Below are 72,089 nucleotides of genomic sequence, written 5' to 3'. Positions count from 1 at the left end.
AAGAACCACCTTTAAGGCCTAACTTTCGAAACTCTCCTCCGCTCATTAAGTTCTGCAGATCGAACATCCTGTTCTTTCAATCCGGTGGAATTGTCTTTCTTCGCGTACCCACGCATCAAACAATGCAATGGAATTGTTGTTTGATCTGATCATGTAGAAGCCTGTGTTAATAGGGTTTGCGTCGGACCATTGGTCGCCGTTGAATCTGTCTGTACTAATCTGCATGTCTATGGCTTTGTTCAGGCTCAACTTTGGGAATGGATTTCTTAGCCATAATACATCGATCAGTGTCGTGGTCAGCACGAAAGAAATAGTCAGCTAATGGAGTTTGACAAATGTACTTTGAATGAACAATACCTGTAATTTTTCACAGAATGCATATGGGATTGTGTAATAACTAATTAGCAAAAAAATAAGAAGTTACACGTATAACTTAAATCCTGTAAATTCATGGTCTGGTTTTCAACCTAAAAGCCCTCGAATTTCCATTGTAATATGAACGTACCGTGAAGATGAAGTTGTAACCTCGCTTAAGAACATCACCTAAGAACAAAGTTCTTCTCCACATCATCTTGATAAAATCTTCAGACATGTACAGTTTCTATATGTCCATCGCAACTATCAACAGCTGTTTGATTTATAACTCCCCAGTGCTTTCTCCAAGCAAATTAAAAACCATCCAAGAAAATATCCAGCATCGGCTTATCTCCCTCTACGTATGCTTTATTTATAACAGTAACTATTACCGTCTTGTCCTCCGTCGCTGCTCCGGCCAAAGCTAGTTCAAGGTCATCTCCATTAGGTTTTTATGTAAGAAAGATTGTTTATTATATTTGAAGGTTGGCATATGGACTTCCGCAAAGGAAAGAGAGCTAAATTACCGCTTTTACATGAAGAGCTGATGAGGAGAATAAGCAGCAAACCAAAGGTTAGTAGTGCATACAGAATATAGTGACTAGTTTTTGACCGGGTTCTTAAAATCCATTGTTGTGTGGCTGTTTAACGCTCCAACTTACATTTTACTTGACATTGGTTTTTACTACTGTTTAGTTTGTTCAACTATATATATATAGTGAGGAATCCGAGTGGCTTACTATTCTATTCATTCACAAATTTTGGCACAGTATTCTGTTCAAATTGGAGAAAGAAATATGTTCAAATTGTGTGACCTACTTTATCAATAGACATTTATCCATAGTATCTTTTAGTAACTAATTCAACATATCTTATAAATGCCATGTGAATAGTACCGCGTGATAGTTCTTTACACTTTAACACTTTTTTTTAAAATTAAATATCATTTGAATGTACCACGTGGAACTCTTTAATTAGTTTCATGTTAAAGTTCTGGCGAAAGATTTAGAGTCAAACAAACTTGACTTTCCTCTAATACGAAAACGAAATATTTTATGTGGGGAGCGAAAGCTTTTTCTCATTATTTATATAGTGTTATTGCGAAAGGGCACCGCCAATTAATAGAGATGATTGCTTCCAATACTATAACATAAATCACTTGATTTTCCTGTAAGTGCTCCAAACACGATGCAGGTAAAAAGAAAAAATTACAACAAAATACACCTTGATATCACACCATAACAAAAAATGACCCATATTTTTATATTTTACCCGACCTAATCCATATTATACATATTTTGAAAGCACTAGCAAATTCAAAATCTGTTTCTTACGACCATTACTTCTAAAAGCTATGGAGTTAAATCTATGTTCTCAAAACCATTGCTTTCACTCTCTTTTCTTCTCACATCTTCTACATATGCTTCAAGGGGCCGTCTGCCATTATTGCTTCTCCCCCGTGTCACCTGGTTGCAATGTAAGAAAATTGAAGATGCAACATTCCACCATCGAAAGCCATACAAAGCTTTGCTTTCAAAAATAAGTTTTTTTGAGTTTGTTAGTTGTTTGGATTGAGTGTTGTTCCAATTGATTGAAAATGTCAAAAGGAGTTCAAAATTTAATTTTGAAGTGATTTGGAGTATATTTGAGTAAGATTTAAGTTAAATTTCAGAAAAAATGCAAGGAAGAAGACGAAGTTAGTTTTTTTTTTTTTTTGTATAATCTTGTATAATAGTGTATATGAGTGTATAAACATATCTTATACACCTTTATACAAGCATCTGTAGACGAACTTCTTTCACGATTTTCAGTAGCAATTCTTGTTCAAAATCAGTCCAAATCTCCATTAAATGACTTCAAAATTTATATACAACCTATTTATACTATTTTTAACAATTCTAGATAATACCCACTCCAAATTTCTCACAAAATCAAATTCGGAATCTAAACCCACATATTTAAGCTTGTTAAAAATCTAATTTTCACCGCCGAAATAGATTTGGTTTGTTGAACTAATATTTGAGCTACAGTTACTGATTCGAAAATTACCTTAAAAGCTTGAGCAATCTTTTTAAAAAATTAAAGTAATTTTGAGAACCTATTGGAGTTGGATGTTGAATCTTAACCTATTATTTTTGGGCTAGTTGGTTATAAATTGAAATACGGGCTATAAAATTAAAAAGTAGGGATCCCAGTTGTTCTTATGTGAAATTTTCCCAGGTAAAAACCTAAGAAATGTGTAACTTGTCAAATATAGTGCTATGAGTCAATTATTTACTTTGACTATTTGGATTTGGGAATTACTAATAACACATAGGATGGCTCACCAAAACGTAACATAGGTGTTAAGGAGTCATCTCGACGTCTTATGACGCGAGGTCACATACTAAAGAGCTTCAAGAGAATTACCTGGACTACTACAATTGAAGATCAAGAAGTGTATTCTGTTGGAAGATAGCAAAATGGCGTGGAAATGCTTCACAAGTATTTTAACGTGCTTGTAACGATGTTGGAAGATGATCCCGAGTCAATTTGGATTCAAGAGCATTCAAACATGGAGTTGAAGAGTTCGGGTACAAATTGTAGAATCCTTTTAAGAATAAGGTCTTCAGAAGAAGAGCCGTAATCTTCCAAAACTGTTAATGATCAGTCTAAGAAGGCAAGAAAAAGAATGGTATACTCCAGAACCTTTTAGCAGTTCCTTCTACTTCTAAGCACAATATAGAAAGTACGATCGAAGAGGTTACCGGGCAGGGAAAACAACCTAATGAGGTTGTTAAGCAGGGGGAACAAGTTGATGATAATGTCGAGCAGTGGAGTACCCTACTCAAGAAGAAGAACAACTTTAACCTCTAAGGAAATTAGAAAGGCTAAGGGTAGAGTTATGCAAGTACCCTTCCACACTGTATGTCCTCATCAGTGATGAAGGAAAGCGGCCGGAAAATCTTAAGAGGTGTTATCCCATACAGAAAAGAACTGGAACCAGTGGATGAATGACATGCAAGATGGAGACTGCTTATGCAAATATAATTGTTCTTTGATGCAGTAGTGGAATGAGAATTAGTGGGGGATACTGAGCAACAGATGACTGTGAGAGTGTTTTACCATGACCTGGGGCAGCACATGATGATGACATTTATTTATGCAAAATATTCAGCAATGGAGAGGTTGGAATTGTGGGATCACTTGTATTACTTAGCAAGTGATATGAAATTGCCATGGTTGGTAGGAGGGGATTTCAATGTGATATTGCATGAAGAGAAAATAGGAGGACTACCAGTACACCCTCCTGATGTGAGGATTTTGCATTTTGTGTAAACTCTTGTGGTTTGTTTGAGCAAGGATACAAACGAAGTCCATTTACATGGTGGAATGGGAGATCCAATGTTGCGTGTATATTCAAAAGATTGGATAAGATCTTTGCGAATTTGCCATTTCAGAACATATTGCCAACTATTGAAGTTAAACATCTAATCAGAACTGGATCAGATCATGGACTATTGTTAATGACATGTGGGGAGCAGATCACCAATTTTGTCAAGCCTTTTAGGTTCTTGAACTTTTGGACTAAACATGCTACATTTATGGATGTGGTGAGGCAGAATTGGGAAGCTGATTTCATAGGGGATCCATTTTTGATGTTCAAACAGAAGCTCAAGAGGGTGAAGGCAACACTGTCAAATGGAGTAGAAAAATATTTGGTGGTATCTTCAAGCAGTTGGCTATTTTGGAGGACATTGTTAGGTTGAAAGAGATGTTGTTTGAAGAAGAGCCTACAATTGAGAACAGGATTGTGCTTCAAAAGGCTCAATCTGAATTGAAGAAATACTTGAGTATTGAGGAGCAGTATTGGAAGCAAAAAGTTGGGATGACTTGGTTTGCTGAAGGAGATATGAATACAAGTTTCTTTCACAATCATGTCAATGGCAAAAGAAAGAAATTACAACTGAAGAGGATCAAAAGTGGAAATGGGGTATGGATTGAAGACCATGAGCAATAGGCTACAACTGCAGTGGACTTATATCAAAAACAGTTTACAAATAAAGGTGATACATCTAACTTTTTCTTGCTTAATAATGTACCTTCGATGGTCACTATGGAACAAAATTTGGAACTTAGCAGATTGCAAACAATTGAGGTAAGGATAGCAGTGTTTGAGCTTAGTGGAGAGAATACTAGTGGTTCAGATGGATTCAGTGGCCTGTTTTATCAAACATGCTGGGATATTATTGGTGCTGCTATACACAACATGGTGCTACACTTCTATAGAGGAGTTGCACTGCCTAAATTCATCACTCATACCAATCTAGTGTTGCTGCCTAAGAAACCTAGAGTTGAGACCTTTTCTGACTTAAGACCTATTAACTTGAACAATTCATTAACAAGGTCTTGTCTAGGGTGTTACATGATAGATTGGAAATGTTTTTTCCTTCTCTAATATCTCCTAATCAATCCGTATTTGTGAAGGGTAGGAGTATATTTGAAAATATCTTATTGACTCAAGAAATTGTCACTGATATAAGGTTAAGGGGAAAGCCAGCTAATATGATGATCAAGCTTGATACGGCTAAGGCTTATGATAGGGTTTCATGGAAGTACTTATTGCATGTACTAAGGAAGATGGGATTTTCTGAGCACTTCATCAACATGGTGTGGAACTTGGTGTCAAATAACTGGTACTCAGTATTGGTGAATGGTCAGTCCTCAGGGTTCTTTAAGTCCACAAGGGGTGTGAAGCAAGGGGATCCTCTATCACCAGCATTGTTCATTCTATTAGCTGAGGTACTTTCCAGGTCTTTAATAAGCTATTTGAAGACAGGTCATTTGTGGGATTTGGAATGCCTAAGTGGTCTGATCCTTTAAACCACTTGGCATATGCTGATGATACTATAATCTTTGCTTCTGCTCATCCTCCATCCTTGAGCAAGATTATGGCAGTGTTGGGGAACTATGAGAAGATATCAGGCCAGATGATCAACAAAGATAAGAGTTCATACTATGTATTCAAAGATTCCTAATGGATTATGTCAGGCGGTTGGAGCTATTACATGATTTGAAAGAGGTAAATTCCCCTTCACATATCTAGGGTGTCCTATTTTCTACACTAGAAGGAGGAAGAAATATTATGAGGATCTTATCAAGAAAGTAAAAGCTAAATTGCATTCACGAAAAGGAAAGCTATTGTCATTTGGAGAAAAGGCAACACTCATTACTAGTGTGTTGCAAAGTATGCCAGTCCACAAGTTATCAGTCCTTCATCCCCCAAAAGATGTCCTAGAGCATATTCATAAGCTTTTTGCTAGGTTCTTTTGGAGCACAAAGGAAGAATGGAGAAGCAGACATTGGGCCTCAAGGCAAAATCTTTGCCTTCCTAAAGAGGAAGGAGTCCTAGGTTTTGGGTCCTTACATGATGTATCGAGGGCATTGTTTGCTAAACTATGGTGGAGGTTTAGGATCAAAAAAAATTTGTAGTCTAATTTCATGTGGAATAAGTATTGCAAGAAGGAGATACCAATGGTGGTGCAGTTTACAAGGGGTCTCATGTTTGGAGACAAGTGCTAAATGCTAGGGAAGAAGTAGAACATGAGATCTTATGGGAATTGAAGAGTGAAAAAACTAATATATGGCATGAAAATTGGACTGAATTGGGTGCACTTTATCATGTATTACCTAAAGACTTTCCAATCAATGAAGATCTTCATGATGTGGCAGAATTATGGCAAGGTGAAACATGGGATGATCAGCTACTAAATCAAACCTTCAATGAGGAAATTGCAGAACATATAAGGCTAAATATGCATTATGAAGGTAGTGAGGGATACTAGGATAGGCCATAATGGATGCCAACTCCTTCAGGCAAGTCCAGTGATAGCAGTGCTTGGCAAATATTAAGGCATAGGGCTTATCCTAATCAAGAATTCAAGTTAATGTGGATTAAAGGCTTATCATTCAAGATATCCTTCTTCTTGTGGAGATTGTGGAGAGAGAAAATAGCCACTGACGACATGTGGAGGAGGCAAGGGCAAATGGTAATGTTTAGGTGTTGTTGTTGTCAGCAGCCCTAAGAGGAATCTATTGAGAATATATTTGTCACATGTCCTACTGCCTCACAAGTATGGAACTTGTTCATGGGGGCTGCTGGAATTACTGTGCCATTGATTCAATTGAAGCAGGTTATAAGGCATTGGTGGTATGCTCAATGTTGTCCAAATCTAAAGCCTTTGTTTCAAGCATTACCAGTTATCATCATTTGGGAACTTTGGAAGAGAAGAAATACAAGTAAACATAGGGGTTCAGTGTGCACAAATAGCGTGATTCATGAGATCAATAGGACATTGCATCAACTAGAAAGGGTGAGGTATGCTTAGATGCCTAATATTCCATTGTTATGGCTAGACATAATTCAATATTTTGAAAGATATAAACCTATATTGATTACTACAAGAGTAACATGGCAGCTTCCTTTTCATGGTTGGTACAAATGCAATACTGATGGAGCCTCAAAAGGAAATCTTGGTCCTAGCTCATTAGGCTTTTGTGTGAGGAATGATGAAGGTGATGTGATGTATGGAAAGGCAGTAGACGTGGGGGTGACAACTAATGTGGTGGCTGAAACTAAGGTTATTCTTCAAAGATTGGAATACTGTGTGGAGCATGATCTTCACCCTCTCATATTGGAGATTGATTCATTAGTGATGAAGAAAGTGATGGAAGGGGAATGGGATCATCCTTGGGTAATTGCATATGATGTGAAGAAAATTATAGAGATGAAGGGAAACTTCAATGTGATCTTTCAACATGTGTTTAGAGAAGGAAACTTAGTGGCAGATTTTATAGCTAACATTGTGTTTTTTTTGCAAGTACATCCGAGTTTCACTCATTCTCTGAACTGCCTAGTGTAGGGAGGAGGTTAATTAATTTAGACACAAGTCTCAAACTCCTAACCTTAGGGTTAGAATAGCAAAGAGAAGAGCCCCAGACTGATGGCTTCACAGGATTGGAATCTGCACATACTTGCGTGTTTCTTTTATGTCTCATTTTATATGCTATAAGGTACTTTCCAATGGTATTATCATGGTAACATGCTCATTCTTGGGGTGCTTTGATAGTGTACAAGGCCAATGTGATAAGTAGGTATTGGATGGTGCAATTTATTCTACTTCTGATATGTTCAAATGTTAAAGAAAAGGTTGAATATGTTATGTGGAATTTTTGGAGATTGTTGAATCATTTCTCAGTGGTATTATCATATCTTCATTCTCAATATAAGGATGGTTTAGTAAGGTTTAGAATGATTTCTACATTAAAAATTCGGGAAGAGAAGGATCTGATCTTACAAGATCATAAAATCACCCAGCTCCACAAGCCTGGCGGCGTCAGGCTAAAGCCTGATGATACCCTGGCGTTGCCAGCTTAAAGCCAGCCCTGGCCTGGCTTTTGCCTTGCAAAGCTTCCTAAAGCCAGCCCCAGCCTGGCTTTTGCCTTGTAAAGCCTGCCTAAAGCCAGCTTCAAAACAGGTGTAGCCAGGCTCTTTCACATGATAATATTGATGATCGACCACATGATTTATACTTGGATAGAGTTAGTAAACTGCCTATGGATATCATATTGTAGCAACACTAATGATTGGAAGACTATGATGGCTTCAATTCTGTGGTGGAGATGTTTGGAATTCAATTTAGCCTATGGACTACATACCCTGGCGCCTGGTGAGAGTTTGATAGGTATTGCTTGGTATTTGTCACGGGTAATTGGATTCACATACACTGACAGGAGAACGAAGCATTCAGCAGACAATGTTGTAATAGCTAGTTCATTAGACTTTAGTTTTTCTATCTTTTTAGTAGCTAGTAGCTTCATGCAACTTCTATTTTGGTTTGGATATCTTGTAAGTTTTGGACCCATTTTGGGATTTTATTTATATATTAGCCACTAGCTAGCCTGCCTAGTGGTGTATTTGCTAAAAAAATGACATGCAAGAAGAGCTAGAATCTCTACAGAAAAATGGCACGTATAGGGCGATTAACTTCCAAATGGTAAAAAACCACTCAGGTGAAAGTGAGTTTTTAAACTCAAGAAATATGGAAATGACAAGTTGGTCAGATATAAAGCTCGATTGATGGTTGTTGGCCCAAGTGAAGTTTGTTTTGAAGATTGACAAAGGAACTCAAGCATGAACCAAGTCAGTCCACAATATACATAGACATGGGCAGATTCAAGCACAAGGGATGCACGTGAGGGAGATAAGGTTAAATAGTTATATCTGATATCTCCCGATAAAAAAGGTTGCATAATTGATTAGGAGAAGGAATCCTTACTCAAAGAGAACACTATCTAAGATAAGGGATGAGTTAGAAGTTGAAAACAACTAGAACTTTTCCACCAAGGAAGAGTAGCATTAGAACTGTAGTTATTTCTTAATCTACTAACTCTATATATTGCAGGATGTTCTCACTTTACAGGTGTGCACAAACGCTAAAGTTAAACGTGAGTTGAGAGAAAAATAGTAAGGCATTTTGCAAGCAATTTTTTTGTGATTCAAGTATGCGTACCTGAAGCTACATGAACCTGATAGAAGAACTAGTTCCAAGTGTTTGTCTTTTATTCTAGTTCAATTGTAGTAGGTGTTTTCATATTGTACCTTTTAGCTTTAGCTAGAAGCAATTATAATAGGTACTTTGAGTATTCAAGTTAGAGTTAACTTGAAGTTATCGCAACAGTTAGAGGTTGGTTGTCATAATGGGATTAGAGTTAATCCTTAGGTTTATAAAGTATTTTGTAAATGCTGTTTTGGATCAGTGATTTAGTGAAATATTAGGGAAAATCCTACTGAGTAGTAGGTCGTGATTTTTTCACCTTTTGAGTCAGGTGTTTTTCACGTAAAAATACTTGTGTTCTTTAGTTTCCACATTTACTATTTCAATAACAGTAGGTTAAGGAACACATAGAAGAACCAGGTTCTTCTATAATCAATAAGCGCAAAAAATTGGGCACCACACAAATCATCCCCCCCTCTCTTGTGTGGTATTGAAGTTAAAATATCAATTGGTGTTAGAGCGGGTTATCCTTGAAGAGGCTAACACCTTAGGAAAAGATCAAGATGAGTGCACCACCTGGAAACTGGGAAGGGCAATCCACTGCTAGAACGTCACTCTTCAACGGCCAGTACTACTCCTGGTGGAAAAATAGGATGAGAGATCACATCATAGGAGTGGACTATGAGATACGGGACATTGTCACTGATGGTCCTCTGGCTACTATGAAGAAAAATGCTGAAGGAGTAGAGGTGCCAAAAACAAGAGCTGAATGCACTGCTGAGGATCTAAGGAAATGGGAGAAGAACGCCAAAGCCAAGAAATGGCTTGTTTGGGGACTTGGTCCCGATGAGTACAGTAGAATCCAAAGTTGTACCACTACTAAGGAAATTTGGGACACTCTGCAAGTGGTCTATGAAGGAACACCTCAAGTGAAGAGGTCCAGAAGAACTCTAATGTGTTCCCAATATGAGAACTTCACCATGAAGGAAGGGAAAACCATTCAAGAGATGTACATAATGTTCACTACATTGACAAACGAACTAAAGTCTCTTGGAAGGATTCTTCCTGAAGAAGACAGAGTTGAGAAGATTTTGACAAGGGTTCTGCTTGTTACTTGGGAGAGCAAAATCACTGTCATTCAGGAATCAAAGAATATTGCCACCCTCAAATTGGATGAGTTAATCGGAAATCTTACTTCTTACCAATTTAGGAGGCAAACAATAAAAATAGATGTACCTAAGAAGGAAAGAAGTCTGGCACTCAGAATCACTAAAGGTTCTGATCTAGAAGATGATGAAATGGCTATGATCACAAAGGACTTCAAGGAGTACCTAAGGAGAGGAAAGGGTCCTTCAAGAAGTGGAAGCTACAGTAAGCCAAAGGTTCCTGAAAAGCAAACCAATGAAGGATGCTACAAGTGTGGGAAGACTTATCACCACATCAAGAACTGCCTTCAAAGGGAAATTGAATGGAAGAATGAAAGAGCTGAATGAAGGAACAAGTTCAACCCAAAAAATAAAGGATCAACTAGGGCTATGGTCGCCGCTTGAGGAGAAAGTTCAGATGAAAGCTCAGATGATAAAGATTGGGATGAACAAGCACTTATGGCAATTGGAGAATCTGATGAGGAAACTGAGCTAAGTGTAATTCATCTCAAAGACAAGATTAAATTTTTGTCTAAGGAAAGGCTATCTGAGTTACTTCTAGATCTAATTGATGAATGTGAGGATATAAACAATAAAAAGGAACAACTGTCTAAAGAATGTGTGATTTTAAAAGCAAAGTACAAAAACATGAAACTTAGGAATAGTAAAACTGCAAGTGAAAATACTACTTTGAAGAACCAGGTTCATGCACTTGATTCAAATGTCCTAGAACTTAGATCTGAAAATCTAAAACTGAAATTAGGAACAGGTAAGAAGACAACTAATCACACACAACTCACTCTAGAAGAAAATGCAGGTAAATTAAACGATGAGTTGTATAAGATGGATGAGCAGGTAAGAATTCTAAAGGAGGATCTAAGCAAGGTCAAGCATGAGCTGGACAGAACTTGTAAATGGAACAGGTCCTCCGATGCACTTTCATAACTACAGGAACATCATTGTAGCAACAGAAGAGGATTTGGCTTTGGGAATCTACCACCAAAATGAGATCCCAAAAGCAAGTATCTCAAACTTCCTGAGAATAAGATTTGCACACATTGTGGTAAAACAGATCACTTTAAAAGTGAATGTACTACAAAAGAAAAGGCTAGTTAAAAGAACAAAGAATTTGTTCAAGGGAAGAATAAACTACCAAGGTGGGCTAAAAAGAATTTGATTCATCTTTTGCCTATAGAAAGGGACCCAAACTAGTTTGGGTTCTTAAGACTAATCCCTGATTTCCTTTTGCAGGTCCATGTGAAGGGGAGCAGCCAGATATGGTACATGGATAGTGGCTGCTCAAAACACATGACATGTAACAAGAACTAGTTCCTTTCACTTGAGGACCTCAAAGGAGGTAATGTCTAGTTTGGAAATGGGAAGAAAGGTGAGGTCATTAGGGTTGGAAAGGTTGGTGAGACTGATTCTCACTCTATTGAGAATGTCTACTTGATAGATGGACTAAAGTACAATCTAATAAGTGTATCACAATTGTGTAAAAGAGGTAACATGGTAACATTTACCTTTACCAAATACTTTATGATTAATCTTACCACTGACAAGATTGTTTTGCAGGGAAAAAGAGGAACAATATATATGTTGTAGATCTGTCCACACTTTCAGAAAATGAACTCACTTGCTTAAGTGTGTTTGATAATGATCCCCTCATTTGGAAAAGAGACTTGGACATGCTAGTCTGAGTTAACTCAACAAATTAGTCTTCAAGGACCTGGTGATAAGGCTGCCTAACATCAAATTCGAGGAAGATAAAGTTTGTGAGGCTTGTGCAAGGGGGAAGCAGGTAAGATCCTCTTTTAAATGCAAGAAAATGGTAAGCACCACCAGGACTATGGAACTGGTCCATATGGATCTCTGTGGTCCAATTAGAACATTAATCAGAGGTGGTAAGAGATATATGATGGTGCTTGTTGATGATTATTCTAGGCTTACTTGGACGCTGTTTTTAACATCGAAAGATGAAGCATTTGACACGTTTACTTCTTTTGTTAGAAAAACTCATAAACAACTAGGTAATCAACTTGCATCAATTAGGTATGATCATGGCACTGAATTAGAGAATGCTAAATTTGCTGAATTTTATGATGAGCATGGCATAGATTATAATTTCTCTTCTCCTAGGACTCCACAACAAAATATAGTAGTTGAAAAAAAAGAATAGGACACTTGAAGATATGGCTAGGACTATGCTTCTTTCTAGTAAACTGCCTCATAGCTTTCGGGCAGAAGCTGTGAACACTGCATGCTACAACCATCTTAGGGCATCTGGATGCAAGTGCTTTGTGCACAATAATGGAAAAGACTCCCTAGGTAAGTTTGATCCCAAAAGTGATGAGGGAGTATTCTTGGGATATTCTTCACATAGTAAAGCTTACAAGGTCTATAACAAAAGAACTGTATGTGTAGAAGAAAATGTTCATGTGGTTTTTGATGAACTAACATTCTTTCTGAAAGACAGAAACATAATGATGAAGGAATTAGGTTGGTAAGAGACTCAAACGAAACTACATCCCAAACTGAAGCTGCAACAGAGGAAGGAACATGTTCTTCTACCCAGGGCAACCTGACAAGGGGAATTGAACAAAGAGGAACTGATCCTCAAACCTCGAGGGAACCTGTCCATGAACCTGTTTCTCAGCAACAAATTTTTAAAGGAACATCTAGGGGAAACCAGTTGGTTGTAAAACTTTACAACTACCAAAGTTCTCATCCCATTAAGAACATAATTACTGATCCAATCTCTAGAATCAAAACCAAATCTTCTTTGAAGAATCTTTGTGCTTTTGATGCTTTTCTATCTCTTATTGAACCTAAAAATGTTGTTGAGGCTTTGCAGGATACAGACTGGTGAATGCGATGCAAGATGAACTCAATAAATTTGAGAGAAGTCAATTTGGTATCTGGTTCCAGGACCCAAGGACAGATCAGTAATAGGTATAACATGGATCTTCAGAAACAAACTTGATAAAGATGGAACAGTTACAAGGAACAAGGCAAGATTGGTTGGTCAAGGATATAGTAAAGAGGAGGGCATAGACTATGATGAGACATTTGCTCCTGTTGCAAGATTGGAAGCAATTAGACTTCTCATAGCCTTAGCTGCTTACATGAAATTCACTCTCCATTAGATGGATGTCAAGAGTGCCTTCCTCAATAGCTATCTAAAGGAAGAAGTATTTGTTAAGCAACCTCCGGGCTTTGAAAACATGGAATGTCCTGATCATGTGCACAAGCATGGCAATGCACTTTATGGGCTCAAGCAGGCTCCAAGAGCATGGTATAAAAGATTATCAAAGTTCCTACTTGAGCATGGCTACAAGAGAGGTAAAATTTGCAATACTTTATTCTTGAAGGAAAAATGTAAAGATCTCTTGGTAGTTCAGATATATGTTGATGATATAATCTTTGGAGCAACTACTGATAAGCTAAGTAAAGAATCTGCTAAACTAATGGGGGTGAATTTGAAATAAGTATATGAGTGAGCTTAATTTTTTTTAGGCTTACAAATTAAATAAAATTCAAATGGAACTATGATCCATCAGCAGAAATATGTAAAAGAGTTTCTTAAAAGGTTTAAAATGGAAGACCACAGAAATTTACACTCCTATTGCAACATCCACAAAATTGGATATAGATGAACATGGTTCATCTATTGATCATAAGTTGTATAGGGGAATGATTGACTCTTTGTTATATCTCACTGCTAGAAGACCTGACATTGTGTTCAGTATAGGCATTTGTGCTAGATTTCAGGCAAATCCAAAGGAGTCTCACTTGACTACTATCAAGAGGATTTTGAGATACTTAAAAGGCACCACTGACCTTTGTCTATGGTATCCAAAAGGTAGTAATTTCAACCTAGTGGGATATGTTGATGCTGATTATGTAGGTTTTCTTATGGATAGAAAGAGCACCTCAGGTGTGGCACACTTTTTTGGCTCATGTCTTGTGTCTTGGGCCACCAAAAAGTATAATTTTGTGATATTATCTACTGTTGAAGCTGAGTATGTTGTTGCTGCCTCATGTTGCGCTCAATTGTTGTGGATCAAACAGTAATTAATGGATTTTGGAATTGATGTAGGTTGTATACCCATCCTTTGTGATAACACTAGTACAATTAGTATGACCAAGAACCCAATTCATCATAAGAGAACTAAGCACATAGATGTTAGGTATCATTTTTTGAGGGAGAACTATGAGAAGGGGTTGATCATTATGGAATTTTATACTACTGACAAACAAATAGCTGACATCTTCACGAAAGCTCTAAGTAGAGATCGCTTTGAAAGGAACATGCTAGAATTAGGGATGATTAAGATCACCTAAAAAGAACCTTTTCTATATCAAAAATTGGTTAGAAAAATTGTGAATTTTTGTACATAATTAGTTTATATTTTGCGCAGTATCATACTTTCATTAGTATACTCATGTACCATGTGTTGAAACGAGTCACTAATCTCTAATGATATTATCTCTATTTTCTTAGAAAATTCAGACTTACACGAGAGATTTTTCAGTGAAGAATCTAGTTCATCGAGATTATTTGGTATGTATTCTCCACTCTGCTTAATGTAAAATAATTCTATTTGGATCATGATTAAGATAAAAGTCCCATTTAATCCTATATCTATTTGTACTTATCCGTTACAAAAATGGGCTAGTTTCGTTCAGAAAAGGAGTCCAAACCGCATTAAGTGCCTAGATTCTAGGGCATCTCCAACATCTTTTCAAAATTGAAATTCAGTTTGATTGGACTTCTACAAGACTAATGTTACTCAATTAAACACTCCTCTTTAAATTGATTAGGCTTTACTTATTTCTTCACTTCTAAATCGTCAAGCCGTCAAAAATTTCTCCAACTTCTCTCATCTTCCTAACACACTGAACTCTTTTTTCTTACACCCAAGCGTATAAATGGCCAACACTTCTGAGAATACCTCATCACCACCCAAGTTACTCCTAAAAATATCTCTGAGGTTGCTACAAATTTGGATAATAGGTTTGTGCTAGTAGGATCTATAGCAGGTGTTGAAACTTTTAAGCCTGGAAGAGCTGGTGGTAAAAATGAAAAAGGAAAAGAAAAAGAGAGTGAGGGTGCTTAGAGTACTGTGAGAGGAAAAGGAAAAATAGTGGTTGATTCTTTACCCACTCTTATTAGTCTAACCAAAGAAACAGGTGCAATGGTTATTTTTGAGAGGAATCTGCTGCAATAGAGGAGAGAGTGAGGAAACCATGGGGAAGTAGGTCTGGCAAAGCTGCTGAAGGGATGGTTCAACTTGGAAAAAATGTAGATGAACCTGTTCCATCTGAACCGGAAACCCTCGTAGACATACTGAAAAGAGTGACTGAGAGTTATAATCTAAAGAAGAAAGGAAGTTCAAATGTTTAAATTTCTAGCACTGCTAGAGGAAACAAGAAAAGAAAGGCTGCCTCTTCTATCCTTGTAGAAATTCCTCCCACAAGAGGAAGAGCTACAAGGAGTCAAAAGAAGCAGAGTGAGGCAGAACTGGAGAAAGCCTTAGAAGAAAGTAGAAGAAAAGTCGTTGCTAAGGGAAAGAAGAAGATGGGTGAGCTTGTTGAGGCTGTTGAAATTAATGAGATGGACCTGGTCCTTCGAGATGAAGATGATACAGAAGAAGTGGAGGTTCTGACTCCTAAAGCTAAGAAAGCTAGGACTTCCACAAAGAAGTCTATTTCGAAGTCAAGTTCACTAAACCATCCACTTTGGCTAAAAGAACCAGGTCTGCTATGAAATCAAGAAAAGTGAAAATTGTGGAAGAAGAAGAATGGAGTGGAGAGGAAGAAGATGATGATTATGATGCTGAGAAAGACAAGATGGTTAAATTTTGAAAGAGAACTATCTTGAAAGGCAGACTCCTCAAGGACTTGGAGGATGAAGGAATGGTGATGCTTTTGGAGAAGTATAGTTGCAAGGCTGGAAGGACATGGTCTTTCAGATGGATGGCAGGCTGGCCAGAAATGAAATTGTAGAATTTATGGCCAATTGTGAGATAAAAGATGGAAGGGTCACCAGTTTGGTGAAAGTAGTGAAAGTCACTTTTGATGCAAAGGAGCTGGGAGAGATCTTGGGTGTACTTGCTGAAGGATACAGTGGCTATACGAAGCTCAAATGGCCAAGCTTATAATCTCTCCCTACCGCCCTTGCCATTACCAGAAAATTCAATAACAATGAAGAGAAACTTGAGCCCAAGGCTGTTTACAAAACTGAGATGAAGCCACCCCACAAAGTATTGTTTCGAATTTGTAAACAAATGTGTGCTACCAAGGCAGGAAAGGAGGCATATGGCCACATTCATGGACCTGGTCCTTATGGAATGTTTGGACAGTGGGAGGCAAATCAATTGGCTTGGATTTATAATCTAGCTTCTGGATAGAGTTCTAAATGGCACCAAGACTCATGTCATATCCTATGGCTTTATTCCCACTGCTATACTTGCACATTTCAAGGTACCCATCAAGAAATGGGAGGTTTGTACAAGCAAGATCATTTTGGGGCAAACACTCTAACAGCTTGTGACTATGAAGTCCAGACTACTCCCAAAGAACTTGGTTCATCCAAGAAGGTACCAGTGAACAGAAAGTGCAAGCTTTGGTGCAAGAAAGTGGGGCTAAGGATGCTAAGATTGGTTGGTTGAAGAAGAGGTTGGTTCAAGATATGCTGAAACTGCTCCAAGCCAAATACCAAGAACCTGGTCCTTCCCAGCCATAAGTCTCCTAGCCTAGTATAGATCAACGAGTGACCCAGCTTGAGATTTTTTTTGTTTCTTTTGCTCATGATCCAATGTTCTTATTTTTTTTATGCTTTGTGGTATGATCTTATCAGTCAATGAAATTCACTCTCCTTTGCTCTAACTGTTTGTTGATATTTCTTAGATGACTAATATCCTTAGATTGATTGATGATATTTGACTCCATGATTGTATTTGAAGTAGCCCCAGTGGCCATGAGTAATTTCTATTAAAATCTGGTTATCTCACATAAATTATACAACTTTTCAATGATGCCAAAAGGGGGAAGATAGGTTGTGCTTTTACTTTGGACAGTGATGTTTATAACCTATGAACCTGGTCCTTGATGATTAGTGGTTTTGAGAAGGAAAAATGTTCTAATCTTGTGTTGATGTTGAGATAAGTTGAACAGGGTCTACGCTTATGAAAAGCACTGAGTTTGTCATCATCAAAAAGGGGGAATTTATTGGCACAAGAGAAGTTTGTTTTGAAGATTGACAAAGGAACTCAAGCATGAACCAGGTCCATCCACAGTATACACAGACACGGGCAAATTCAAGCACAAGGGATGCAGGTGAGGGAGATAAGCTTAAATAGTTATATGCGATATTTCCGATCGAAAAGGTTGCATAATTGATAAGGAGAAGGACTCCTTACTCAAAGAGAACACTATCCAAGATAAGGAAGGAATTAGAAGTTGAGAACAACTAGAACTCTTCCACCAAGGAAGAGTAGCATTAGAACTCTAGTTATTTCTTAATCTACTAACTCTATATATTGCAGGATGTTCTCACTTTATAGGTGTGCGCAAACGCTGAAGTTAAACGCGAGTTGATAGCAAAATATCAAGGCATTTTGTAAGCAATTCTTGTGTGATTCAAGTGTGCGAACTTGAAGCTACATGAAGCTGATAGAAGAACCGGTTCCAAGTGCCTATCTTTTATTCTAGTTCAATTGTAGTATGTATTTTTATATTGTACCTTTCAACTTTATCTAGAAGCAATTATAATAGGTACTTTGGGTATTCAAGTTAGAGTTAACTTGAAGTTGTTGTAACAGTTAGAGGTAGGTTGCCACAACGGGATTAGAGTTAATCCTTAAGTTTATAAAGTATTTTATAAATGCTGTTTTGGCTCAGTAATTTAGTGAAGTATTGGGAAATATCCTACTGAGTAGTAGGTCGTGGTTTTTTCACCTTTTGAGCCAGGTATTTTCCACGTAAAAATACGTTTGTTTTTTACTTTTCACATTTACTATTTCAACTACAGTAGGTTAAGGAACACTTAGAAGAACCAGGTTCTTCTATAATCAGCACACGCAAAAAATTGGGCATCACACTAATCACCCCCCTCTTATGTGGTATTAAAGTTAAAACATCAATGGTAAAATACTTCAAACAAAAAAAAGGTATTGATTTCGACGAAATTTTCTCACATGCTGTCAAAATAACTTCTATTCGAGTAATTTTCAGCGTAGCAACTTGTCTAGATCTTGAAGTGGAGCAATTGGATGCATTACTGGAAAAATGTTAATTACTGACTGAAATTTGTGACTGAATATTTAATGGTCTCTAATGCGACAAAATTCGACTACAGTAGTTGAAAAATAATTGTAATTTTATTTCTTATTTTCCTAAAATAATATTGACTGTTATTCTGACTAAAATAGTTGGAAAACAACGCGGGAATTTCCCGCCTTCACATTTGTGACCGATTCAGTCGCAAAGTGAAAAGTCAAAAAAATATGTTGACAAATAAATTGACTGTGTCAGTCAGAAATACAGAATTTAAACAAAAAAATATATATTTAATACTTTGCGCCACGATAGTCGAAAACCCTAATTAAAATTTAGAGAACAGATCCCTATTTCTCCAATTTCTTTTTGCGGCTCTCTCCCACACACACTCTCTCTTTATCTCTCTACTTTATCTTCCACTCACCTATCGACTGATAACGACAAACGGTGGTTGACGACGGCGGGCATCAATGGGCATATATGTGAAATCCCCTCTTCTCGATTAGTTTCTCTCATTCTTATAACCTAGAAACTTTGTGGGTTTAGTCATCTAGTAATGTTTAGAATTTTTTAATAATAATTTTACTTGCATTGGTATTTATCAGTTAAAGAAATAAAAAATATTATGTAATTTTGCTTCATTAATGACTATTTTGCTGAAGGTTTGATGTATTTGATATAATTCGGTTTGGCTTTCATGGGAATTATTTGTTAGAAAAGCACAAAACTATATCAGTTAGAGAGTAAGAACTTTAATTTTTAGCAATTTGATTTGATCCAAGAACAGAAATAAGCTAAAATTCTCAATTCAATTCACGAACTGTTTTCCCCTCCTCGATATTTTTCGTTCTTTTCCTCTTCAGTAGTAACCTTAAATAATTCGTTTACTTCTTTTTTTGCCTCAAACATAAAAATATTAGGATTTAAAAAAAACAAATCATACAAATCCATCTGGTTTATAGGAATAATGTTCTGATTTACAGAAATAATGCTTGTTAGCCTCGTATCATTTAATTGAGTCGTAGTCATTTAATCGGGCCATCTTATTGAAGAAAATAAGCAAAAAACCAGTGAGACAGAGAACAAACACAAGCTTTACTTCTGAAGACAAAGAGTGCTTGTTGATGTACGAGTCTGCTATAATATACACAAAAAAAGAATATTAACAATATTTACAATCAATATTTAATAATATTAATAATAATTAAAGCTTATCACTTCTATAATTGCCGTTGATACATGAAACAAACTCTTCAAATCATCATGAAAGGAACACATCTCTTTCAGCAAAACTAAGTTCACAACTCCTAAATTATACTTTAGAAGTTATCTTAACAAGGAAAAAGTTACAATCTTGAGCAATTGGCATAAATATATAAGAGCACACAAAACAATCTTGAAGATTATTATTGCTGTAAGAGAGAAATAATGGAGATGAATTGGCGAGTATGAAAAAATTTGACAAGTTGCAGAGTCTAGTGGAGAAACTTATGAGCAGACCTCAATTTGGTCCTCAGAATGTCGAGGATGACGAGGATGATATGATTTAGTTTGTTGTGATGTTTGAGACATTATTGTTTGTTGTGGTTGGATGTTTAGACTTGATAAATATTTAAACTTGACTATGATTGTAATGTTTAGACTTGATTGAATGGTGATGTTCGGCTAAAAATTTATATTTTTGCATATAATTTTCCTTGCATTATGTCTCGATCTTGTTAACTGTGGTGTGAATATTTTTGACTCGAGCTTAATAATGGTCTTTATATGTGTAGGAATCAATTGGAAATGATTTGGAAAGTTTTGACGAGCGTAAAGTACAACACGAAATTGTTGTTCGCTAGCCAAAGATAGTATAGTTAATTTATTGTTTCCACAGGGATTGGATTTAAACAATGCTCTATTAATTTTTGGTTTAACTGCTATTCAAGATTATCAAAACTTAGTTTGGATTGATTACAAACTACAATCAACTACTAAAGTAAATTAATTAACAAATGACTGCAAAGAACTAGAGATTAACAGAGTTGATTTCTTATCAATGTGAGGAATAAAGGTCATGATAGGATATGTGCAAGATAGCTATTTGGGATCTAACTCTAGTTTAATTCACTCTAATATTCTAATGATTCTCATGAATTCATTCCATGATTAGTTCAAACGTGTAGTCAAGACTCCTCTCTCGATTAAATCTTAACTCTATGAGATGAACTAATATAAGCATAGTGAAAATATGCAAGCATGCATTAATGGACTAGTCTTCAGAAAAATATCTCTCGAATATTCTCCTAACTTGATTTAATAAATAATTCAACAAGCTCTTTCGATTACTTAAGAGAATCCCTAAATTAAATCAAACAAAATAATGCAAAGATAATCACCAAAATATTCCTCTTTCGATTAAATAAACCAATAAAGTTGCAACAATTCAAAACTCTATAAACGAATTCAATCAAGAACTAGAGTTAAAATCCAAAAATATTTATCAAAATACCATATCCTTCAAATCATAAGGGAAACTACTCCATAATCATAGAAGAAGTCATCACAAATATAATTAAAGAGTAAGAAAGCATCAATCTAACGTTACAATCCAAACTCCCATATTGAATTGATGGAAAGATGATGAAATTCTGTATCTTGTAGTCTCCAATGCTCCCCCAAAACTTCCAAGGTCAAAAGTCCTCTAAAATTCGTATTTTCGATGTATTTATACCATGTAGGAACAAGCCCAGATGAAACTATCCTTTCCAAGCCAAAATGGAAAAAGTTGGACGAGAAAATACACTACCGCAGCATGCCGGACGACGCACCATCGCCACATAGGTGGAAAAGTTCAGAGGCCTATATTTTTTCACTCTGCATGAATTTTTCATTAGCGCCCTACGCCCCGCTACACATGGCGCGATGCATTTGTGCATGTTTCTCAAAGTAACTTTTGTTTTCTCATGTTTTAACACTCAGACATGGTCCTCGATCCCCCGAACGTGATCCCGACTTAATTTCTTGGGCTTTTACTCAGAATTCAAAGCTCCAATTTGTTTGAATTATCTCCAAATTACCTTAATAAATAGAAATTATTTTCTTCAAGGCATAAAACACGTAAAGCGTAAATCACCATTAATTAAGTTTAACCACAAGTAAAATATGGTGATTAGAGTGCAAACTATGACTAAAATATGGGTTTATATCCTATCATCAACGCCCTATACTTAAACCATTACTGGTCCCCCAACAATCAAACTACACTTCACATAGAGACGGCCTTTTCATCAAACAACTTCCCTAACCCATCATGCCAAGAATATTTAAAGAAGACTAAGCACCCTATCATAACATCCTAGCCTCAAGACACGACTCAAAAGCACCAAGCATTTTTCACAACCTGCTCACTTACTCTAACATGAAGGTCAAAGACTTTACCTTTTCTTCGCAAACCATGTGCCCACACACAAACAATAGAAAGTAATTCCACATATAATAAAGTCCAAGAACAATTAGGAACTCAAGATAAAAAGAATTCACTCACTTTCAGAAATAAAATTCTTATGCCACAGAAAACGTACCATAGGCTTGCCTGTCGACTCTACTAATTGAGCTAATTTAGTTAAATATCAAGTAGGACTTTATTTTGGTTGTAATATAGGATGCAAAGGGTAGGATACGTTTGGATATAGCGACTACACCTCCCTAGCACATTAATACATACAATTTCACAGTTTAAACCCTACACTTGTGTTGAACCACAACCTAACCTTTATAATATGACAATATCGAGTTCCTAATTTCTTTAAACACAAACAAGAGCAAAAACTACAACTAGCAAGGAATCAATTTTTTTCTTCTCTAAATTCTGATTTTAGTTTTTTTTTTACTTCAATTTCTTACAAGTAGCTCTCACCAATTTTCAAACAGTGCACCTTCCTCCATTATGTTAGTTCTACTCAAAAGTCTACCATACCTCCACTTAGCTTTTACAAGCTCATAACAAAATCAAGTGCTCAAGAGAGGTAGAAGGTTCAAACAGATAGTCAATTCAAATGAGGATCTGGCTTGCAGTGTGGTTGCCAAAGAAGTAGGATTAAAGGCTCAAAGGGGCGAACTAGGATACACACTAATCATGTGGGTAAAAGCATATATCTAGCTCAACAAAGAAATACCTCTATCATGTCCTAGACTAAACAAAACTGCTATTTCGCTTTGCAAACACATGAGGTAAGTTCTAGACATCAACTGACATTATCACATAACTCACTTAGGATTGGATCTATCCCGACTCTCTAATCAAAGCAGTTAAGCAAAGTCAGAATCAACCAATTTAATGCACTAATCTATGAGTCAAGAACTGAGCCTAGGCGTCACAATTAAGGCACTTACTACTATCAAGGTACAACAAAGTCAAGAGCAGTTATCTTCATTTAACACCAGAGCACAAGACTTTTTTATTCCTAACAAAAGAAAAACTAACTACACCCGGTTCAAACAAAACCTTTGGAAAAGAACCGCAATACAAAGAAAAATTAAGGAAAAATTGTTACACTACCTAAAAAACCAAAATATAATTGTCTTCGACTTTGATCCCTCAAGAAGACAGTCGAGGAAATCCATCGTCGGGAAAAGTCAATTTTATTTTAAATCAAAAATCAAAAGAAACGTAAACAAACACACATATACATATTTACAGCCACCACCCCACACTTTAAACTGTGGCATGTCCCCATGATGCACAAACAAAAAGCAAGAGGTAAAGGAAACTTTCCTGATTCATTTAGTTGGGGTCTGAATCGAAGTCGGGATCTCCTTTGCATGCCCGACCTAGTGTACACATCCATGATGAGAGCTTCTTTTAGGCCTTCTTTGGGTGCACCCCACACTTATCAGTTTTACTCTCTCCAATTTTCTCCTTTATGGCCCTCAATGCTCCTTCTATCTTGAAGACCACCCTTTCTTCCCTCACTCTAAGTATGAGTTGCCTTTCCTAGATATCAAGAATTGCTCTGCCCGTAGCCAAAAATGGTCTTCCTAAAATTAGAGGGACTTCCCTATTATTCTCCATGTTTACTAAAATGAAGTCCACAGGGAGAACAAATTTGTCTACCCGAACTAGCACATCTTCCATTATTCCTTTAAGTATGGTTGTGGTCTGATCCGCCAGCTGCAAGGACACATGTATCGGCCTGATTTTTCCAATCTCTCCCTCTAATTTCTTGAAAATAGACAAAGGCATAACGTTAATGGAAGCACCTGAATCACACAAAGAATTTTCAAATTTAGTACTTTCTCAAGAGCAAGGTATAGTAAAACTCCCTGGATCTCCACACTTTTGAGGGAGCTTATTTTGCAAAATGGCACTACAATGCTCTATGATCTTGACAACCGATGTCCTTCCACTTTTCGTTTTTTGGACAATATTTTCTTCAAAAATTTATCATAAGCTGACATATATGAGAGCACCTCTGTCAAACGTATATTCACATGCACCTGCTTGAGCACTTCTAGAAAGAACTCGAATTGTTTGTGTAGCTTTTATCTTCTTTACTTCTGGACGAAAGATAGAGCAGGCATATTTTTGCTCTCCTTAGTCTCCTCATTAATTGAAATTCCATCTCCTTCTTCTTCTGAGCTATAGTCTTCCCCTTCTTCTTCAGACCATCATCCACCATCCCAGCACCTTCTTGAATGTTGTCAATTTTCTGCTCCTCCACAATCTCCACCTGTCTTTCAATCATCTTATCCTTTTGGTTTGCTCTGGGATCCTCCAATATGTGCCCACTCCTCGAAGACACGATATTTATTGTCTCTTTTGGATTTCTTTTAGTATTAGTAGGGAGAGTTCTAGGAACCCTCTCAGACAATAGATTCACGAGTTGCCCCACCTGTCTTTCCAAGTTTTGAAGGGTTGTGACCTGTTCTCTGATAGCTACGCCATGGGTTTCAAGCATGTGACGACCCGGCTAGTAGTTTCATGAGTTACCGCTCCGTTTCTCCCATTTATACTTGTTATTGCTTTGTCTATCGGTTCTATATATGATCGGGTTGATTGGCTCGGGTTCGGAAAGGAAATGGTAAGGTTTGAGACACTTAGTCTCTTTTGAGGAAGCTTAAGTTGGAAAAGTCAACCAGATGTTGACTTATGTGTTAGAGGGCTCGGATGTGAGTTCCGATGGTTCAGATAGTTTCGAGAGGTGATTTGGGACTTAGGAGCGTGATCGGAATGTGTTTCGGAGGTCCAGAGTATATTTAGGCTTGAATTGGCGAAATTGGATTTTTTGGCGTTTTCCGGTTGATAGGTGAGATTTTGATATAGGGGTCATAATGGAATTCCGGGAGTTGTAGTAGTTTCGTTGTGTCATTTGGGATGTGTGTGAAAAATTTCAGGTCATTCGGACGTGGTTTGGTTGGATTTTTGATCAAAAGCGTAATTTAGAAGATTTTGGGATTCTTAGGCTCGAATCCGATGAGAATTTGGTGTTTTGATGTTGTTTTGAGTGCCCCGAAGGTTGGGACGAGTTTGAATAAGGTTATGGGATAGGTTTGTGTTTTTGGTTGAGGTCCCGTGGGTCTCGGGGTGATTTCAGATGGTTAACGGAGAGATTGGGAGTTTGGTGAAGCTGCAGATTTTGCTGTCTCTGTTGTTTTTGCACCTGCGTATTGGGCACCGCAGTTGTGACACCGCAGATGCGGAAAAGAAGTCATAGAAGTGGAAAGAGTCTAGGAAGGCTGTGACCGCAGAAGCAGTTGGGTAACCGCACCTGCGATGGCGCGGGTGCGGAGTGTGTATCACAGATACAGAAGTTAGGACTTAAGTGAAAAATCGCAGAAGCGGTCCAATGACCGCAAAAGCGGTACCGCAGAAGCGGTGAATTGGCCGCAGGTGCGGAATCCCTAGGCCAGAAGGTATAACTTATTTCCTTCGCGATTTTTGAGCTATTCCACCATTTATAAGTCGGCTTTTGGAGCTTTTGGGCGATTTGAAGAAGGATTTCAAGGGGATTTCATTGAGGTAAGGATTTTGAACCTAAAACCCGTTCCTATGGTATTATTTCACGGATTAGAGCTGTAATTAATGGAATTTAAGGGTTAAAATTGGAGAAACTAGGGCTTGGTATTGGAGACCTAGACTTGAGGATTTGAGGGACCATTTGTGGTCGGATTTTGGTACTTTTGATATGTATGAATTCGTAGGGAGATAAAGAATCTATTGATGTGAATTTTATTGAATTCCGAGACGTGGGCCCGGGGGTCTAGTTTGTGTATTTTGGGATTTATGTTGTAAATTGATTAATTTCGCATGGGCTTCATCCCTTGGCATTTTTTGACGTTGTGGTTCTGATTTTCGATTGATTTGACACGGGTTGAGGCCGATATGAGGGGCAAAGACATCGCGGGCTAGAGTTTTGACCGGATTGAGGTGATTAATGATTGTAAATGTTGTCCTGAGGGTATGAAACCCCAGATTACACATCATTGTGCTATATTGAGGTGACGCACACGCTAGATGATGAACGTGGGGTCGTGCACTATTGGGGATTGTGTCTTAGTCCACCCCGAATGATTGCTCTACCGCGTATTTAATTGAAAACTGTTTGTTATCATCATATTTTGGGCTGATGCCACATTTGGGCTTCGTGCTAACTATTTGAACCCTTAGAGAATTTTTACTGATATTTCCTCACTGTTTTGACTTTATACTTGAGCTCAGTCATGCTATATTCTGCTGTTTTTATAACTTAGCCATGTTTACTCCGCTTTAACACTTAAATGAGATTTTAAATGATATTTTGGGCTGATCACCATGTTTTACCATTGCCCGAGTAGCTTGTGAGGTTCTAACTGAGTAAGGCCGAGGGCTTATGTTGTGAGGAAACCCTGATTATGATTATGAGGCCGAGGGCATGAAATTTGTACGCCACGAGGTGGCTTGTTGATGTGAGGCCGAGAGCCTATGTGATAATGCCACGAGATGGCTTGATATTGCGCTTGGGCCGTAAGGGGCCCCTCTAGGCGTCTGCACACCCCTAGTGAGCGTGGGTACCTATTGTGATATGTGATAGAGCCTGAGGGGCTGATTCTATTGGTATTGTGACCGAGGGGCGGTTCTTTATGTGTTTATCTCTTCGAGCTGCTTGTCATTTACTTGCTTAACTGTTAAAAAGGCATTTCTAAAGAAGTTTTAACTGAACTAGAGTGACGTTACATATTTCTGTTGTTTCAATGTTTTACTAGCTTTTACTGTTTCTTTATAGCCTGGTAATGTCCTTTACGTGATTTCTTATTACTCAGTCTGCATTTATTATTATTACTCACTGAGTTGGAGTACTCACTTTACTCCCTATATCCCGTGTGCAGATTCAGACACTTCAGGTCCCGCTAGCGAGTGTTGATCCTTCCTGCTCAGGCGGATTCGGAGATTCTCTAGGTACCTGCTGGCGTTCGCAGCCCAAAGCTTCTTCCCTTATCTTATTTTCTCTAAATTAGCTCTGTATTAGACTATGTAGACTCTTCAGACTTGTAGTATATTGATAGATGTTCATGAATGGTGATACCCCAATGTCAGGTTGTGTTGGTTTTAATTCTGCAAATTTTACTGTCACTGCTTATTTTGGGAATTATCAAGTTTAACACTTAATTGTATTATCTTAACTTTTTAAAAAGGAACTGGGAATGTGTCGGCTGGCCTTGTCTTCATGCGAAGTGCCATCACGACCGGGTCCAGGTTTAGGGTCGTGACAAGTTGGTATTAGAGCTTAGGTTGCATAGGTCTCACGAGTCATGATCAGGTTTAGTAGAGTCTCGCGGATCGGTATGGAGACATTTGTATTTATCCTCGAGAGGCTGCAGAACCTTTAGGAAAAACTTCATATTCTTGAAATTCTTGTCGTGCGAATTTGTTGATCCGAGTACTAAACTTCTATTATTCTATTCTCTTACAGATGGTGAGGACACGCGCTACCGGTCAGGATGGATGACCACCAGTACCACCAGCTGTTGCCACTAGAGGCTGAGGACGTGGTTATGCTCGCGGTATGGACATGGGTGTGGCCAGCACAGCAGCTAGGGTAGCACCTGCAGATCCACCAACTGCCCCAATTCAGGATCAGGTCCTAGTCGTGGGCGCTCCAGCATCACCAGCTCAGGTACCAGCTGTGCCCATTGTGATTCCAGGTCTTCAGGAGGCCTTGGCTCAGATTCTGTCAGTATGCACTGGCCAAGCTCAGGCGGTCTCAGTTACTATAGCTGCAGCTACTTCTCAGGCCGGGGGATGCACTCAAACTCCCGCCGCTCTCACACTTGAGCAGCTTGTGCAGGGACTTCAGAAACCAGGGGTGCATCCATCCCAGTCGGTTGTAGCTGCTTAGGACTATGTAGTTCCTACCATGCCAGACGACGAGCAAAGTAGGTTGGAGAGGTTTGGCAGACTTCAGCACCCGACCTTCAGTGGTGCAGAGGGCGAGGATGCCCGGGATTTCTTGGCTAAATGTTAGAGGATGCTTCATACAGCGGGTATTTTGGAGACCAGTGGGGTCGCTTTCACTACTTATCAGTTTTTTGGAGCTTCCTTCACTTAGTGGGAGGCTTTTGAGAGGCATAGGCCTGTTGGTGCAGCACCCCTTACTTGGCAGCAGTTCTTCGTTCTCTTTCTGGAGAAGTATGTGCCACAGTCTTGCAGATAGGAGCTGCGCAGGTAGTTTGAGTGGTTGCGTCAGGGAGAGATGACTGTGATGTAGTATAAGATGAGGTTTTTCGAGTTAGCTCGCTATGCGATTTGGTTGGTTCTGACAAATAGAGTGAGGATTAGGAGGTTTGTTGATGGCCTCACTTATCAGCTACGTATTCTCATGACCAGGGAGAGGGTGTCTGGTGCGACTTTTGAGGAGGTTGTAGACATTTCTTGTGAGATTAAGTCAGTTCGTCGCCAAGAGCGAGTGGAGAGGGAGGCCAAGAGGCCTCGAGGACCTGGTAGTTATAGTGGTGCTCCTTCAAGAGGTCAGTTTTAGCACGGTAGAGGCCGTCCATTCAGGCTTGCTCAGCTAGCTCGCCCAGGTTATCGTGGGGCGTCATCGGGTCATGGTTCTCACAGTTATTATCAGGGCCAGTCATCACTTAGTGCCTTCCAGCTCAGAGTTCGTCCTATGCTCCATCAGTTCAGGGCTCTTCTATGCCAGGTGCACCAGCTAGTCATTCCGGTGCTAGGGGTTCCCTTCAGTCCCTGTATCTAGCACCCGAGAGTTGTTATAAGTGTAGAGAGATGGGTCATGTTTGGAGGTAGTGTCCTTATCGCCTTACGGGTACATCTCAACAAAGGAGTTAGCCATCGACTTCAGCGCCATTTATTTCATCACCACCCACCTAGCCAGCTAGGGTGGAGGTCAGTCAACTAGGGGTCGCCCTAGAGGGGGAGGTCGATCAGGTGGCGGTTAGGCCCGTTTCTATGCACTTCCAGCTAGACCTGATGTTATTGCTTCTGATGCAGTCATTACAGGTATTGTCTCAGTCTGTCACAGAGATGCTTCTGTATTATTTGATCCCGGTTCTACCTTTTCTTATGTGTCATCATACTTTGCTCGTTATTTAGGTATGCCCCGTGAGTCTCTTATTTTACCTATTCATGTATCTACCCCAGTGGGCGATACTGTTATTGTAGACCGTGTGTACCGATTGTGTGTGGTGACTATTGGGGGTCTAGAGACCTGAGTGGATCTATTGTTATTATGTATGGTAGACTTCGGTGTTATCTTGGGCATGAATTGGCTATCTCCGTGTTGTGCTATTCTAGACTGTCATGCTAAGACATTGGCTATACCGGGTGTGCCATGGATTAAGTGGCGAGGTTTGACTAATTATGTTCCCAGTAGGGTAATCTCATTTTTGGAGGCCCAACGTATGGTTGGGAAGGTTGTCTTTCGTATATAGCCTTTGTGAGGGATGTCGGTGCAGAGACTCCCAGTATTGATTCTGTTCCAGTTGTGAGGGATTTTCTCGATGTGTTTCTCGCAGACCTGCCGGGCATGCCACCGGACAGGGATATTGACTTTGGTATTGACCTAGTGCTGGGCACTCAGCCCATTTCTATTCTGCCGTATTGTATGGCACCAGCAGAGTTAAAGGAATTAAAGGAGCAACTTCAGGAACTCCTTGATAAGGGGTTCATTCGGCCTAGTGTGTCGCCTTGGGGTGCGCCAGTTCTATTTGTGAAGAAGAAGGATGGTACAATGAGGATGTGCATTGATTATAGGCAATTGAACAAAGTAACAGTTAAGAACAAATATCCTTTGCCTCACATTGATGACTTATTCGACTAGCTTCAGGGAGCGAGGGTGTTCTCCAAGATTGATCTCCATTTAGGTTATCACCAGTTGAAGATCAGGGACTCGGATATTCTTAAGACAGCTTTTAGGACCCGATATGGTCATTATGAGTTCTTGGTGATGGATTTTGAGATGACCAATGGGCCAGCAACATTCATGCATCTGATGAACAGCGTGTTCCGGCCTTATCTCGACTTGTTTGTCATAGTCTTCATTGATGATATTCTTATGTATTCGCATAGTCAGGAGGAACACACGGAGCATTTGAGAGTTGTGTTGCAGAGATTGAGGGAGGAGAAACTTTATGCAAAGTTCTCCAAGTGTGAGTTTTGGCTCAGTTTAGTGGCTTTCTTGGGGCACGTGGTGTTCGGTGAGGGTATTTAGGTTGATCCGAAGAAGATAGAGGCGGTTTAGAGAGACATTCGCAGCTTTCTTGGTTTTGCATGCTATTATCGCCGATTTGTTCAGGGGTTCTCATCTATCGCATAGCCCTTAACCAAGTTGACTCAGAAGGGTGCTTTATTTATATGGTCGGATGAGTGTGAGGAGAGCTTCCAGAAGCTCAAGACAGCCTTGACCATAGCTCTAGTGTCAGTTTTGCCATCAGCTTCAGGTTCATATACCGTGTATTGTGATGCTTCGAGAGTTGGTATTGGGTGTGTATTGATGTATGAGGGTAGATTTATTGCTTATGCTTCTTGTCAGTTGAAGCCCCATGAGAAGAACTACCCCGTTCATGATTTCGAGTTGGCTGCCATAGTTCACGCATTGAAAATTTGGAGGCATTACTTATATGATGTGTCTTGTGAGGTGTTTACTGATCATCGTGGCCTCCGACACTTGTTTAAACAAAAGGATCTCAATTTGAGGCAGCGGAGATGGTTAGAGTTGCTAAAGGATTATGATATCACTATATTGTACCATCCGGGGAAGGCCATTGTGGTGGCCGATGCTTTGAACTGAAATACAGTGAGTATGGGGAGTTTGGTATATATTCCAGTTGGGGAGAGACCTCTTGAAATTGATGTTCATACCTTAGCCAATCGTTTCATGAGGTTAGATATTTCTGAGCCCAGTCGAGTATTGGCTTGTGTGGTTTCTCGGTATTCCTTATATGATCGCATCAAAGAGTTCCAGTATGATGATTCGCATTTGCTTGTCTTTAGGGACATGGTTCAGCACGATGATGCCAGAGATGTGACAACAGGTGATGATGGGGTGTTGAGGATGCAGGGCCGGATTTGTGTGCCCAATATAGATGGGCTTCGGGAGTTGATTCTGGAGGAGGCCCATAGCTCACGGTATTCCATTCATGTGGGTTCCACGAAAATGTATCAGGATTTGAGGCAGCATTATTGGTAGAGGAGAATGAATAAGGACATTGTGGGATTTGTGGCTCGGTGTCTCAATTGTCAGTAGGTGAAATATGAGCATCAGAGACCGGGTGGCTTGCTTCAGCAGATGGATATTCCAAAGTGGAAGTGGGAGTGGATCACTATGGATTTTTTAGTTGGACTCCCACGGACTTTGAAGAAGTTCGATGCTATTTGGGTGATTGTGGATCGGCTGACCAAGTCCGTGCACTTCATTCCTATGTGTACTACCTACTCTTCAGAGCGGTTGGAAGAGATCTATATCCGGGAGATTGTTCATTTGCATGGTGTCCCAGTTACCATCATTTCAGATAGGGGCAATCAGTTTACATCGCAGTTTTAGAGGTCTGTGCAACGAGAGTTGGGTACTCAAGTGGAGTTGAGAACAATTTTTCACCCTCGGACGGACAGGCAGTCCGAACGCACTATTCAGATATTAGAGGACATGTTACGTGCTTGTGTCATTGAATTCGGAGGGTCATGGGATCATTTTTTATCGCTTGCAGAGTTTGCTTATAACAACAGCTACCAGTTGAGCATCCAGATGGCTCGATATGAGGTATTGTATAGGAGGCGGTGTAGATCTCTAGTTGGTTGGTTTGAGCCCGGTGAGGCTAGGCTATTGGGGACTGATTTGGTACAGGATGCTTTGGAGAAGGTGAAGGTAATTCAGGAGAGGCTTCGTACAGCGCAGTCGAGACAAAAGAGTTATGCTGATAGGAAGGTTCGAGATGTGTCCTACATGGTTGGCGAGAAGGTTCTATTGAAGGTTTCGCCTATGAAGGGCGTTATGAGATTTGGGAAGAAGGGTAAATTGAGTCCTCGATTCATTGGGCCTTTTGAGGTGCTTCAGAGGATTGGGGAGGTGGCTTATGAGCTTGCTTTGTCACCCATTTTGTCGAGTGTGTATCCAGTATTTCATGTTTCTATGCTCCGGAAGTATATTGGGGATCTGTCTCATGTTATGGATTTCATCACGGTGCAGTTAGATGATGATTTGACTTATGATGTGGAGCCAATAGCTATTTTGGGGCGTCAGGTTCGAAAGTTGAGATCAAAGAATATAGCTTTAGTGAAAGTGCAATGGAGAGGTCGGCACGTGGAGGAGGCTACCTGGGAGACCAAGCAGGAGATGCAGAGCAGATATCCTCACCTGTTTGAGGCTTCAGGTATGTTTCTTGACTCATTCGAGGACGAACGTTTGTTTAAGAGGGGGAAGATGTGACGACCTGGCCAGTGGTCTCATGAGTTATCGCTATGTTTCCCCATTTCTGCTTCTTATTGCTTTGTCTATCAGTTCTATATATGATCGGGTTGGTTGGCTGGGGTTCGGAAAGGAATTGGTAAGGTTTGAGACACTTAGTCTCTTTTGAGGAAGCTTAAGTTGGAAAAGTTAACCGGATGTTGGCTTATGTATTAGAGGGCTCGGATGTGAGTTCCGATGGTTCGGGTAGCTTCGGGAGGTGATTTGGTACTTAGAAGCGTGATCGGAATGTGTTTCCAAGGTCCGGAGTAGATTTAGGCTTGAATTGGTGAAATTGGATTTTTGGTGTTTTCTGGTTGATAGGTGAGATTTTGATATAGAGGTTGGAATGGAATTCTGGGAGTTGCAGTAGTTCCGTTGTGTCATTTGGGATATGTGTGCAAAATTTCAGGTCATTCGGACGTGGTTTGGTTGGATTTTTTATCAAAAGCGTAATTTAGAAGATTTTGGGATTCTCATGCTTGAATCCTTTGCGAATTTGGTGTTTTGATGTTGTTTTGAGCGTTCCGAAGGTTGGGACGAGATTAAATAAGGTTATGGGATAGGTTTGTGTTTTTGGTTGAGGTCCCGTGGGCCTCGGATGATTTTAGATGGTTGACGGAGAGATTGGGAGTTTGGTGAAGCTGCAGATTTTGTTGTCTCTGTTGTTTTTTGTACCTGCATATTAGGGATCGCAGGTGCAACATCGCTGATGCGGAAAAGAAGTCACAGAAGTGGAAAGAGTCTAGGAAGGTTGTGACCGCAAAAGCGGTTAGGTAACCGCACCTGTGATGGCGCAGGTGCAGAGTGTGTATCGCAGATGTGGAAGTTAGGACTTAAGTGAATAACCGCAGAAGCGGTCCAATGACTGCAAAAGCGGTACCGCAAAAGTGATGAATTGGCCGCTGGTGCGGAATCCCTGGGCCAGAAGGTATAAATTATTTCCTTCGCAATTTTTGAGCTATTCCACCATTTATAAGTTGGCTTTGGGAGCTTGTGGGCGATTTGAAGAAGGATTTAAAGGGGATTTCATTGAGATAAGGATTTTGAACCTAAAACTCGTTCCTATGGTATTATTTCACGGATTAAAGTTGTAATTAATGGAATTTAAGGGTTAAAATTGGGGAAACTAGGGCTTGGTATTGGAGACCTAGACTTGAGGATTTGAGGGACCATTTGTGGTCGGATTTTGGTACTTTTGATATGTATGAACTCGTGGGGAGATAAAGAATCTATTGATGTGAATTTTATAAAATTCTGAGATGTGGGCCCGGGGGTCGAGTTTTTGTAATTTTGGGATTTATGTTGTAAATTGATTAATTTCGCATGGGCTTAATCCCTTAGCATATTTTGACGTCGTGGTTCTGATTTTGGATAGATTTTACGCGAGTTGAGGCCAATTCGAGGGGCAAAGGCATCGCGAGCTAGAGTTTGGATTAGATTGAGGTGAGTAATGATTGTAAATGTTGTCCTAAGGGTATAAAACCCCGGATTGCACATTGTTGTTCTATATTGAGGTGACGCACACGCTAGATGATGAGCGTGGGGTCGTGCACTGTTGAGGATTGTGACTTATTCCATCTCGAATGATTGCTCTACTACGTATTTGAATGAAAATTGTTTGCTATCATCATGTTTTGGGCTGAATGCCACATTTGGGCCTTGTGCCAACTATTTGAACCCTTAGGGGATTTTTACTAAAATTTCCTCATTGTTTTGACTTTATACTTGAACTCGGTCATGCTATATTCTACTATTTTCATAACTCAGCCATGTTTACTCTGCTTTAACACTTAAATGAGATTTTAAATGATATTTTGGGTTGAGCACCATGTTTTACTGTTGCCCGAGTGGCTTGTGAGATTCTGACTGAGCAAGGCTGAGGGCCTATATTGTGAGGAAACCCTAATTATGATTATGAGGCCGAGGGCCTGAGATTTGTATGCCACGAGATGGCTTGTTGATATGAGGCAGAGAGCCTATGTGATTATGCCACGAGATGGCTTGATATTGCGTTTGGGTCGTAAAAGGCCCCTCCAGGAGTCTGCACACCCCCAGTGAGTGCGGGTACCCATTTTGATATGTTATAGAGCCTAAGGGACTGGTATTGTTCCATGTGTTGCCTGATGGGCTGATTCTGTTGGTATTGTGCCCGAGGGGCAGTTCTTTATGTGTTTATCTCTTATAGATACTTGTCATTTACTTGCTTAACTGTTAAAAAGGCATTTCTAAAGAAGTTTTAACTGAACTTGAGTGACTTTACATATTTCCACTGTTTCAATGTTTTACTGGCTTTTACTGTTTCTTTATAGCCTAGTAATGTGCTTTACGTGATTTCGTATTACTCAGTCTGCATTTATTATTATTACTCACTGAGTTGGAGTACTCACTTTACTCCCAGCACCCTGCGTGCAGATTTAAGCGCTTTAAGTCCCGCTAGCGAGCGTTAATCCTTCCAGCTCAGGCAGATTCGGAGATTCTCTAGGTAGCTGCCGACGTTCGCAGCCCAGAGCTTCTTCCCTTATCTTATTTTCTCTATTTTAGCTCTATATTAGACTATGTAGACTCTTCAGACTTGTAGTATATTGATAGATGCTCATGGCTGGTGATACCCCGATGTCGGGCTGTGTTGGTTTTAATTCTGCAAATTGTACTATCACTACTTATTTTGGGATTTTATCATATTTAAGACTTAATTGTATTATCGTAACTGCTTAAAAGGGAATTGGGAATGTGTCGGCTGGCCTTGTCTTCATGAGAGGCGTCATCACGACCAGGTCTGGGTTTAAGGTCATGACAAAGCCTCTGATATGTCTTAATAATAAAGGCCTTCATCAGGTCTTCCATGCTAGACTGATTATACTATGGAGGATGATATTGTTGCCTCTGCTGATTTTGAAAACTTGGAGCTCCCTGTCCCTAGGGTCTAGAGTTATTTTGCTGTCATGCATTTGCACTACCATCTGGTGAACTCCAAGAAAAACCTGGATACCTCTGCCCCATGGAATTAAAATTGTTGCCACTTTGGTAGGTTCCACTGTAAAAGCTCCCCACAAAATTTACTACTTCAGCTGAAGCTTTACAATTATGTGTAGGGTGTCCCATTCCACAAAAGTCACATACTGCTTGCAGCTCACTCTGTAACTTGCCAATGTTAACTTTCTTATTTCTCTAGCCATGGTATCTAACTGGGCTTGCACTGATGTGTTAGAGTCTACTTGGTTCACCCCAACTGATTTTTTTCTATGGTTATCCTCTGCAGGCCATTGATTTGCATATTCAGATAATTCATTCAGAGTTGCAACAATATCCTCAGGAGTTTTCTTCATAAGAGGACCTCCAACTGCATTATTTAGCGTCCTCCTGCCAGAGTGTATCATACCATCCCAGAAATCTTGAAGTTGCATCTACAAATCTACTCTAGGATGCTGACATCTTCTCACAATATCCTTAAATGTTTCCCATGCTTCAAATAGTGTTTCTGTCTCTTTCTGCTCGAAGTTATGGATCTCTCTTCGAATTTTCCCTATTTTGGCAACTGAAAAATATTTTTCAAGGAACTTCATTGTCATGTCTTCCCAAGTTTGAATTGACCCAATTAACAAACTCTGTAACCAGTGCTTAGCGTCTTCCCTTAGTGAACAAGGAAATGTTCTTAAGTAGATAGCAATTTTCGATACTCTGTTGTGCTGAAAGGTATTCATAATCTCATCAAAATCCATCAAATGAGTATTTGGATCTTCATTGGGTTTGCCACGGAAGATAAATTGTTTTGAATAGTCTAAATTAGCCTTTACTTGATCTCAAAATTATTATTTGCGATTGGAAGGGGTCGAACCCAAGATACTCATTGGTTGTAGACTGACCTGGCATAGTCTCCTAGTGATCGTCCAAGATCGAGCATATTATTTTCAAATTTGTCTTCAACCAAAGGTAGGTTTAGATTGAATCTTCGTCCTCTATTCCCGTCAACTGTTTCATCAGCTCTAAGAACTACTTCAGCAGTTCCCTGTGCAACTGCTTCTTATTGGGCTGCTTCTCGTGCAACCAAATCAACTATCTCATCACCGTTCTTAGCCATGTTCTCTTGGGTTAAAAATTGCCCCAAGAATTTCCTGGTGGGTTCTTTCTCTTTTTTCAGTTTTTGCAGGTGTTTTTCCAACTCCGGTTTGTAGGGTATTACTTCTTTTGAAGAAGATCGAGTCATACACCAATGAGCTTTACTTGTTCCCTACACATTTAAGAGAAAATCGTGAGGAATAAAAAATTGTTTCCTGAATTAGCACCAAAAATTATTTTGAACACTATTGATTGCCAATCCCTGACAACATCGCCAAAATTTGACGAGCGCAAACCACAACACAAAATTGATGCTTGCTAGCCAAAGATAGTATAATTAATTTATTGTCTCCACAAGGATTGGATTTAAACAATGCTTTAGTAATTTCTAGTTTAACTGATATTCAGGATGATCAAAGCTTGATTTGGATTGATTATGAACTACGATTAATTACTAAAGTAAAGCAATTGACAATTGACTGCAAAGAACTAGAGATTAGCAGAGTTTGTTTCTTATCAATGTGAGGAATACAGATCGTGACATGATAGGTGCAAGATAGCTATTTGGGACCCAATTCTAGTTCAATTCACTCTAATGTTCTAATGATTCTCACGAATTTACTCGATGATTAGTTCAAATGTGTAGTCAAGACTCCTCTCTCGATTAAATCTTAACTCTACGAGGTGAACAAATGTAAGCACGGTGAAAATATTCAAGCATGCGTTAATGGACTAGTCTTCAGGAAAACATCTCTCGAATATTCTCCTAACTTGATTTAATCAACAATTCAACAAGCTCTTTCGATTATTTAAGAGAATAGCTTAGTTAAATCAAACAAAATAATGCAAATATAATTACCAAAATATTCCTCTTTTGATTAAATAAACCGGTGAAAAAAGTTGCAACAATTCAAAACTCCATAAATGAATTCAAGCAAAAACTAGAGTTAAAATCCACAAATATTTAACAAAATACTATATCCTTCAAATCTTAAGGGAAACTACTCCATAATCATGCAGGAAGTCATCACAAATATAATTAAAGAGTAAGAAAGCATCAATCTAACGTTACAATCCAAACTCTCGTATTGATTGATGGAAAAATGATGATTTTCTGTGCCTTGTAACCTCCAATGCTCTCCCAAATCTTCCAAGGTCAAAAGTACTCTAAAATTCGTATTTTTAATGTATTTATACTATGTAGGAACGGGCCCAGATGAAACTATCATTTCCAAGTGGAAGTGGAAAAAACTGGGCGAGAAAATACACTATCGGGACGCACTGGGCAGCGCACCATGCGCCACATTAGTGGAAAAGTTCAGAGGCCTATTTTTTCACTCTGCAGGAATTTTGCACTAGCACCCCGCGCTCGGTAGTGCATTTTTCTAGACTTGGTCCTCGACCCCTGAATGTGGTCCCGACTTAATTTCTTGGGATTTTGCTCAGACTTCGAAGCTCCAACTTATTTGAATTAGCTCCAAATTACCTTAATATATCGGAATCATTTCATGAAAGGTATAGAACACGTAATAAGTGCAAATCACCATTAATTAAGTTTAACCACAAGTAAAATTGCAGTGATTAGAGTGCAAACTATGACTAAAATATGGGTTTCTAGCCTAACATGCAAAGTAAAGTACAAATGGAAGAATTTGGAGTAAGTATTAGTTTGGTGCCCAGGTCCCGGACAGCGAAGCGAGGTTCACTTCGCTAGACCGAGACCAGAGTAGAATAAACCAGAAAAGTCCCCGACAGTGAAACGAGGTTCACTTCGCCAGACAGGAGCAGAAAAAATCAGCTTTTCCAACTCGAAGTAGAAGAAGACCAATTCTCCCCATACAATCCCTAGTCGCTATAAATACATCAAAAAACGTGCTTTTGAGGGAGAGACACTACTTTGGAAGGAGAGAAGACTTTGTGGACATTATTTGGAGGCAAGAATATCACGTGGAATAACTTTTGGAGAAGAAAATTAATGAGTTCTTTATTCCTTCATTTTTTCTTTGTAATTTGTTTGTGCAAAATACTTGAAAATTTATTACTACAAACATGAGTGGCTAACTAGGGCTGTGGTTGACATGATTATTAATATTTATTAATTACATCTTCGTTAATTCGGATTATCATCTTGTGGTTATTTCTTTAATTCTAGTTTTAACTTGTGAATTGTTGTAGCTACCAATTCTCCCACTATCTATGCTATACTTGGAAAAATCGGGTTTAGATTAGAGGAGAATTAAAGAGAACTTGTTTCTGAACCTGTGGCTCGGGGAACGATTTCGCGGTTAGGTTAGGAATATACCTAACAGTCTTGTTTAGTTGAATACCGTATTATATTTTTTCGTGATAGAATCAATACCATAGGAATATAGGATTGATATATTATGTATATGTGAGTAGTATTATGGGAACATACTATTCATATAAATGATCCTGTCAATTACTAACCACTGATAATCTGGATTAACAAGTGTGATTATTGAATTCAATAGGATTGATAAACCGACCATAACCCTGGAATCTTCATCTCCTCTGAATACAATCCAAAAACACACGTTTGCATCCTTGATAAATTAGCTAATTACTTGCAAAAATAGTTTAGTAGAAAAATAATATTTTTGATTATCTTGGACAGTTAATTGATTTTAGTTAGCTTAAGTAACAATTAATCTAAGTCTCTGTGGGTTCGACATCTGACCTTCGAGTCACCTTATTACTTGACGGCGTATACTTGCGTGTACTTGGGGAATCAAAAAATGTTGTAACATGTGTTTAGATGTTTTAGTGAGTTTATGTTTTCTTTAATTGTTTGCATTTTGTGGGTTTAATTAGTTGAAATGGTGGATTAATTGGTTGGAATGGTGGATTGATTTGTTGGTTGCTATATTTTTTTAATTGGCAGGTGATGTGACTTTAAAACAACTGATATTTGGCAAAACCTTTCCAGTTTTTCGACTGTTTTCCGACCACAATAGTCGCCAAATGCTCAAATATTTCCCAGAATATTTGCGACCGCTGTAGTGGGAAAAGTAAACAAATAAATAATATTAAAATAAATTTGTGACCGCTATTGTAGGAAAAGTAATAAATAAATAATATTAAAATTGATTTGTGACTGTAGCAGTGAGAAATTTAAATAAATAAATAAATAATAATGGATTAAATTTGTCATGACAGTAGTGGGAAGACTAAAATAAATAGAAATACATAGTAACATTTGCAACCACTCTGGTGAAAATTATAATTAAATTATAATTATTTACAATAGTTGCGACCGGAGTAGTGGGAAAGCTTATATAAAAATAAAAATTTAATTTATATTGTATGCGACCGCATTAGTCGCACAGTTCACAACTGATCATGTGCATTTGATTAAGACATTGCACAATGATCCGAACACTTTGTCTGGCCAGTTCACTTGGTTGTTGTCTTACCAAGCACTTGCAGATATGGCGGCAGAATAGAAGTCTCACTACTAGCTTTTAGTCTTTAATTAGTCATTTTTATTTTTGACTTTTCGACTGCCATAGTCGCAAATTACAGACGGAATCAGTCCCAAGCTATTCAGACCATTTATTTTGCCACCATATTATTTCGGTCTAAATGTAGTCAAAAATCAGCATTTTCTGACCGCATTCTGACTGTTTTGACAGTCGAAAAATAGTTCTATTAGTGACGTAAATATTATATTTCTTATGGTGATTTGTAAGAAGAGACCTATATGGAGCAGCCAGAAGGATTTGAAGTAGCTAAAAGGAAACACATGGTACGCATATTGAATAAAAGTCTTCATGGATTGAAGCTGGCGGCAATGTAGTGGTACAAGAAGTTTGATTTATTCATGAAAAATCATGTAACGACTCGATCGATTTTTTTGCCTTTTAGAATCTCGTTCCCTTAAATAAAACTTCCCGTTCATTCTTTAACTAATTTATGACTTGCGGGGATGGTTGGTTCGGGATTTGGAAGAGTTTGGAATGAAATATGCTCATTTGGTTCTTAAGGATTTTCTTAAAAGGCTAAGTTTGACTTTGGTCAACATTTTGAGCAAACGGATCCGGATTCGTGATTTGACGGTCTCGGAGGGTCCGTAGGAAAATGTGGGACCTAGGCATATGCCCGGAATCGAATTCCGAGGTCCCTAGCCCGAGTAATAAATTTTTATTAGAAATTGTTAAACTGAAATTCTAAGGATTTAAAGAAACTAACTAATGATTGATCACATGGGTATTAGGCCCGTATGTTAGTTCTGGAGCCCGGTATAGGTCCGAAATAACATTTAAGACTTGCCCGCAAAATTTGGTGCCAATCCGAGTAGTTTAAGGGCGTTTCGGCTCGTTAGAGGAAAATTAAGAGCTAGAAGTTCATAAATATGATTCATATGGTTTTAAGGGGGTGATTCTTAGATGTAGCGTTGTTTCGGGAATTCCGAAGGTTCGAGTAGGTCCATTTCATAATTCTATACTTGTCGATATATTCGGGTGGGGATCGGGAGCCCCGAGCGTCAATCGGACGAGGCTCGAGAGAAGTTGGAATTTTTGAGAAGTGCTGAAGCATCTGCTTCTGTCATAACCGCACCTGCGGTTAGTCGACCGCAGGTGTGAGACTGTAGAAGCGGTCCATCTATTGTAGATGCGGCCCAGGGTAAGCCAGGCCAAAACCACAGAAGCGGCTTCGAGACCGCAGAAGCAGTCGCAGCATCGCTTGGCCGGCTCCGCAGGTGCGTTCGATTTCTCGTAGAAGCAAGACCATAGATGCGGTCCCCTGGCCGCAGATACGGAAATCGCTAAAGCAGTGAGCTTCATCTAATACGGGTTCTAAGTCTTTTTTTTTGCCACTTTTCACTCTTCCATTGGCAATTTTGGGATCTTTTGAGAGAAGACTTCCACTTAGCATCTTGAGGTAAGTTTATCCCGCCTATTCTTAGTTTAATACTTGTGTATTAGGTAGATTAAACACTAGAATTTAGGTAAAATCAAGGGGTTAGAGCAAAACCTAGGATTTTGACAAAAGATAAATTAACCACGAAATTTGTTATGAAATGAATTAGAAATCATGTACTATTAATCCTTAGGTTATAGAGAACAACTTCCTTCGAAAAATTTCGGAATCCGGGCATGTGGGCCCGGGTCGGATTTTAGGAAACTTGTGTTGAGGGTTGAAAATTGCGTAAATAGCTAGAATACTATCTTGTGAGCTTATATTGACTAGTTCCTACATCATTTAACTAGTTTCGGATCATTCGGATCCAAATTGAGAGTTTGGGGTCGTTCTTGGAATTTGGAAGTATATTTGGAGCGAGGTAAGTCTCCTTTCTAACCTTGTAAGAGGGAATTGTCCCCATAGGTGTAATAATTGAATAAATTGCTACTACATGCGGGGGCTACATACGCACTAGGTGACGAGAGTCCGTGCGTAGCTACTATTATGCTAAGTCTGGGTAGTCTAGGACCCATAAGCATGCTCTATGTGATATTCTTGTAACTTGGTGTTTAATTCGGATTCATATAAATCATGTTGATTAAGGTAAATGAAACTAGTAAGAGGAATCTTATTTTTCTTGACCTTTTAAAGAGAAATTGAATATTTCTGTGAATAACTGCTCCTCGGATATACACTATTGTCTGCTTGTTGTTGAGTTTATTTATATTAGTCCGCGTCGCACATGTGATTCGCGAGCGGGGTAATAGATGTATCTATGGTTTGTGTCATTCGACCCTCGGCAGTGCACAATTTACTTTTATGTTGGATCGGGCCGTACGAACCCTGTGTTACTTGCGCATGCTTTACTTAGTATTTTCCTATGGATTGAACTTCGTATATTCCTTGAAATGTAAAGGGATACCCATGATATTATCTAGAAAAAGAACTGTTATTCCTTGACATAAAATGCTAATTAATTGTGCTATCCATGCTTAGAATAAACTCTTTCTCATATTATTTGACCCTAGTAAGTATCACGTCGACCTCTCGTCTCTACTTCTTCGAGATTAGACGGGATACTTACTGGGTACATATTGTTTATGTACGCATACTACACTCATGTACTTAATTGTACAGGATCTGAGGTAGATATCTCTGGCTATCAGTCTGGTGTGCATCCCTAAGCAGATTTCGAGACTTCTATGGTGAGCTGCTTCCCTTCCCATGTCGTTCAGCAGCTTGAAGGAGTCTCTCTTTTTTATTTTTGCTATCTATTCTATTTCGGATAGTAGGATAGATTGATTCTTTTATATATTCTACTAGTTGCCCACAACTTGTGACATCAGGTTTTGGCACACACATTAGTAGACTATTATTTTGGGGTTGTATGATTATTTTTGACACCTTACTGTTCATTTCTGGTTTTTACTTTAACTTAAGGAATTATTGCAACTATTTTGGTTAAAGTAAGCGAGAACTTATTTAGTATTTTTTGTGTTGGCTTATCCGGTAATATGTGTTGGGCGCCATCATGACCTATTATGGAAATGGATCGTGACAACATGGTATTAGAGACCTAGGTTCACGTAGGTCTCACAAGTCATGGGCAAACCTAATAGAGTCTTATGGATCGGTACAGAGACGTCTGTATTTATCTTTGAGAGGCTATAGGGTGTTAGAAAAACTACTCTTTATTCATTTCCCATCGTGCAGTGGTTGGTATACTAAATTTCTCTCTTCTATTCTCTCACAGATAGTGAGGACACGCCGTCTGATGTTCCAGACTCGGGAGGAGCTGCTCCCCCCGTTGCTAGAGGCCGAGGCAGAAGCCGGGGGAGGGTACCAGCCCGAGGTAGGGGACAAGGGCGTCCCAGAGTTATCCCAATAGTACCACCAGCAGATCCTGTGGGAGATCCTATCATCGAGGAGCAGGGCGAGGTGCCCGCAGCTGAGCCTACCCCGGCAGACTTTATGACAACACTGGGCTTCCAGGAGGTCATGGGCCGTATGCTGCGGTTCATGGATTCTATGACTTAGGCTGGTTTATTTCCAGCGGATCCAACTACATCACAGGCAGGAGGGGGAGCACAGACCCCTACTGCTCAGGCTCTTGGACATGCAACTACAGTGTATCAGACTCCGGGTGCACTACCCGCATATGGGGCCCGGCCAGTTGCTGCAGTGGCGCATCAGCCCAAACCAGCTGTGGTCGGTGACCCGCAGAAGTTATTGGATAAATGGACTAGACTTCACCCTCCTATCTTCGGGGGTAAGCGTCATGAGGATGCCCAGGATTTTATTGATAGGTGCAGGGACAGACTGCATAACATGAGGATATTGGAGTCGCATAGAGCTGACTTCACTACTTTTCAGTTGGAGGGTAGGGCCCGTAGATGGTGGCAGTCCTATGTTCTTGGCAGGCCAGCAGGTTCTCCTCCCCTCACCTGGGGTCAGTTCACCCAGTTATTCTTGGATCTGTATATTCCACCCTCGGAGAGGGAAGAGCTACGGTATCAGTTTGAGCATCTTGAGCATGGTTAGATGTCTATGACCGATTATAAGGTGAGGTTCTTTGAGTTGTCTCGCCATGCACTCATGATACTTCCTACAGATGTAGAGAGAGTGCAGAGATTTGTTGCGGGGTTACACCCCGGTATTCGAGCTAGCATGGTCCGAGAGGTGGAGATGGATACTGAGTATCAGCTAGTAGTAGAGATTGCTCGCAGGATTGAAGGGTGTCGCCAGATGGGTAGAGAGCAGATTGAGCAAGACAAGAGGGCCCGGTTTTCGGGAGAGTTCAGAGGTGCCCCTGCTAGGGGTAAAGGTCACTTCGGGAGGGGTCAGCCCAGCAGACCCCCGTATTCAGCACCACCATCCCCTCCCCGAGGTGCTCCTGTGATACCTTATTTCAGTGGGATGCCGAAGAGTTCTTACCACCCACTAGCTATTCAGAGCTCCTCCGGCGGGTATTCTGGTCATCAGGATTCTTCCAGTGCCCACTTCAATGCCCGCCAGAGAGTTCATATCACCCGCTAGCCATCCAGGGTTCTTCCATTGGGTATTCGGGTCAGCAGGCTCAAACATCAGGGCAGCAAGCTATGGTACCGAGAGTATGCTACGAGTGTGGAGATCCGGGTCACATGAAGAGGACCTGCCCCAGACTTCGGGGCAAGGCAGTGCAGCAGGGTCAGTAGCCTATGATTTTAGCACCAGCTGCCCCACCACCTAGAGGTGGAGGGCAGACTGGTAGGGGACGTCCTAGAGGTGGAGGCCAGGCAGGGAGAGGTCACCCATCTACTGCTCAGTCAGGTGGAGTCCAGCCAACCGGCGCTCCATCCAGATTCTACACCCTTCCAACCAGGCTAGATGCATTGGCTTCAAATACCGCCATCACAGGTATTATTTCCGTCGGTGGTGGAGATGCTTCGGTATTATTTGATCTAGGGTCTACTTACTCATATGTATTATCTCTGTTTGCTCATTTCTTGGTTATTTCTCTTGAGCCTTTAGGCACTCATGTTCATGTGTCTACTCTTGTGGGTGATTCTGTGGTTGTGGATCGGATCTACCGGTCCTATTTAGTCACATTATGTGCTTTCGAGACTAGATCAGATCTCATGTTGCTTGACATGATCGACTTTGAGGTCATCCTAGGCATGGATTGCTTATCTCCATATCACACCGTCCTAGATTGCCATGCCAAGACTATTTCACTAGCGATGCTAGGGTTACAAAGGTTGGAGTGGAAGGGTTCCACAGTTGATACACCTAGTCGGGTTATTTCTTTCCTGAAGGCTCGGCATATGGTCTAGAAGGGGTGTTTAGCTTATCTAGCTTATGTTCGGGAAACCGCCGCAGAGTCTTCAATGATTAATTCAGTTCTAGTAGTTCGAGAGTTCACCGATGTGTTTCCTTCTAATCTTCCTGGCATGCCACCGGATCATGATATTGATTTCTGTATTGATTTGGCTCCAGGCACCCAGCCTATATCTATTCCACCGTACCGTATGGATCCTAAAGAGTTGAAAGAGTTGAAGGAGCAGCTTGAGGAGTTGTTAGCAAAGGGGTTTGTTAGACCCAGTGTATCACCTTAGGGTGCACCAGTATTATTTGTGAAGAAGAAGGATGGGACTATGCGGATGTGCATTGATTACAGCTAGTTGAACAAAGTCACCATCAAGAACAAGTATCCATTGCCTCGTATCAATGATTTGTTCGACTAGTTACAGGGTACTAGGGTGTTCTCTAAGATCGACTTGAGGTCTAGGTACCATAAGTTGAAGATTTGGGACTCAGATGTTCCGAAGACTACATTCTGGACTAGATATGGCCATTATGAGTTTTTGGTGATGTCCTTTGGCTTGACTAATGCCCCAGCAGCATTCATGGACTTGATGAACAGAGTATTCAGGCCTTATATTGATTCATTTGTCATCTTCTTCATTGATGACATGTATACTCCCGTAGCCTAGGGGAACACGAGTAGCATTTGAGAGTAGTGCTTCAAAACTTGTGAGAACAGAAGCTATGTGCTAAGTTCTCCAAGTGCGAGTTTTGGCTGGAGTCAGTGGCATTCTTGGGGCATGTTGTGTTAGGAGAGGGTATTAAGGTGGATCCCAAGAAGATTGAGGCAGTTTAGAGTTGGCCACGTCCTACCTTAGTGACCGAGATCAGGAGTTTCCTGGGGCTAGCAGGTTATTACAGACGATTCGTGCAAGGCTTTTCATCTATTTTATCACCCCTGACTAGATTAACCCAGAAGGGTGGTCCTTTGCATTGGTCCGACTATTGTGAGGAGAACTTTCAGAAGCTTAAGACATCTTTGACCACAGCACCAGTTCTTGTGTTTCCTTTCGGTTCGGGGATGTATACGGTATATTGTGATGCCTCACACATTGGCTTAGATTGTGTATTGATGTAGGAGGGGCAAGTTATCGCATACGCTTCGCGTCAGCTGAAGATTCATGAGAAAAATTATCCTGTGCATGATCTAGAGTTGGTTGTGATTGTTCATGCTCTTAAGATATAGAGGCATTATCTATATGGTATCTCATGTGAGGTTTATGCTGATCATCGCAGCTTACAGCACTTGTTCAAGTAGAGGGATCTTAATTTGAGGAAGCGTATGTGGCTTGAGTTACTGAAGGATTACGACATCACCATTCTTTATCATTCGGGCAAGGCAAATATGGTCGCGGATGCCTTAAGCAGAAAGGCAGAGAGTATAGGTAGCTTGGCATTCATTCCAAAAGAGGAGAGGCCACTAGCTTTGGACATTTAGTCCTTGGCTAACAGACTTGTGAGACTGGACATTTTAGAGCCCACCCGAGTTCTTGCGTGTGTGGTTGCTCAGTCTTCATTATTGGGGCAGATAAAGGCCCGGTAGTTCGATGATCCACATTTGGCGGTCCTTAGAGATACGGTGCTTCAGGGAGGTGCCAAGGAGGTTTCTATTGGCGAGGATGGTGTTTTTCGACTCCAGGGTCGTCTATGTGTTTCTAATGTTGATGGTTTGAGGGAGAGGATTTTAGAGGAGGCACACAGTTCGTAGTATTCCATTAACCCGGGAGCTACGAAGATGTATCGCGACTTGAGGCAGCATTATTGGTGAAGGGGGATGAAGAAAGACATAATGGAGTATGTGGCTAGGTGTTTGAATTGCCAGCAGGTCAAGTATGAACACCAGAGGCCGGGTCGCCTACTCCAGCAGATGCCTATACCAAAGTGGAAGTGGGAGCGCATTACCATGGATTTTGTAGTTGGGTTGCCGCGGACTTTGCGGAAGTTTGATTCAGTATGGGTCATTGTTGACAGGTTGACCAAGTTGGCCCACTTTATTCCAGTGGCGACTACTTATACAACAGAGAGGTATGCTCAGATTTACATTCGAGAGATAGTTCGGTTGCACGGTGTGCCTGTTTCCATCATATCAGATAGAGGCCCTCAGTTCACTTCCCATTTCTGGAGAGCTATTCAGAGTGAGTTGGGGACCCGTGTAGAGCTTAGCACAGCATTCCATTCTCAGACCGACAGGCAGTCGGAGCATACAGTTTAGATTTGGAGGACATGCTCAGAGCATGTGTGATTGACTTTGGAGGCCAGTGGGATCAATTCTTGCCCTTGGCGGAGTTTGTGTACAATAACAGCGATCAGTCCAGCATAGAGATGGCTCCATACGAGGCTTTATATGGTCGACATTTTAGTTCTCCTATCGGGTGGTTTGAGCCTGGTGAGGCTAAGTTATAGGTACAAATTTGGTACAGGATGCCTTGGACAAGGTAAAGTTTATTCAAGAAAGGTTTCGCACAGCTCAGTCCAGACAGAAGAGCTATGCAGATCAGAAGGTGCGCGATGTATCATTCATGGTTGGCGAGAAGGTTCTCTTGAAAGTCTCGCCAATGAAAGGCGTTATGAGGTTCGGGAAGAAGGGCAAGTTGAGCCCTAGGTTTATTGACCCTTTTGAGGTGTTGAGACGAGTTGGGGAGGTCGCTCACGAGCTTGCTTTGCCCCTCAGCTTATCAGGAGTTCATCCGTTTTTTCATGTATCGATGCTTCGAAAGTGTCATGCCGACTTGTCCCATATGTTGGGCTTCAGTACTATTCAGCAGGATGAGAGTTTTGGTTATGAGGAGGAGCCAGTTGCCATTATTGATAGGCAGGATCGACAGTTGAGGTCCAAGAGAATTTCTACGGTGAGGGTCCAGTGGAGGGGCCAACCAGTCGAGGAGGTGATCTAGGAGTTCGAGGAGGACATGCGGAGCAGATATCCACATTTATTCAACAGCTCAGGTACTTTTCTATGTCCGTTCGAGGACGAACGTTTGTTTAAGAGGTAGAGAATGTAACGACCCGATCGATCATTTTTCCGTTTAGAACCTCGTTCCCTTAAATAAAACTTCCCACGCTTGCTTTAACTAATTTACGACTTGCGGGGATGGTTGTTCGGGATTTGGAAGAGTTTGGAGTGAAATATGCTTATTTGATTCCTAAGGATTTTCTTAAAAGGCTAAGTTTTAATTTGGTCAACATTTTAAGTAAATGGACTCGGATTTGTGATTTGATGGTCCCGAAGGTTCCGTAGGAAAATATGGGACCTGGGCGTATGCCCGGAATCGAATTCTGAGGTCTCTAGCCCGAGTAATGAATTTTTATTAGAAATTGTTAAACTGAAATTCTAAGGATTTAAAGAAACTAACTAATGATTGATCACATGGGTATCAGGCCCGTATATTGGTTCTGGATCCCGGTACAGGTCCGAAATAACATTTAAGACTTGCCCACAAAATTTGGTGCCAATCCGAGTAGTTTAAGGGCGTTTCGGCTCGTTAGAGGAAAGTTAAGAACTTGAAGTTCATAAGTTTGATTCAATTAGTTTTAGGAGGGTGATTCTTAGATGTAGCGTTGTTTCGGGCGTTCCGAAGATTCGAGTAGGTCTGTTTCATGATTCCAGACTTGTCTGTATGTTCGGGCGGGGCCCGGGAGCCCCGAGCGATAATCAGATGAGGCTCAAGTGAAATTGGAATTTTTGAGAAGTGCTGAAGTATCTGCTTCTGTCATAACCGCACCTGCGGTTGGTCGACCGCAGGTGTGAGATCGCAGAAGCGGTCCATTTATCGTAGATGCGACCCAGGGTAGGCCAGGCCAGAACCGCAGAAGCGACTTCGAGACCAGAGAAGCAGTCGCAACACCGCTTGGCCGGCTCCGCAGGTGCGTCCGATTTCTCGTTGAAGCAAGACCACAGATGTGGTCCCTTGGCCGCAGATACGGAAATCGTTGAAGCAGTGAGCTTCATTTAATATGCGTTCTAAGTCCCTTTTTGCCACTTTTCACTCTTCCATTGGCGATTTGGGAACTTTTGAGAGAAAGCTTCCATCTTGGGGTAAGTTTATCCCACTTATTCTTAGTTTAATACTTGTGTATTAGGTAGATTAAACACCAGAATTTAGGTAAAATCAAGGGATTAGAGCAAAACCTAGGGTTTTGACAAAAGATAGATTGAACCACAAAATTTGTTATGAAATGAATTAGAAATCATATATTATTGATCCTTAGGTTATAGAGAACAACTTCCTTCGAAAAATTTTGGAATCCGGGCACGTGGGCCTGGGGTCGAATTTTAGGAAACTTGTGTTGAGGGTTGGAAAATTGCATAACTAGCTAGAATACGATCTTATGAGCTTATATTGACTAGTTCCTACCTCATTTAACTAGTTTTGGGTCGTTCGGCTCCAAATTGAGAGTTTGAGCTCATTCTTGGCATTTGGAAGTATACTTGGACCGAGGTAAGTCTCTTTTCTAACCTTGTAAGAGGGAATTGTCCCCATAGGTGTAATAATTGAATAAATTGATGCTATATCCGGGGGCTATGTACGCACTAGGTGACGAGAGCCCGTGCGTAGCTACTATTATGCTAAGTCCGGATAGTCTAGGACCCATAAGCATGCTCTATGTGATATTCTTGTAACTTGGTGTTTAATTCGGATTCATATAAATCATGTTGATTAAGGTAAATAAAACTAGTAAGAGGAATCTTATTTTCCTTGACCTTTTAAAGAGAAATTGAATATTTCTGTGAATAATTGCTCCTCAGTTATACACCATTGTCTGCTTGTTGTTGAGTTTATTTATATTCGGCTGCATGTGCGTGTGATTTGCAAGCGGGGTAATAGATGCATCTATGGTTCATGTCATTCGACCCTTGGCAGTGCACAATTTACTTTTATATTAGATCGGGCCGTACGACCCTCGGTGTTATTGCGCATGCTTTACTTTAGTATTTTCCTATGGATTGAACTTCGTATATGCCTTGATATGTAAAGGGATACCCATGATATTATCTAGAAAAAGAACTGTTATTCCTTGCCATAAAATGCTAATTAATTGTGCTATCCATGCTTAGAATAAACTCTTTCTCATATTATTTGACCCTAGTAAGTATCACGGCGGCCTCTCGTCTCTATTTCTTCGAGATTAGACGGGATACTTACTGGGTATATATTATTTATGTACTCATACTCCACTCATGTACTTAATTGTACAGGATCTGAGGTAGTTGTCTCTAGCTATCAGTCTGGTGCGCATCCTTGAGCAGATTTCGAGACTTCTACGGTGAGCTGCTTCCCTTCCCATGTTGTTCAGCAGCTTGAAGGAGTCTCTCTTATTTATTTTTGCTATCTATTCTATTTCAAACAGTAGGATAGATTGATTCTGTTGTATACTCTACTAGTTGCCCACAACTTGTGACACCAGGTCTTGGCACACACATTAGTAGACTAGTATTTTGGGGTTGTATGATTATTTTTGGTACCTTACTGTTTATTTTTGGTTTTTACTTTAATTTAAGGAATTATTGCAACTATTTTGGTAAAAGTAAGTGAGAACTTATTTAGTATTTTCCGCGTTGGCTTGCGCGGCAATGGTGTTGGCGTCATCATGACCTATTATGAAAATGGGTCGTGACAAATCAAACTTACATATTAGCGGCGACTTTTGTATTGCCACAAGGAAAACCGTAACTGAAGGTTATTTGTGGCGATATTCGTAGTCTCCACTAAAAGAACATATTTTGTGGCGACAAAGTTGCCACAAAAGGTTGGAAAAAATGCTACAAAAAATTGTTCCATAAGAACAAATATTAGATGGGTCGCCACTATAAATGTCCTTTAGTAGCGACTAAACTTGCCACAAAAAATATTTATGTTCAGTGGCAAGATTATGTCGCCACTATAAATGTCCTTTAGTAGCGACTAAACTTGCCACAAAAAATATTTATGTTCAGTGGCAAGATTATGTCGCCACTATAAATGTCATTTAGTAGCGACTAAAGTGGCCACAAAAGTTTTAACCATGAAAGGCACAATATTTTTTGTAGCGACTAAAGTCGCTGCAAAAGAAATTGACATTCTGTGGCAACTTATATATCGCAACAGTTACTAATTTTTTGACAAAACTATGTCACCACTAAAAGTTATTTTCTCAGCAATTATAATGACCAAAATTATATACATTTCCATGCCAATAGGAACCTAATTCTCTAAAATTTCATATAGAGATATTCATATCAATTAACTATCAATATTAAAGCAACCAATAATGCTTGACAAACACCAAAAGAATTTCTCAAGCCGAATATTATAAATATTATCATTACTAAAAAGTCAATTACATATATACTACCCGACACTTCATTGTGCATTGTAATTGTACGCATATACATATCCCAAAAATGACAAAATATTAAGTGCCTTGTAACTGCTTCTTGCCCGACACCATCCTTGAACGATACCACTGTTTAAGTGCTTTGTCCCTGCTAGACAAACAGAATGTTGAAAGTGAAGAATCAGAGAAATGATAGTTATAACATATATATGATGAAAACAGAATATTGAAAGTGAAAATCAGAGAAATGATAGTTATAACAGTAATATATATATTGTAGCAGATATGATTTGACAAAGTAGATTTGCTCTCTTCTTGCTATATATAAAGGTCATATAAGAAGGAAACAATCACAGTAGCTTTCTTTTGAACTTTCCTAGTCTTTCTATTCTTTGCCCTATTGAAACTTGTTCAATTTACATATAACAAGAAACATATAAGATTGATAGAGACAGTTAAACGGGCATTAAGATTGATAGAGACAGTTAAATGAGAATTGCATGAAATAGAGAAATAAATACCGCAAAAACAGTATTGCAGAAGCTGCAACGGACATAACAAAGATAGCTACTGGAAAAATGTCTATAATTGGACACAAAAAACATAACAAAGATAGCTACGTACATAAACGGACAAATTTATGGCCAAGAACTCCCACGAGATACTCAATGTGCAAAAGGTTGTAAACATGTATCAGTGGCTATTAACATCAAATTCCTCCAAACTCAGCTAGTCAATCTAAAAGGTATCACTGGCTATTAATATCAAATTCCTCCAAGTAGATAAGCTACAAGAAACGACATGACTGCTAACTGTAGGTTATTTATTCAATAAAAAAGAATAGGAGCTCTATACTTACGGGAAGGGTCTCCCATATAGCCTCATCACTCATGCTTTCTTCATCTCCGGGCATCAGAGCCCTGCACATTCTGAACATGAGGAAAAGTGCAAAAGGAATTAGATACACGTCCAAAACCAAGACCAATTTTTCCTGCTCTAAAATGTATGCTGCAAAAAGCATATTTTTGGAAATGTTATCTCATATCTCTTTATTCAAAAAATGACTCAACACTGCCACCAGATGGTTTAAAGGTTAGCATTTCTTAGCAGAATAAGTATCTTACCTAACATTATACAATGCTATCCAACTCAGCTACACATTGCAAGCACTCAACTTTTCTACACAAACTTGTTGAAACATAAAAAAGAAACTCTTCTATACCAATTTACACCAACTAATATATGTGCTTACAAGTAGAAAGCACTCAACTCATCTACACATCACAATTCAAACATATATTGAAGCCTAAATCTCCATCTACAGTCTAAACAACATAATTTCAAAGCAAGACAACTATCAGTCTCCAATGGAAAATCCAGAAAGTATAGCCTAGAATCCTCAAAGAAGTAAATAACAACACAAGTAGTCAAGTACTTAAAACTTAAAAACAACCACTAAGTAATCTATTAACTCACCTGGATGAACCATAATCATCTCTAAGAAGGGCATTTTTGCAAACACTTAACAAAATTTTCTATAGCATACAAAATCCTAAGGCTACTTTCAACTGTTTGCTCGATATTAATTGTACACATTACTACACACAGTACTCCAATTGATTAAATTTTAATATGATAAGTTGACAGCACATGCTTTCATCTTGGTATCCACTGAATGAAAAGAAAATCAAGCATTAGAATCAAAACATATCGTACCAAGTCTAGCTAAATCTTAGATGATCAATGTTGGAAAATTTTCAATAGTTAACCTAGTTGAAACACCCATATTGCTACAATATCGCTACATTCAAGCCAGAAAAAAGCCAAATGCCATGAAAAATTCATACAGGACATGTGAAGAGCTGAAATATAACTCTCATATAACCATAATATATACAGTAAATTATCTAAAGATGCTACTTATTTGTTATAGCCAAGTTATAAAAGCAGTAAATAAGAGGTAGTATTAATTTGCAACCAAAAGTAAAATCTTAAAACCATAACAGTCCAAGAGCCCATATTCTCTCAAAATATTATGATAACAAATTGACAATAGTCCACCAAAGAATCACTTTCAGCTATCATCATGTATATAAATTGTGGCTTATTAACTGCATGGAGTTGTTGAGTAACCTAAGACTTTTAGAGAAAGGAGATGATGTATATATTCGTAATAGTATAATATGTGACTCTAATTCTCATACGAATTTTCAGCATAGGAGATGTAATGCTTAGGCTTTTTCAGTGAATAAAATGCCATTCAATTCTCATTAATATTCTCTGTAAATTCAAAATAGAAAATAACCTACAAATAGAAACGGGTTTATTCGACCGACAATTACAAGTATGGATTCACCAACAGTTAGTAGTAAACCATGGTCAAGCAGCAACTTTTTACCAGCAGTAAAAATAAGAATGAAAAGATACCAACAACAAAAAGTATGGATTCACCAACAGTCAAAATTGAAGTGTTTACATCAATGAAACAGTAAAACAAGAGTTTGGAGGGGAAAGATAATAGAAATCTAAGAAAATGACCAACCAACAAGAACCATTTGCAATGCATAGAAAAATAATAAATAAAAAAGAGAATGTTATGTTAAATTGCAGCTTCTCTTTCCTTTTCAAGCATACCCCCCAACCCACTTCTCATTTGAAGGTAAGCAACTAATACCACCTTTTTTCCATCTCTTGCTTTTTCTTACCCTTCAAGTGAGAAGCTTAGGTTGTTGGGTGATAACAGTGTTTAGAGTGTCAAGTATTTGTCATAAGCTAATCTCTCATTTGCTTTATACATACTCTAGCAGGATTCTCATACATCTCTATTTCCTACTTCCTATACTTTATATCTATTTTCTCATTCTTCTTATTTCTCCTCTTCGGCTAGTTTTCTGTTTCATTGCCTAATTATTCTGTAGCGTCCAAATAAATCAGTTTCTATTTGTTAATAAGGAGCGGAGCAAGTAGCTGTTGTTGTTGCATTCTGGTAAAAAAAAACTAGCAAATTGTTCCTGCATCTTCTTCTCCACTTCTAGAGAGATCCTTTTGTCTGCTTCTGCATTTGCGTGTTGATGCTCCTCATTTGTGTGTTGACGCTCCTCTGCCAGCTTCCTTTCCAACTCAATTTCCATATTTCTTCGCAACTCAGCAGCCATTTGTTCACGTTCTTCTTGCAACTTCCTATCCATCTCGGCTTGCATCTCTTAACGCACAATATCAATAGCAGAAGACACGCTGGCCTCTATGTTTGCCTGCTGAATGTTACTCTTTTTAGGAGGCTTCTTTCCGTATCCTTTTCCATGAACATAGCCTGTTCTCTCACCAACAACGGAGGATAAAATCTCATCTCTAGTCATGGGATGCTCGATCTCCTCAGATTGTTGCTGAGCGACAACTTCCTGGAGTTGACCCTGCATTTATGCATAATCATTTAAATCAAAACATAATAAAACATATTAAATGAAATTTACAGAAACAGAGAACTTTATAAGTGTTTTTAGATAATTACATGAATTTGTTGGGATTGTGAATCCAACCACACCAGTTCGCATGTATCATCCTTGCATGTATGTTGGATCTCCCAAACTTTATCTGGTGTGTCCAATTCTCCAGTAATAGGATTTCTCTGCAATGTAGTTACGGAAAAAAAAAATATAAGCGAATATATAAATATGTAAATAACAAAGAAGCATATGTGATAGTAAGGGACTAAATATATTTTTACCGTAGATTCCTCTACTTCTGCAAAAGACTTTGTACCACAAGTATGCTTAGTTATTTGTTTTTCTCTATTTCTTTTGTTCCTCTCACTTACAACCTGTAAGTAAACAGATTAATAAATCATCATTCAAAGAGACAATCTTCAGGTATTAAGTTAATACCTTAAATTTCGGACTTCCAAAATATTGTATTAGGTATTTCTAGAAACTCAAGCTCAACATCTTCAGGTCGATGAGACAATCTTTCTTCATTAGTACTGTACTTAGAGTACAAAATGCCGAGTCGAGCTTTCCATGCTCTAAAAAGCCTTTTCATAGTGCTAATTACAATGGCCTGAAACCTATGCTCTCGCAACCCGCTGCAAACTTCAAATTTATCCTGATAATAAATGTAACATTATATTCAATATCCTAACCACATAAATAAACCTTGCAACTTAAAGTTTATACAATATTGAAAGTAGTTTATTACCTTGACCTTTAACCACATTACTTCTCCGTATTTCAGAACTATTTTCTGCCAATTTCCATCTTGGAACGAGATAGTGCTCCTCAGGATCAAACCACAGTAATTAACAATATCTCTAGCCCCAGAACCTACTGCTCTATCAATGTCATCTGGAATCATAGTTTTGATTTTGCCACCACACTTAGTTTTTACTTCTAAACTTTTAGATTTGTATTTTCCACTTCCTCTTTTTTTATTGCTGGAAGAAACTGCAAAGTAAAAGGATACTATTGTTCATTAGTAGCTCCATTCAATCAGTAAAAATAATTTTCACAAAACAACAAAAAACAGAAACTAACTTGCATAATTTTCAGTCTCTGGAGAGCAATGCACAGTTTCTGCTACATTTCGTGATGATTGTGTTTCTAAAGATACTCGTCTAGTCTGTAAAGGTCCTTGACTCGGGTTACTTGGTTTTCCTATCTCTACAGATGCATCACATACTCGTCCGGTCTGTATGTGTGGCTGAGATGTTGCTCCAAAATTGCCACGTCCTTGAAAATATTCACGATCACACCTCGTCCCGCCTCTCCCACGTTTTCCTCTTCCAATTACTCTCATTTCCTGCAATAAAACATACAAAGAAAATGATTGATCAAAATAGAGAAAATATTAATTCACTAATTTTACTTCACCACTTATTCTGTTATGAAATTAAAGCTTTAAAAATTATGAATTAATTTTATTCAGTCTAATTAGGACAAAAATATAGAGAAAATTTCAAAATAAGATGTAGACATAAAGCTACAAGCATCACGAACTAATTTCATTGTAAGTCTAATAAGGAAAAACATATAGAGAACTTTCCAAAATGAGACATAGACATAATGCTTCAAGCATCAGAAGAGAATCAAAAAAGAAATATAAAGATTCAATCATCACTAATCTTTGGTTCATTGACAGTTCCAAACAAATACATGGGGTAGTATAAAGTCATGGACAAAAATATAGAGAATTTTCAAAATAGGATGTAACATCTATATCATTCGTCTTTTGCTTCTTAGTCTTCAAGAGGATGTATCGGTGTCCTCCCCATCATCATCATTATCAAATAACTCTTCTTCACTATCTTCACTCTCTGATATTTCTAGATGATTGTCATTAATGAAATCATCTTCCTCATTATGCACATTGTTTTGAGCTTGCGTACTTGCATGATCGTAGTTAATACTTTGTGGTTCAACATTATCCCTATGTAGAGACACCTCAACAATATTTTCTTCGTCATTGGTACACAAAGTATTAAATTCAGCTTTCTCTTGATGATAAACTTCTTCATTCAGTAATTCTTCATCTTCAATATCTAGACAATTATCATCATTATCAGGCATTTTGAAAAGGTCACGAGGATTTGTCTTCACAACAACAAGCCAATCATTATCGACCATGTCGTCTAAGTAAAAGACTTGTTCTGACTGAGATGCCAACACACATGGCTCATTTGTATTCAAGGCACACCGAGTATTCACACTTGTGAAGCCATATTTGTCAATCTTATATCCTCTTCCTAAGCGAGCCACATCCCACCAATGACTATTGAATAAGTAAACTTTTCTGTTTCCTAAATAAGATAACTCATAAATATCCTCTAATACACCATAATACTCCTTATTAAAGTCTGAATCATCTCCTCTCACAAGAACACCACTATTCTGCATTTTATTTCTCAATGCAAGCTCTTTTGTATCGAATCTAAATCCATTCACCACAAATGTTGAATATCGATGTACTAATGGTGCAGGACCGACGGCTAAGCTTATGAGCTCATCATTTGCGCGTCCTTGTGCAGATAGTACAAATATCTACAAAGACGAACAATATTGTTATGACCAATAACATGATGGGATGAATAAACTAATATCACTATTATCATTTGAGTAGACACCTACACGTGCGCGAAACCAATCAAGAAACCCATTTTTATGAGCTCTCATTGAACTTTGGCTTTCAATCTCTCTTGTATATTCCCTACATTTTAAGTTAGCTAAGATAAATCAGATTCAAATTATCTCAATGTGAAACTATCTTGAAGTTAATAAGAGACTTACTCCATGAAATGCGAAACCTCTTCACAATTTTGAAGCACATACATACATGTTTGTTTAAACTCATCATGAGATAGACTGATGCCTTCTGAGGCACCTTTTGTTTGCCCACTTTTTTTAAAGATATACATCTCATCATTTGACACAGATCCATCGTCATTCCTAGTTGGTTTATTGAACATTGTTGAGATATTCTTCAAGTATCGTGATCAAAATGTGAGGCTTTCCTCTGTCAAATAACGTTCTGTAATTGAACCTTCTGGACGATTTTTGTTGCGAACATATGACTTAAGCGTTCGTAGATACCTATATAAAATGACTTATTAATATAATGTGTGTCATTCTAAAACTATAGCATCGAAATTATTAAACAATAAATTACCTCTCAATAGGATACATATTACGATATTGAGCTGGTCCACCAAGCTTTGCCTCACTTGGAAAGTGAATTGGCAAATGAACCATGACATCAAAGAAAACCGGAGGGAAAACAAGTTGAAGTTTGGTCAAAATAACCGGAATTTCTACCTCTAGGATATCAAGATCTTCAATCGTCAAGCACTTAGAGTATATATTCTTGAAAACCTTTCCTAAGACTATAATTGGATCACACACTTCCTTGGGTAGCAAACCATGTATAGCTACTGGAAAAATGTCTTGCAACAATACATGATGATCGTGACATTTCAATCCATGTATATTTTTCTCCTGTACGTTGACACACCTTGAAATGTTTGAGGAAAATGCATCAGGAACCTTCAGATTAGCTAAGAAACTGCATACCTTCAGCTTCTCTTCCGCGGACAATGCATAGCATGCTACCGGTAACAATATATTATTCTCATCCTCAATAGGATGCAACCTTTATCTGATTCCAAGATCCATCAAGTCATATCTACTTTTCATTGTGTCTTTTGTCTTTCCAACCATATTCATGATAGTTGATATAATATTATCGGACACATTTCTTTCGATGTGCATCACATCAAGGTTATGTCGTAACATAAGACTCTTCCAATAAGGCAATTGGAAAAAGATACTTTTCTTCTTCCAATTGTAAGCATTGCTATAAACATCACGCTTTCTCTTTTGTCCTTTACCAAAACTCATATTACCCAAAGCTTGTAATTGCACAAGTGCTTCATCACCTGTTAAAGGGTTAGGTGCAACTCCTATTTCAATTTTCCCATCAAATAATGTCCTACTTCTCCGTCATGGATGGTCCATGGGAAGGAAGCAATGATGACCCATATAACACAACTTACTATACAAGGAAGTCGATTGTGTATCTTTATGGCAACAAGGGTATGCAAGCTTGCCATTGGTTGACCATCCTGAAAGTCCATATGCAGGAAAGTCATTGATCGTCCACATGATAGCCACACGCATCAGAAAATTAGATTTTGAGAGTGCATCATAAGTCTCCACCCCATCCCATAATTCTTTCAACTCTTCAATCATTGGTTGTAAATACACATTGATATCATTGCCTGGACACTTGGGGCCTGGAATAAGAAGCGTCATCATGAAATATGGATTTTTCATGCAATCCCATGGTGGCAAGTTATACGTAGCTAGTAGGACTGGCCAAATGCTATGATTAGAACTCATGTTCCCATAAGGTTGGAACCCGTCACTTGCCAAACCTAATCGAATATTTCTTAACTCAGCTGAAAAGGTGGGATGTCGTGCATCAAAGGATTTCCATGTTATTGAGTCAGATGGATGTCGCAAGACACCATCATCAACATTTCCCTCCTTGTGCCACCTCATCTTTTTAGCTGTTTCTCTTGCCATGTACAATCTTTGAAGCCTTGGTTTGATTGGAAATGCCGCAAGATTTTATGAGCTACTTTCTTGCCTCCGTGTTCTTCGGACTTCCATCTAGACGTACCACACTTAGGACATTCTTGGACATAGGCATAAGCACGCCAATATAAAATACAATCATTCCGACATGCATCTATTTTGGTGTACCCCAAGCCAAGGTCACAAAGAACTTTCTTTGCTTCATAGAAAGAATTAGGCACAAATGACCCCTAGGGAAGAACTTCTTTAAAGAAGATCAATAATGCATCCATCAATTTGTTGCTCCAATGGTTAAGATAATTCAAGTGAAGTAGTTTAACAACAAAAGACAACTTCGAGACTTTTTTACAACCAGAATAAAGTTCTATCTCAGCATCTTCTAACAATTTGTAGAACTTTGTTGCATGTACATTTGGCTCTTCATTGTCCTGTGAATTATTATTATTATCCTCCACATTCGTATATCCACAAACATCGTGGATCATTTCAGTAATATTATCCTCTTCAATGCTACCATCTTCCGTTTCATCACTAACTGCAGTATTAGAAGTGTCAACTCTAACTAATACTTCTCCATGCAAGTCCCACATTTTATAAGAATCCCAGAAACCCTTCCTCAATAAATCCCCTCTGACACCAACCTTTAGCTTGAACGCGGTATTCATACACCCTTTACAAGGATACCGAATCATAGCGTTCACAGTTGGTTGACTGAATGCCCAATTAAGAAAGTTGTCTACTCCATCTCTATACCTTTGGTCGACTCTATTCCTTATATTCAACCAACTTTTATCCATCATATCTATTTTCAAAGAAAGATGAACAAATCAAATCACTTATAAATAAAATAGAATTATTGTAGCAATTTTTTCTTCTCACACACCTTTTGATTAACAAGGAAAACAAATAGTTTCATAAAAAGAATTTATAAACTACCACATAATATAAACACCTTTTTGATAAACAGATGTAACATATCTTACCCAACTAGACTCAAACTGTCATGAATCTTACTTTTAGTTAAATTCAATAGTTTTAACCTGTAGTGTTTCTGTGAGCATGAGACTATACCTTCTGTGAGCATGAGACTACATATTGTTGATGAAAATGAGACTATATATAACAGATACTATGAAATATAACAGACACTACGAAATAAGAAGCTTTAAGTATTCAAGAAAGACATTTAATAAACTGCTCTTTTACAATTATTTTTAAACTTCATATCAAATGCAATAACAAAAGAAATATGGCAAGGACTTAAAACAACTCCCTTTCAAATCCTAGGAAGAGAAAATCACATTATTGCGATATCAAAGTCAAGATCTAACTGGTAAGGGGACATAACTGAAAGAACCTACGAAACTCATATAATAATTCAAACTGAATTGAATGCCGACATATAAAATGTCTCTCAAGAAGAAGATTTTAACTTACCCAGAAAAAGAGATAGCTGAGATTCAGTCAAGACCGAGAATCGACAATAACAACACCAAATACGCTTCATATGATTCTTTCTGTGTGATTTTTTTTGGTATTCCTGTAGATTATCAAATGGCACAGAGAAATTTGAGATAAAATCTGAGAATACAAAAGTGAAATTTCTGAAAAAATAATTATCCCTAACTGAATGTTGAAACTTTTGTCTTACAGAATCAATATACAAAAAAAACCAAATGTAAATATATCTTATATAAATCTTTATGGTTCTGGACATTTTCCATCATTATATTTTTACTTTTTTTTGGTTCATTCTGTTTTTGAACTGTGTTATTCCGATTGTGCATATACTAATCCGTGCATGAGTAAGTATTGGAAATGCTCCATTCTTTCCATAATGTCAGAAATCATTTACTAGTTATATTTGTATATCAGTAGATAGCATTTCTTACAAGTTAATCGATTACCTACTACTGCATAATGTTTTATTTCAACATTTCCACATCTAGTTATTATTATTTTTTTGGTCATAACCACATCTAGTTATAAGTTTGCAAGTGCAGTTAGACATTCAAACTAACAAGGTTTTTCAATTTTAAGTGAAACTTATTTTGTATAAACATTTATCAGAAAGTTTAAGAAAGACCAAGGAGGAAAACAATCCCTATTCTGTCATTTTGTTGGATAATTCAACAAGAAAGTCCAAATAAACTTGAAGAATTGACATGAATTCCAATGGAAATATTGCTTTTTTACAAGCAATAGCGAATGAAATCATTTGTACTAGATGCATTTGAACTGCTTAGCCACTTGCTCTCTATTACTAGCTGAAGCTCTTTCTAGCTAGTACAAAACTACTTATATCTTACATAAGCAAGCAGAAGATGTAGGTTTCATCAGAACTAAAGCTTTCAGTATATGCCTAATCGATGAAGTAGGCTAGAACGTTGCTAAACAAACATACAAGGTGTTTACTCGATGCTGTTAAACTACAATTTCAAGTCCATAAAATTGAGACCTCAACACGAAATCGATCGATTCTATTAAACAGAAATCGTTTCTTTGATTCTTCCTCCAGCACACGAAATCTATCGATTATCAACTTCTTTCCCAAAAAAAATGAAAAGATTAGGGGTTTGAACATACCTGACAAATGAGATTCACATTTTGATTTGAGGGGTTTTGATTTGGATAAAATTTTAGATGAAGACCTGATTTAATTTTTAGGGAGAGAGCGCCGATATCGATATTTTCGAGAGAGTTTTGCTCCTCTGTTAGTTTCACTCGCAGCTTTGTGGGTTCTGTTCCACAGACAAGTTTTAATTAGCTTATTTAATTTTTATTTTCTTTATTATTTTAAAAGGGAAAATCTAGGTTATAGGAGCGACTTAGTCGCTGCCAGATACTTTTAGCGGCGACTTTTCCATAGTCGCCGCAAATATTATGGAGCCAAAATTTTATTTTTAGCGGGACTGAAAATTTCAGCCATATCAGAGGCGACCCAAAATAAGTCGCTGCTTAAAATTATCCTTCTGCAGCGACTTTAGATGTCGCTGCTAATAATATAGATGTTGTAGCAACCTATAGGGTTGCTGCTATATGTTGCCACTAATAATCCAATTTCTTATAGTGTGTATACTTTAAATGATTTTCGGACAACAACTTTATTATTTTGTTGTTATATGTGGATGATATGTTTGTTTTAGGATAAGAAAAGCAGGTGATTGTAAAGTTGAAGGGACATTTGTCCAAGTCACTTGATATGAAGGACTTGGGCCAATACAAGAAATTCTGAGAATGAAGATTGTTCGAGATAGAAAAAGCAGAAAGTTATGACTATCTCAAGAGAAGTACATTAAACATGTATTGGAATACTTCAATATGAATAGTACTAAGCCAATCAGTACACCTCTTGCTAGTCATCTAAAATTAAGCAAAAAGATGTGTCTTACAACAGAGGGGGAGAAAGAGAGCATGGCCAGTGTTTCTTATTCTTCTGCTGTCGAAAGGTTGATATATGCAATATATAGTATGCATTTGACCAGATATTGCTCATGCAGTCGGTGTTGTCAGCAAGTCTCTTGGAAATGCCAAAAAAGAACACCTGGAAGCAGTCAAGTGGATACTCAGGTACCTGAGAGGTACCTCAGGAAATTGCTTGTCTTTTGGAGGATCTGGTCCAATCATGAAGGGCTGTACAAATGCTGATATAGTAGGTGACCTTGATAATAGAAAATTCATTACTGAATATTTGTTTACTTTTTCAAGGGGAGCTATATCATGGCAATCGAGATTTTAGAAGTGTGTCGTACTCTCTACAACTGAAGCAGAGTACATTGTCATTGTTGAAGATGTCAAGGAGATGATATGGATGAAATAGTTCCTTCAAGAGCTTGGCTTGCATCATAAAGAATATGTCATCTATTGTGACAGTCAAAGTGCAATAGACTTGAGCAAGAACTTCATGTACCATACAAGAACTAAATGCATCAACGAGATATATCGCTGGATTCGAGAAATGGTAAAGATTAAATCTCTACAAGTCTGAAATTTTTTCACAAATGAGAATTCTGCATATATGCTAACCAAGATAACAAGAGACAAGTTATACAAAAAACTCTATCGGTATGCACTCAAGTTAGAAGTCAGATGTTACCTGCTTTAGGAGAATATGTCGGGAAGGGGAGGGGGAGGGGTTGATAAGGTCCATACCCATATAAAAAAATGTTATAGGTACCAAATCTGTCTTGGACAAAATAGTTTTGGCGGCGGAAAAGTGCAAATTGCAGAAACCAATTCTGATTGATTAGCTTGGCCAACAACTTTGGCTACAACTAGAGACGCTTATTTCTTCATTCAATACACCATCTTAGAGGGAAATATATATGAGAGTTAGAGCGCAATGTGAGGTAGTCATAGACAGTGTAGTCTATGAAGGAAAATAGAGAGTTTGAGCGATATTATAGTGAGGTGAAAATCCCAAAAGAGGGTTATCTCTTTTGAGTGTGTAGTTGTCCCTAGAATATTTTACTCGAAACTATGAAGTATAAAATTCCTTATTGTAGTGGATTACTTTGCTCCTCTCGGACTCATGGTATTTTTCCTTATTTAGAAGGATTTTTACGTAAAAATCTTTATGTTCTTGTTATTCTTGTTGATTACCATCTTGATATTACATTATTATTATGTTGTTATTACCGTGAATATTATTTTTTATGGGGGATTTATTACCAACAAGAACTCAACAGCTTCATCCAAGGATTCTCTTTTTTCACAGGCACTTCTGACTTTGACTGTTATCTGCACCAACCCCTACCATGCAATTTTTCACCAGCTTTTGTAGAAGTGCTCATATAAAAAATGACGTGCTATTTGTACATCATGCTTCTTTACAATTTATATATTAGGAAAATGGTAGAAAGACATTTTCTAAAGGATTTTACTGAAATTAGAATTTAACGAAATGATTTGATTGGTATCCTGTTTTGGGAATATATTGTACCCACTGTGGTGCTGTGATGTGGTTTACATGATTTTTTACTGCTCAGACATTTTTTACTTTTATTACTTACTGGATTGGCGTACTCACATTACTCCCTGCACCTTGTGTGCAGATTCAGGTATTTCTGAGCTTGGTGGCAGGTTCATCAGAGTTAGCAAGGTAGCTGCCTGGCGATCGCAGCCCTGCTTTTCTCCCTCCTTATTCTTCCTTATGTATTTTTTGTGATTTTTCCGGCCATAATGGTCTTGATATTGTTTGGCAGTTATAGTAGATGCTCCTGCCTAGTGACACTCCGATGTCGGGCTTGTATATTTATTCCACACTGTTCATTTAGACTTACATCATGAGATTATTGATTAATAAATGGTATAAAAATGACTTTTATTAAATAATGGTTGATTCGGAAATTGTGTCGGCTAGCCTAGTTTCACGATAGGTCCATCATGACCGGGTCGGTTTTTGGGTCGTGACACCATCCACACCCAACCAATAATATTCCATCAAATAATTACCTTTCAATCTCTATAATGGTTATGTATTCAAATTGGAAAAATATGGCTTCCAATAACTATCCCATAAGTCTAAGGGTGTAGGATTACCTTTTGGAAGATATCTTGCAAAATCCTCCTTTGAGTTCTTGAAGAAATTTCTTGAAGATCAATGTATTTAATGTGTAGATTTCATCAATACTAGCATAGAAATGATAAAATTTCATACCAAGATAATAGGGATTACTTACCTTGAAGAAGAAAGGATTTGGGGGTCTTGAGAGTGGAAGAAAATCCCAAAATTTGGCTAAGAGAAATGGTGGAAATGAATCCCGAAATTGGCTTTAAATGGATAAAACGTTCCAACTGTGAGGTCAACCGTGAGATGCGCTGAACCGTGAAGAATTCCATAACCTTCACTTTATTCAGCTCTTGAACCGTGTCCAACGGTTGGGGCAACCCTGTCCACGGTTGGGGCAACCCTGTCCACGGTTGGGGCAGCCGTTCCAACAACTTCAACGAAGCTCAAATTGATTCGAACCCCGTCCGAAACTCACCTAAGGCCCTCGGGACCTTAACCAAATATACCAACACGTCTTAAACTACAATACGAACTTAGTCGCGGTCTCAAACCACATCAAACAACACCGAAACTATGAATTCCGCCTCGAATTGAATTATGAGTTTATGAGTTTTCCAAATTCTCTAATTTACGCCGAAATGTATCAAATCAATCCGGAATGACTTCAAATTTTTCACACAAGTCATAAATGACATAATGTTCCCATTTCAAATTTCAAAAATTGAATTCTGAACCCGATATCAAAAAGTCAACTCTCAGCACCATGAAACCTTAAATTCCTTAGCAAAAATTTTTGTGGCCTTACATTCTCTCCCGCTTAGGATCATTCGTTCTCGAATGAGAAGTAGAGTCCTCCCCAAACACTTAACATATTTTATCTCTTTTCTCACATATCTCAATCCCCCAAATTTTGACTAACTCCCAAATTTTTCAGAAATTTCGGTAGAGTTTCCTCTATAATTAGGCCTATCCAGCTGCTAGAGAAGCACCAAAAACACATCCTAACAACATATACATATCTAATGACGTAACATAACACAAAACAACGGTAATTGTGCCCTTGTAAGCAACATATAATTAGAAAGGATCACCTTTAATGAGAAGTAGCCTCTTCAACTTGCTGGTTTCACCATAACACCTTTACGGAGGAAATTTCTTTAATTTCTCAACTTTCAGACTTGTCTATCAACAATATCAACTGGAATTTCTTAAGATGATGGTTATTCATTAGCCTCAATAGCCTCAACTGGTACGATAAGCGACGGATCTCCAACTACTTTCTTCAACATAGACACATGAAATACCGGGTGCCTAATGACATCTCAGGTGGTAGCTCAATCTTGTACGCCACCTAACCGATCCTCTGAATGATTCTGTACGGCCCCGACATACCTCAGACTCAATTTCTCTTTCTTTCCAAACCGCATTATACCTTCATGGGGGAAACCTTCAAGAGTACCCAATCATCTCCTTTGAACTCCAGATATCTGCGACGAACATCCGAATAGGATTTTTGACAACTCTGAGTAGTTTTCAACCGCTCCTTAATGACCTTAACATTTTGCATAGCCTGATGCACGAGGTTTGGTCCTATCAACTCAGCTTCCCTAATCTCGAACCACCCAATTGGAGATCTACATCTCCTACCATATAAAGCGTCGAACAGTGCCATCTGAATGTGATCATGATCATTGTGGTTGTAGGCAAATTCTATGAGCGGCAAATGATCATCCCAACTACCTTTGAAGTCAAGAACACAACTGCACAACATATCCTTAAGCATCTGAATAGTCCGCTCTCCTTGCCCGTCGGTCTGTGGATGAAAGGTTGTACTAAGATTCACCTGAATACCCAAACCTTGCTGAAATTTCTTCCAAAATTTAGCCATAAACTGTGCCCCTCGATCAAAAATGATAGAAACTAGAGTGCCATACAACCTGACTATTTCCTTGATGTACAACTAAGCATATTATTCCAATAAGTTGATAGATTTAACTGGTAGGAAGTGTGCCGATTTCATGGGGCGATCCATAATCACCCAAATTGATTCAAACTTGTGCGAAGTGCGCGGTAGTCCTACATCAAAGTCAATATTAATCATTTTCTACTTCCACATTGGAATTTCTATGTTCTGTGCCAACCCAGCGGGTCGTTGGTGTTCGACCTTTACTTGCTGACAACTCGGACATCTTGCCACAAAGTCTGCCACATTCCTCTTCATGTCGTTCCACCAATAGACTTCCTTGCAATCATGATACATCTTTGTAGAGCCTGGGTGCACGAAATACCTATAAGTGTGAGCCTCGATCATGATTCTTTTCCGGAGACCATCTACATTTGGGACAGATAGTCACCCTTGGTACCTTAGTGTACAATCATCCATTCTAAGAGAAAAAGCCATAGTCTTATTTTTATGAATCCCCTCCTTCAATTGTACTAATAATGGATCGTTGTATTGCTCCTCTTTGACGTCCATCTCGAGTGATGACTCCACTTTATTTTGCACAATTACCCCTCCTTCACTAGAGTTCGCAAGAAGAACTCCCAAACTAGCCAACTGATGAACCTCCTTGGCCAACAACCTTTGATATGCCTCCAAGTGAGCCAAACTACCCATAGATTTCCGGCTAAGAGCATCCGTCACAAAGTTGGCTCTCCCCGGGTGATATAGAATATCGATGTCGTAATCTTTGAGTAACTCAAGCCATCTTATCTGCCTCAATTCAATTCCTTCTGTTTGAAAATATATTGAAGGCTCTTATGGTCCACATGGACCCCATAAAGATAATGGTGCCAAATCTTCAATGCAAATACTACTGCTGCAGGTTCTAAGTCATGTGTTGCATAGTTCTTTTCATGATTCTTGAGTTGCCTAGAGGCATAAACTATCACCTTACTATGATGTATCATTAGTGGAAGATCTTTGTCACATTTATCTTACATAAAACCTCCTAGGAATTGAGTTCTACAATAATTTCCCTGATATGATTACAATCTTTTATGAATACTTGCAACTTGCTTTTCCAAATTCTCAACAAAAGACATTAGTGAATGAGTTTTCTTATAGGACTTTTTGTTTCAAATTAATAACATCTGCTAGCTTGCGCGCACACCCTGATAACATCAAAATAGCACATTTGCGTCATCATTTAATTTACAAACCTATATAAGTATTTTCCATAATGTTTCATAATTTTTAGAAGCTCTAAATTAATTTATTTATGCATTTTATTATATAAATATGCAATAATTATCTTTCAAATTACTTTTATGATGATTTAATCATCCAAAATTATTATTTACACCAACATCTATGCTTTTAAATGTTTTATTTTATTTTTTATAATTACATTTGCATTTTTAGGCTAGTTGCACATTTTTGCAATAATAGCTTATATTCATGTATAGTTACATTATTTGTTCCAAAATAACTTTTTATATTTTTATACTATTAAATTACTATTTTCAATCATTTTAATGCACAAATAATATTTTTGTTATTTAGTAATTACTTTTATAAATTATTTTTGATTAATATTAGGTATTATAATGGCAGCCCCACTTTTAAACCAAATAAATGGACCAAAACCCTCAAAATCCTAGCCCAAATCAAAATAACTCAATCTTCTAGACCCAGTCGGTGCCCCTCTCCATGACCCGCCTGTTTCAACTTTTAATCTTGGCCATTGATCTCTCAAGATAAACAACCCTTATTCATTCCTCCCTTTTATTTATACCATCACCCATACCCTAATCATTCCCCTCTAATCCGCCGCCCTTACACACTCTCAACCCCGCCTTCTTCTTCAACCAAACCCTAATCGCTGCCCCCTTAAAACCTTCTCCTAATCCCACCAGATATGGGATTTGACTATCCTTTCTTGTCATATCTGACCCCTTTTTAGTACTGGTTGTTCTCTTATGGTATTACTTAGGTTCTTGCCTAAACATGGCAATCAAATCTCTCCCAAAATCAAACCAAAATGGTTCAAATCTTTGATTTTGAATGCTATTCTGTCTATATACGTTTTACGTTGCTGTGTGAGTTCAGTTTTTGTTTAGATACTGTTGAATTACATCTTCCCTAAAAAATAGGATTTACAGATCTCTTAAATTGATTTTCAGACCAATTTGCATGTTTATTTACCTTATTTGTTGCTTAAATTACTTTGTTTACCTTATTTACTATTCGATTTTTTACCACTATATAAACTCCTCCCCTATTCCCTCTTAGAGTGACAGGGAATTGCTAAATTTTCCACTGAAAAACTAAAGTTTTTCACTCTGTGTTCGTTTATTCTCTTGTTCTATTTTGGCTCTTGGCCGGCTGAAAGCCAAGGCCACCGTATTTCTTATTTTTTGACCTTTCTTGGGTGTGGGCACTGCCCTGGGTTCTTTAAAGCCTTTGGGAACATGACGCATCTGAAATTCCGGGTCATATAGTTGTTCTTTTCTTGTTTGTCTACCTGTTGAGCAATAACTTGTTAGTTCTTAACTTTTGCAATGTTAATTCTCTTATGTTCTAATTAGCATATCCATGTTTCTGAAATTGCATGACTTGATGTAATTTCTCGACTCTCTTTATGTGTGATTCTCTTATGATACAAACCTCTCTAGCATTGACGCATGCCTAAATTATTAGTCCTAAAAATGTATTTGTATTTAACTTAGGCAATTTGGACAGTTTGAAGCATGTTTTACTTAATGTATTGGTAATTTGAGTGTTTGCATTGGCTATATGACCCCATCCTGTGTCCTGCCTTATTATGGATTTATAAAGTGACTAATCTATATACATGATATGCCATAATCTATATTGAAACCCTCACTCTAGCTATAATTTTCTACTATGACTATGTTTGTCAATTAGTATGTTCTTACCCAGCTCAATTTGTACCCTTAGCAACTAGGTGGAACCTTTCAGACTAGTTTTGCCTAAGTTATGATTCTGCTTGCCTCATTAGTATAAGTTGTATTGTTTAAGCCCTAGTGTTTAGCATAATTTGATCCTTGGAGTTGAACTTGTTAATTTAATGTTAATTGTTGACTTGCTGGCTTGATGTTCCTTTGCTTAATAATATGCAACAAAGGTACCCTTCCACAATGTGTTAAGTGAAAACTTGCAGCATTAACTTATTTCTTGAGCTCATGCACCCTCTATGTTGATTATGAGATCACTTTGTAATGTCTGTTTCTAAAAAATGCAAATGCACTCTTTAAATCCTGTTACTCTACTACTACTTTCATTGGTTGCTTCCCTAATTCTGGGCCTATAATTCTTGGCCGACTGAAAGCCAAGACCCCCTAAAAACTTCTCTATTAACCTCCCTAGTGTGAGCACTATTCGGGGTCCACTTTGAGACCCTTGTGAACTCTGACACACTAGGGTCTGAGGCTCTTTGGCTATTTTTCCTGATTACTCATTCTTGCCCCTCTTTCTACCTACTGAATGTGCAAATTGATTGTTTTTCCTTGATCCTATGATCAAACAATGACTATTGGGTTTGGTCCAAGTTCTCTTATGTTTCCTGGGCTATGTTGAAATTTGTGTGGAGACAAAGTTGAAGGCCTGGCTGAGCTGTGTACATTTTGGGCCTGTTTTAGGCCTACTATAGTTTTTGTACCACTTTTTAATTTATTTCATTATTGGGCCTATAATAATTCTGTAATAACAATTGGGGCATTAATGAAAATTGGGAAAACGGGTCTATTCTAATGTTTGCATGAAAGGGTAGAAATCCTGCCGATAGGATCTGAGTATTTAATTTTTCTCAACATGCTCTATTTCTATGTGTTTGATAGATAACGTGCCTATAGGACATAAATATTTCACATGTTCACATGTTCCATTCCCACACATTTTTATTTGCTTATTATGTTGCATGATGGGGATTATTTGTTCAAATTGCTTTATGTTAAATATCATGCCTGTAGGATCACATTGAGTAATAAATACCTTCTCTTCATAGTATTTGTGTAGATATCATGCATATAGGAATATAATTGAATTGGCTACTATTACTATTATTCCCATCATATTGCTCGTCTAGAAAGCATGCCTATAAGGATAAAAGGATAAAGAATCACTCTTAATGGCCAATTCCTAGAAATCCTGCCTATAGGATCCTGTTGCTCACCTAGAAAGTATACTGATAAAGTCAATGCTGGCAATTTTGAACTATCAACTATTTCACTATCTTATTGGAAACGATTTAGAAAGCATTTCTATAGGATTTGTAATACCTACGATCTGCGAATTCATTGTCCAAATGTGATGACCCAAAAGGTCATCACTTGATTTACAAGTAAATTCTATGTTCTGAGGCCTTAAAAGCCTCCTTTTATCTTACATTGATTTGTGTGCGCGGTCCGAGCGTATATCCGGAATGCTTTAATGTGAAAATTTGGTAAAAATGCTAATTTGGCCTTTAAAATTTAATTTAAGTTGACTTCGGTCAATATTTTGGGTAAACGGACCCGACCAGGGATTTGAGGTCCCGGAGGGTCCGTCGAAAAATATGGGACTTAGGCGTATGCCCGGAATTGAATTACGATGTCCCAAGCCCGAGAAATGAATTTTTGAGAAAATTGTTTAATTGAAATTATAAGAGTTTTTAAAAATTTAAATGTGTTTGAATTTTATGGTATCGGGCCCGTATTTTAGTTTCGGAGACCGGTACAGGTCTTTTATAGTATTTAAGTCGAGCCTGTAAAATTTGGTAAGAAATGGACTTGATATGACGTGAATCGGACCCTCGGTTGTTAAAAGTTGAACTTAAGAGTTCTTGAGATTCTTCTTTGATTTTGATGCTAAATTCGTTGTTAAAGATGTTAATTTGGTGATTTGATCACACAAGTAAGTCCATATGATATTTTTGTGTTAGTGTGCATGTTTGGTTTGAAACCCCGAGGGCTCAGGTAAGTTTTGGATAGGCCACGAGATGTTTTTACACTTAGAAAACTGCAGGTTTTGCTGTCTTAGGTGCTCAGTGATTTTCTTCTTCGTGTTTGCGTGGCTTCGCTCGCGAACACGTAAGGCTATTCCCTTAGGTGTCAGTTTATTCTTCGTGAACGCGGAGCTCAAGACGCGAACACGAAGCTTTGGGGGGAGT

General features: G+C 38.5%; 1 protein-coding gene and 1 pseudogene across 1 annotated transcript; both read right to left on the bottom strand.

Moving 5' to 3' along the window:
• Window positions 1-3,490, bottom strand: part of LOC142181988 (uncharacterized protein At1g28695-like) — an 84,303-nt pseudogene extending 80,813 nt beyond the window's left edge.
• Window positions 3,491-56,618: 53,128 nt separating this feature from the next.
• LOC107799971 (uncharacterized) lies at window positions 56,619-59,453 on the bottom strand. The gene is made up of 5 exons (XM_075255738.1): window positions 58,922-59,453; window positions 58,697-58,828; window positions 58,039-58,474; window positions 57,501-57,579; window positions 56,619-57,413 (listed from the first exon to the last, which is right to left on the bottom strand). Exons 1-5 carry the CDS (start codon window positions 59,451-59,453, stop codon window positions 56,619-56,621), a joined length of 1,974 nt encoding a protein of 657 aa, XP_075111839.1.
• Between the last annotated feature and the right edge of the window lie 12,636 nt (window positions 59,454-72,089).

This window comes from Nicotiana tabacum, chromosome 6, assembly GCF_000715075.1.
Source record: "Nicotiana tabacum cultivar K326 chromosome 6, ASM71507v2, whole genome shotgun sequence".
In the NCBI taxonomy this organism is placed as follows: Eukaryota; Viridiplantae; Streptophyta; class Magnoliopsida; order Solanales; family Solanaceae; genus Nicotiana; species Nicotiana tabacum.
Note: the sequence above shows the minus strand (reverse complement) of the source record. Positions and strands in the feature narration are given on the sequence as shown.

Bases quoted from the DNA above. Each gene is read 5' to 3' on its own strand.
- LOC107799971 (XM_075255738.1), bottom strand. From the start codon at position 59,453: ATGGCAAGAGAAACAGCTAAAAAGATGAGGTGGCACAAGGAGGGAAAT. The intron at 57,580-58,038 runs GTAATTTATTGT...CTTAAAATGTAG, and splicing joins AATATGTATCCTATTGAGAG to GGAATATACAAGAGAGATTG. The intron at 57,414-57,500 runs GTAGGTGTCTAC...TCGTCTTTGTAG, and splicing joins TTGATTGGTTTCGCGCACGT to ATATTTGTACTATCTGCACA.